We start from the raw sequence: 72,089 nt of genomic DNA, 5'->3' as shown, positions 1-72,089 counted from the left end.
TATTTATTATCTTTGAGGCGTTTATATACCTTTCCTACAATATTGAATCTCAATATTGATACGTGAGCACTCAAAACTTGACTTTTATTTACTTTTAGTGTGTTCCTGACTAGTGCTCGAGAAATTAGGATCGTACATGTTATTATATTTATTTTTGTCAAAATATAATTTAGGATAGAATCTGAAATAGTTACTCCTGCGGCTAAGTAAAGGTATATGATATATATGTTTTTGGAAAGGTGGCGAAAAACTATAAACTTTTCATTTAGATGTCGAATGGATTCGACGGACGGATTTAAAGTTATAGTCAATTGAACTTTTGTACAAATTATTAAAAATGATTATTTTTATTACGTCGTCATTGAAATCAACGTTATTATTATTTGAATAGTATTATTATTATTATTATTATTGTTAAGATTTCATTATTAAAAAAAAAATTAATTAATATTTTTATAAAAACTATTAAATTATTATTTTGATCATTATAATTGCTAAAACTATCAATTTATTATTTTTATTATCATTAACATTAAAATTATCATTTTACTAAAAGTATTAATTTTAATGAAAATATTATTATTATTATTATTATTATTATTATTATTATTATTATTATGATTAATATGAGTATTATTATTATTATTAATAAAAAAAAAATATTTTTGTCAAAAACTATCAGATTATTATTTTGATAGTTATAATTAATAAAATTATGAATTTATTATTTTGTCATCATTAAAATTATTATCTTAAATAAAAGAATTTCTTTTAAAAGGAAATATTATTATAAAATATCGTTTTATCATTTTAATGTATAAAGTTTTATTTGAAAGAATTAAATTATTTGCTTTAGTAAATTTTGTAAAAATATTTATAAGAATAAAATGACGATATCCAACTATATTTAGTTATGTATAAATTTTTGGAAATCATTTTGAGACAAATAAATTTCTGTTAACTTTTACATATTAGTCTCGAGCATTAGGATTGTGGCACACTATAAATTAGCTTTAATTGTTAGGCAGATATTAATCGAAATATATAAATATATATAATTATTTAGGTTCGTGAATCGAAGGCCAACCTTATAAATTACCAATGGTGTTATATGTATTTTTACTACAAAATACATTAGGTGAGTATATAGTCCCTTTTAAACTCTAAATATTTTTGGGCTGAGAATACATGCGCTGTTTTTATGAATGATTTACGTTATGGACACAAGTGGTCAAAAATAAATTCTACGTAGAGTTGTACCATGGCATATCTCTTTATACTTGGTAACTGCTAATTACGTGAGGAGCGTAAACGCGAATCCTGTTGATAGATCTATCGGGCTGACATCCCCAACCGGGCTGGACGACCAGCATTTAACGGTTGCACAGTACTTCGTTCTCGTTACTACACTTGGTACGGTGTAGAGTTTATTTAAGAGTATGCTGCTGTGACTTTTAGTTAAGTATGGTTACCAAGTGCTCAACGTCTTTTCTATACACGAGGAGTGTATTATGTATAAATATGAAATCTTGTGGTCCATTGTTATAACGCTGCTAGCATCAAACCTATATATCTCACCAACTTTATGTTGACATTTTAAAGCATGTTATTCTCAGGTACGAATTAAGTCTTCCGATGTGCATTAGCTCGTATTAAGGACATTATTTGGGACCATTTAAGCCATGATTCAAGAACGTTGCATTCGAGTCATTGAAGTTTGTAGAGACTATTATTAAGTAAATGGCAAATTAGGTCATTTGGATGTTATGAGATGTTAGGCGAATATGAAAATTCTTAATGTAATGATAGATTGCCTTTTAAGTATAAATGCAACGTTTGTAAAATGTATCATATAGAGGTCAAGTACCTCGCGATGTTATCAACCGTTGTAATTCGTTTGTAATCGATATGGACTTCGTCCGGATGGATTAGTTCGGGTTTTCACAGTTGGTATCAGAGCGTTGGTCTTAGCGAACCAGGTCTGCATTAGTGTGTCTAACTAGTAAGTTGTTAGGATACATTAGTGAGTCTGGACTTTGACCGTGTCTGCATGTCAAAAGTTTGCTTATCATTTCTAGTCGGAAATCATCTACTTATCATCCTTAGGGAATTACCTGCTTATCATTCTTAAGTCTAGACACGTCTTACTGCATTTAGTGCATCGATAGTGTATAGACAAAATTCGTATCCTAGCGTATCTGTTACTATAGACATTGCCTGACGAATTTCAAAGATTCTCCGCAATTCACGGGATTTTGAGTATTATAAATACATATGTAAATTATGTATTGAAGAATACCAAACCCAACTTCTATAATCTATTCCAAACCAAAAATTCATTTCCCCAACTATATAAGATGGATTCTTCATCCAGTTCGAATTCCTCCGACTTCGATAGCTACGCCGATATGGATTTCCATTCGAGCTCCGAGAACAGCATCACCGGAATGGATCAACCAATTTCCCATCATCTATTCTGGATGAATTGGGGATGGGTTCGTAATATACTAAATTTCTGGAGGCAAGAAGAAGGTGATCCATTCCATCCACCAAATTGTCCTCTTAACGATGAACCTGAAGCACTTACCGGCGAACCTATACGAAACACTATTTTCTCGCTCATTTCTAGAGTATCTCGTCATGATTACATACTATCCTATATTTCAAACCTTGTTCATTCGCTCGTTCCAACCGTCAATCATCCCGGTATAATATAAGAAGTCAACGAGCTTCGCGCTCGGGTAGTGGCTTTAGAAAATACGGTGCGAAGGTTACAAACACCAGCAGCACCAGCAACAGCATAATCTGTATCACCATCATCAACGTCGACAGTAGTCTTATCACCCCCAAACCACAACCACACCGTAAATCTTAACATCACAAACTGTATCTCGGATATCAACATCACATACCTCAAAAACCTCATCGGAACTTCTAGTATGATCTTCGTTCTATATATCGTTCTACATCGATTATCTTCGCTTTACGTATCGTTTTACCTCATTTATCTTCGTTCGACCTGGCAATTATGTAATCTCTAATGCTTTAGAAATTATGTAATCTAGTATTAACGATAAATCAAATGAGTTTAATATCTTATTGACTCATTAAATCTATGATTACATCTGAAGAAAATATATATGCAAGTATATTTTCATAAAGATTGTAATTAAAAATTCCTTCGTACAAACTATTAATGATGAAAATATTTTAACGGGTGGGTAGTACCCAATGAATATTTAGAATTCACATTAATAAGTTACACTGTACATTCTTCGAATCTGATTCAACGATCATTCACTATCCGATATACGTATCCGTTCACCACAGAATAACCATTTCTATTCAAATTTCATATTTGGATTTTGACCTATCAGAATCCAACAAGTGGCATAACGAAGAAAACATTGGACAAAAATAAAAAGTGTTAGGAACAAATGAATTAATTAATTGAAATTGTGATAGGATTACACGCTAACTGTTCCGGCTAACTGTTCCTAGCTAACTGATTAACATTTAATTTATCGCAATTTACATTCTCGCAATTTTAATTTCTGCACTGTACATACTGTCGGGACACATGTACAACAATACATCGGATTAATTCTGAGACAACACGTTGTATAATGGGTCATGATATATATTTATTTATTTTACGCATTTTAAATAACGGGACACGTATACAAGGTTTCGACTTATCATATTGACCCATCTATATATATATTTCGGAACAACCATGGACACTCTATATGCGAAGGTGGGAGTTGGCTATACAGGGTTGGAGTTGATTCCAAAATATATATATGGTTTGAGTTGTGATCGACACTGAGACCAGTACACGGGTCACGATACGTATTAATTAATATTATATATTAATATATATATGAATATATTGGACGATTGAACAATTGGGCTATTGGACTGCTAACGTTGGACAATTAAAATGAATTAAAATATTGATTATAACATATGGAACTAAACAATTCTTCAAGTTTGCCACTTGAATTCATCTTAAACCTCATTTGTACCTCGACAATTATAATCCTCGTTCAAATCTTTTCATGATTCTTGAAAACACCTCGATCGAGAAGTGGAACCAGCCGCACCTCGTCTACGGAAGAAAGATTTATGCATACAATTATGCACCTGAAAAACTTTCTAAACCAAAGTTATAGTCTAACACGTATTTGTGTCAGATCTTTTGGAATTTATTAGCAAAAAACAACCTCATGACTCCTTTTCAAAGTAGCCAATTTTGTCACAGCTCCACTTCGACTTCTCAGTAAGATTACTCTTAGTATAACCTCGATATATATATGTTGTTCTTTCGCTATCGTTACCGGAGATTCTTTTATATCCCATCTTATTACCATCAGCGCTTAATCATCTAAAAATACAATCCTCCTGAAATCATCTTGGTTTGATAACCGATGACCCAGATCCGATAACTTTGAAAATGCTGACGAAGCAGCATGTTGTAGACGGTCTTAATGACCAAAAGTTGATGATAAAAGAAGGAAGTATTAGGAATGCTCGATGGAAAATTTGGTACTGAAAATCGGATTGAGCAAACCGTGAAGGAGACTCTGAATAAATTACAAGGACTAAACTTGTACATAAAGAATCATGATGATTCTGCAGCAAATACCTTGCCTCTGAATCTAAACCCTTACGGGTCAATCTTCATCATCGTCCCTCGACATTAGAAATTCCAAGATATTATCATATCTTTCATTATAAATATCCTCAATATTTCTGAAGATATTTTCACAACTACCCTTATCTAAAATCATTTATTCCTCCGTAATATCTGCGTTGCAATATAAAAGAAACTGTGTTAGTTTCTAAGTTCTAAAACCTTCAAGTTTAAAATAGGAATGTTCTGAAGCAGTGTTGGGAACTGATGCATGAATTAGTATAATATAATGAAACTTGATCAACTTCATTATATTACAGTAAGTCATGTTAAGTTTCTAATGAAATGTGATGATTCACAGTACCATCATCATGTGCCATGTTACACGGCTCTTACATTCTATCCAATCTCCAAATATATTAAGAACATATCGTCTTGATAGTTCCATCTTTCCAGGATATTCTGGTAATTTGACAAATCAAAATCGTGTCATTATCATTTCTTTCTAATAGCATTAGCTATATTCATTTAAAATCTCATATCTACGAATTCCGGATCATTACAAAAGATGCTTAGTTGAAGAGGAGGAAAAGAAAAAGAATGAAGCTCCGAAATAAAAAATTTGTAGTGAAAATCGCAGCAATTAGGAGAGAACATTAACTGTGGATGACAATGATTATAGAAGACAGAAGCAGGGACATCGAAATATAAGGGAAGATATAAAACCCAACAACCATCCAGAAATTACAAACCGTATACATCAATGCAGATAGCAATATAGAGACACGGGAGGACTAGAAATACTATAAACACAAGAGTATAGTAGAAGTAAATAGACTCTTCTGGTGGTAAATGAAAAAGAAGGATGACAGACGTAAAAATTTAGAGTATATCAAGTATTAGAATGGGATGAAGCATATTAGCAAATGTCTTAAAGTGGGAATTTAGGAGAAAGAGTAGAAGATATGGATATGGAAATAAGAAAACGAAGGGAGTAGTTTTATAGTGAAATATCCGACAAAGAAATCGAAACAGATTTGCCACATTAATCAAAGAAGATTCTGATTTTCTAAATCGCCGAAGAACCAAATCTTATTATGTAAGATTTTCTTTAAATCCCTTAAATCCCGGAAGTCAATAATAACCACGTCATCGGTTAAAACGAATATATTTATTTATTCATTTCACTCTTTTGTGATAGCTTCACTCGTGCGCTTCACATAATCGAATCGTCTTATCCATATCTTCCAATAATGATAAAACTCTATTATTACCTCATATTCATCATGAAAACATTCCTATTGTTATTTATGACAACCTCTACCAAATTTCGGGGACGAAATTTCTTTAACGGGTGGGTACTGTAACGACCCGGAAATTTTCGACCAAATTTAAACCCTAATCTCTATATGTTTCCGACACGATAAGCAAAAACCCTAATGTTGAGTCTAGAAAGTCTAAAATCTATATTTGGATAATTAGTTACCCTCTTGACCAAGCCTGACGATTCACGAACATTATGTGTATATACTATATATATATATATATATATGTATTTTATATTTGATAATATAAATAAGGTATTAGATATGTAATAGTAGGCTTCGATATAAGATTGCTATATTTAACAGCGAGAGTAAAAGATAATATGATTTTATAAATATCTGAACTGTCTTTGTCAAAATATTAACGAGTCATTTTAATAAAATAAAGGTTTTAAACATTTTCTTAAAAGTCGGAATATTTCTAGAAACCTTTTGACAAAACGGTCAGTGTTTTTAATAAAAATAAATATTTAAATAAAACGTATTCATTAAATATATATGTTTATGTATATTACAAAACGATTAGATATAATACAAAACGTTTACGATTTAAAAATATACTTTGAAAAATGACTAGACTTTGATTTATACAAGTAAATGACCACAATGCTTAAAAGGTTAACTTACATTTTAAAGGGATTGTTTTTATAATTTAAAACCCATTATTTTGGCAAAGGTACGAGTCACTAAACTTAAAAGGCTAGTTTTTCTTCGCGTATGAAACTTTATTTGAAAAACCGAAACCGGGACCTTTGTCAAGTGATTAGGTAAAAGTAATTTTTGTAAAAATTATATTTTTACCATTAATGTAAATATAATATAATATTTAATTAATTATAAAAATTAATTATATTAAAATATAAATATAAATAAAAACCCTCGGATATTTGTGGAGTAATGGGAAACAGCTGTCACACTTACTCCGCAAGTCGCGGTAAATTGTACACCATGAGGCCGCGAGTCGCGGGCCACAGATTTCAAGATCTGTCTTTAAAAACCCGAAGCATTCTGACACTGATTCATTATTATAACACAACACGCACACACTTATAAACATACACTCTCAAAGATATTACTCCGTAACATTTAATAATTATTATTATTATAATTATTAAAATTATTATTATTATTATTATTAATATCCATATTAAGATTAATATTATTATTAATCTCGAGATCAGAGGTGTCATTGGTATTAAAAATACACAAAATTTGTATGATGGGGCTCTGCCCAAGTGTTCCAAAATTGGCTTGATGAATGGGATAGAATTAAGAAGTATATGAGTTAGTGCTATGGAGGTTATGGATAATATTCGGAGGTTTTGCTCGTGAAACAAACTAGTATTTATTATCTTTGAGGCGTTTATATACCTTTCCTACTATATTGAATCTCAATATTGATACGTGAGCACTCAAAACTTGACTTTTATTTACTTTTAGTGTGTTCCTGACTAGTGCTCGAGAAATTAGGATCGTACATGTTATTATATTTATTTTTGTCAAAATATAATTTAGGATAGAATCTGAAATAGTTACTCCTGCGGCTAAGTAAAGGTATATGATATATATGTTTTTGGAAAGGTGGCGAAAAACTATAAACTTTTCATTTAGATGTCGAATGGATTCGACGGACGGATTTAAAGTTATAGTCAATTGAACTTTTGTACAAATTATTAAAAATGATTATTTTTATTACGTCGTCATTGAAATCAACGTTATTATTATTTGAATAGTATTATTATTATTATTATTATTGTTAAGATTTCATTATTAAAAAAAAATTAATTAATATTTTTATAAAAACTATTAAATTATTATTTTGATCATTATAATTGCTAAAACTATCAATTTATTATTTTTATTATCATTAACATTAAAATTATCATTTTACTAAAAGTATTAATTTTAATGAAAATATTATTATTATTATTATTATTATTATTATTATTATGATTAATATGAGTATTATTATTATTATTAATAAAAAAAAAATATTTTTGTCAAAAACTATCAGATTATTATTTTGATAGTTATAATTAATAAAATTATGAATTTATTATTTTGTCATCATTAAAATTATTATCTTAAATAAAAGAATTTCTTTTAAAAGGAAATATTATTATAAAATATCGTTTTATCATTTTAATGTATAAAGTTTTATTTGAAAGAATTAAATTATTTGCTTTAGTAAATTTTGTAAAAATATTTAAAAGAATAAAATGACGATATCCAACTATATTTAGTTATGTATAAATTTTTGGAAATCATTTTGAGACAAATAAATTTCTGTTAACTTTTACATATTAGTCTCGAGCATTAGGATTGTGGCACACTATAAATTAGCTTTAATTGTTAGGCAGATATTAATCGAAATATATAAATATATATAATTATTTAGGTTCGTGAATCGAAGGCCAACCTTATAAATTACCAATGGTGTTATATGTATTTTTACTACAAAATACATTAGGTGAGTATATAGTCCCTTTTAAACTCTAAATATTTTTGGGCTGAGAATACATGCGCTGTTTTTATGAATGATTTACGTTATGGACACAAGTGGTCAAAAATAAATTCTACGTAGAGTTGTACCATGGCATATCTCTTTATACTTGGTAACTGCTAATTACGTGAGGAGCATAAACGCGAATCCTGTTGATAGATCTATCGGGCTGACATCCCCAACCGGGCTGGACGACCAGCATTTAACGGTTGCACAGTACTTCGTTCTCGTTACTACACTTGGTACGGTGTAGAGTTTATTTAAGAGTATGCTGCTGTGACTTTTAGTTAAGTATGGTTACCAAGTGCTCAACGTCTTTTCTATACACGAGGAGTGTATTATGTATAAATATGAAATCTTGTGGTCCATTGTTATAACGCTGCTAGCATCAAACCTATATATCTCACCAACTTTATGTTGACATTTTAAAGCATGTTATTCTCAGGTACGAATTAAGTCTTCCGATGTGCATTAGCTCGTATTAAGGACATTATTTGGGACCATTTAATCCATGATTCAAGAACGTTGCATTCGAGTCATTGAAGTTTGTAGAGACTATTATTAAGTAAATGGCAAATTAGGTCATTTGGATGTTATGAGATGTTAGGCGAATATGAAAATTCTTAATGTAATGATAGATTGCCTTTTAAGTATAAATGCAACGTTTGTAAAATGTATCATATAGAGGTCAAGTACCTCGCGATGTTATCAACCGTTGTAATTCGTTTGTAATCGATATGGACTTCGTCCGGATGGATTAGTTCGGGTTTTCACATAACCGCACCCCGAGCTCACCCTAATTAGCTACATACAACGTATGGACATTAAAAGGTTGTTCACTTCCCGCAAGGTGACCGTATCCCGTACGCTTTCATGACCGTCACTTATCTCTTTCATTCTTCACCACTACTCGACGATCTAACGACACTTCTGGACTTAGGTCCCTAACACTCTTAGGAATTGGAGAAGTCGAGAGGACATCTCCTTCCACAAGGTCAGAGTTTCTTCTACTGAGGGTCAGCCATACCCAAAGACTTGGGAGTCGACTCAAGACATATCGTATTACTACTTGCTAAACGTACAACTCGACATGAGACCCAGATTGAATTTCTAGAAAGAAACCTAATGACGTTACCTGAACCCGAACATTTTGAAGAAAACTTCGGGACATTTAGGCATTGATGCATGACCTACGGAACCTACGCACCCACTCCGAGAAACCGTGAGATTAATTATGTAGATTTTGTTTTGAGATAGCATAGATAAAGCACCGTTAGATAGAATTGAGTAGAACCTGAAGTGATCACGTTACATTGACCATATGGAGTGATATTGGAATGAATGTACGATTTAGTACAATATAATGACGCCAGGCCAGCGTGATTATACTGAAGTAAATCATGCAGAAGTTCCAATGTTACAATATAAGGAATATGAAGTGATTCAAAGAGAATTTTGGTAGGAACCACTTGAGTATACGCATTATAGTCTGTTAGAGGTAGGGAAAGAATAACCACGTAGCCAGATACTGAACAAGAAGGGCCTTGATTGCAGAATTGATAACCCAAAAATTTGTTATAGATATAGACACCCTGGACACTTAAGGCAAAAGTTCTCAAATAGGAACAACTTTGGACTTACTTGCGGTAGAGCAATCATTATCTCAGCTATGGAGACTCGCATGGATCCTGATTTTAGTTAGGGTACGTTTCGTCATAGCGTTGTATTGTCTCGAAGTTGTTTAATACTAGAACGATACAAACCTTATATCTAAGAACCTTAGTGTTATGACTAATAAGCAATTAACAACCATGAGAGATAAGTATTCTATAGGACAAGCTAATGGTAAGATAGCAGAGATAGAGAAATAATTTAAAGTAGTACCTTAAAATTAACAGGTGGGTCATTTGGAGATGACCTCATGTCAACTAAACTTGGAAGTTTTAAAGTAGTAGTTAGAAAGGATTAGGTACCTATGCACAAACAAATGTTATTTGAGAAAGTTGACAGAATTTTTCGCGATAGTATAATAAGATTTGGTTGGAATGAACCTTAAGATTAACCTAATACTCATCAAGTTAGGAAGCTTTGATGGAATAGTTGGAACGGACTGACTTTCAAGGATGAAAGCGGAAGTTATTTATAGTGATAAGATTATTCGTATACCTCGCGAGAATGGTAAGCTATTACGGGAAGAGAAGTAGCCCGAGGCTGAACCTTATTAGTTGCATGACAACAACCCAAAATCCCACAATGGAAATGGGAAGGAATAACAATGGGTTTCCTCACGAAGTTACCGAAAACGATAGGCGGTATGACACTATCTGGGTTATTGCCGACTGCCTCACCAAGTCTGCTTACTTTCTAGCCATGAAAGAAACTGATACAATGGAAAAACTTGCACAACGATACATAAAGGAAATTGTATCCCGTCACTTCAGCGATTCAAATTCTATATTAAGGACTACCCAAGAATCTTATTTGATACTCATTCTTACGCGACTCTGAATCCTAACTTATCCCGAGAGATTTCTTATTCGATGATAATCATACCATCATCCTTCTTACTTCGATATTAGTCATACCACTTCGAAATTTTTCAAAATCAATGGGTGGTTAATTCTCATACTCATACTCTCCCATTTGTATCTCACTTATAAGCAACAACTCCACACTTAAGCATTTTTGGTCAAAGGACTTATGCCCTACTAATAGTCATCAACCACATTTAAATTCAATAGTTTTTATTACCTCAAATATCACCCGAAATTTTCAAAATCTTTTACTCAATCCTCATCAATCCTTTTCCAACTTGTAACCTCCGAAATATGAAAATTTTGTTTGGCAAAAATTTTTCACACACTATTTTACTGCGTGATCCTCTCAAAGTTTTATAAAAGTAAATTTATTTTATTTGCCGTTCGTGCAAATTTTTTTTTAAAAAAAATCATATATGTTATATAAAATAAAGTAAATGATTACTTATTTTTGACAAATACATATGAAATTTTACTTTCACTTTTACAAATCAAATCTTTTATTCAAAAGATATTTTACTTTGAATGGTACGTGCTGTGCATAACCCTAGTTTACTAAGAACTCCGTTTCTTTTCTTACATTGTCACCTTAAACAATTTCTATAAAAAATTTATTGCTTACTATATAAAATTTTTCGTTGCTTATTCGTATCCAAATCTTCATGTAGACTTTACAACTGTCGAAACCGAGAGATTCATGTGTGTGTGTATGTGATGAGGGCACTTACTACCTTGTCATGCAGAACCTTCGGGCATCCACTAACACTTAAATCATTCAAAATTACTGCGTTACCCCAGGGATCTTATTCGTCACACCTGTCAGAGCGATGCTCTTTCTTACATAACTCTAAGTCTTGACCTATCCCAAGGGATTCTCATCTAGCGATATTAACACCATCAGTATTTCGAATTTAATATTAGTCATAACCTTTTTGGCATTTTGCAAAGTCAAGAAGCGATTAACTTCTCGTCCTCATGCTCTATCCGTCATACCTCACTTTTTAACAACGGCTTCGCACGTGAACATTTTTGAGCCAAAGACTTAAGTCCAGATAATTGTCAAAACTACATTTAATTCATTAGTTTTTATTACCCGGTGACATGTCACCCGATGATTCAAGGATTTTCCACTCAATCTTTTTCAACTTGTAACCTCTGAAATGCGAAAAACTATGTTTATCAAAATTTTTACACGTTGATTTTTACACGTTGTTTATTTGTGCGGTCCTCACGAGATTTATGGACAAATGAAAGTAATAAAATTTTTTCTGTCCCTTATGCGAATTATAAAATCATATATGTATGTATATAATTTACCCTTACTTATTTTAGTTAGAATATACTAAGTTATGCCTGCAAATTATATAAAAAAATCGATCCTTTATCGAGTTATTTAACTTAAGTCAAATAGTTTTGTACAAAATGGTACACGTTGTACATACTTCTAAATTTACTAGGAACTTCGTTCCGTTTATGTTGTTACATCAAATGTTTAAAGGTTTTTCAAAACTTCCTTGGTTGATTCTATTAAAGGTTTTCGTATTAGACTACACCATGTATGGATCACACTTCTTCTCGCCCTCCGTTAGGGATGAAGCTTGCTATTAAGATCTTTGTTAAAAACTCTTGAGCCAATTTGGATGGCAGATTTATAAAATTTCTTAAGAAGTCTTTGCGCTCATGAAATGTTCCTTTAAAGGTTAGATATGGTAAAAACACGGGCTGATGAATTAGTTCTCCGAGAAACACTCAGTGATCACCCTATCGTAGGAAAGGCACTAGGCGGGTTTCTACTCTCAATGTTTTACGACTAATCACAACACCCTCGTAAACATCATCTCTATCAAACAGTATGTTGAGGTACAAGAATCATTTTTGAGATTCTTTTCACTCGGAGAAAACCGTTCTTTATGACCAAGGGTTCACATATCTTCTCATCCGCGCATCCCCATAAGTATAAGGATAAATTCGGATCAATCCGCTCGAAGAGTTCACTCTCGTTCCAAGATTACACCTTTCGTGCGATTTTTGTTCGGGAATGTAGTATAAAATACTTTAAGAATCTACGAACCATGTTATCCTCTTGGAAGGGACTGCTTAAAATGTATGTAACCCTGATATGGTTACTCTACACATTCCTTCCTTCATTGGTTACAACTATATATTGTTCTAGATTAATGTTAACCCTAACTTCAACATGTAACTGAAATGATAAAGTTACATTATGGAACTGTGCTTTCATTCCATCTAAGGATAAGTTCACCTGCAGTATGGTAAACTGGGTGATATCCTTCATTGTTCATTCAGACCTTCTTGAAGACACTATAAATAATTATGGCCTGCGTTGCATATAAGTTCGATTAGTCACTTTTAGCAAAAATTTCAATTCATTGAGTCAAATGAAACGTTCTTAAATATCAGGTTCTTTATGCCTATGGTCTCCTTCCGAAATCTAGGGGTTAGTAAAATCCGTGGCTAATACTATCCAGACATCAAATCGCATGGTTGTGATCACCATGCTCACCATTCTATCTGTCATCTTTATATTGGGACATAAGCGCCCAATTGTTTTAGATGAGTTTGGTAACATTCATGATGCATTTCATGCACCCAGCTTACTGAAGATGCATGTAAGGCTAAAAACATCATCTTTCCTTTTAGGTATATATTCAGATGACATATTCATATTAACAAGAAACGAAATCAATTTGTTGATCTCTTAGGACAAGAGACTTAATTAATGGCATATACCTATTCTTACTTTTATACGCCCAAGTAACTTTCAAGGTAAATAACTCACTTCTGAGCCCACGAGTCTCACGGAACTTTGATATGCTCCTTCTCATTGAAATACGGTACCATTGTTGGTCACTCCTCAAAATTTCGGGACGAAATTCCATTAACAGGGGGGTAATGTAACGACCCGACTTTTTCGACTTGCTTTTGTGCTTTGTGCTTTCACAAAACTGCATATATGTGCGTACTAAGCTAGCTTATGCTCTGGGATCTTATTTAATGATTAATTACTTTCATTAATATCTTACAACGTGCTATTAAGTGTATAATCACTTAACTTGATCCTCGAAAGCTTTTACGACCGTTAGTGTCACTTAACGTTTGAAACGATCTATGTACTTGGTACACGTTTAACTTTGGTCATAATTGGAATATTATGACAACGTAATACTAATTGTTATTTTATAATAACAATTACTTGAGTTTTTGGATGCTTAATTACGCTTAATAATTTACTTATGCTTACTAGTTAATCTTGTTGGACTTTCTACCTTGTTGGACTTTAGCCCACCCTACACTAGTTAGTGGACCATTTAATTAGCCCAATTATAAATAACTAGTGACCCATTAATATGTAAGACAAATGCCCATTTATTAGAGGGAACAAGCTAGCATTTTTGTCAAGTATTATCCTTAATGTTGCATGGGATCCTAACATAAGCACCAACTTTAGACAACCATTAACCATAAAGCAAAAAGGTGTTCCCTTGTCCCCCTCCCCATGCCAAAGGTTTTGAGAGCCTCTCCACACCCCATTCTCCTATAAATACAAGCCTTATTCCATCCATTTTACACTTGCTCTCATTTGCATTTTATACACACTTACTCTCAAATTCTTTCTCTAGTCTTTCTTTCTCTAAAAAGTGTAAGTATTTGATTTCTTCTTCTTCTTCTTTCCTTCCCCATTCACGTGATCATCATCATCATCTAAGGATCTAGCTTTTTAGCTTTGATCTTAATTACATCTTGTAGATTCAAACATGGATTTGAATCCTTCGAGAACATGGAAGATTCAAGCTTTCTAGCTTTGAATCTTCACCTACTTTGTAGATCTAAATCTTTTAACTTTAATCTTGTTATTTTGTTATAAAGATTCAAACTTGTGTTTGTAATCTTCATGTAACTTAAATATCCAAGCTTTATGCTTCAAGATCTTCAAGAACAACCAAGATGCAAGCTTTCTAGCTTGAATCTTCATATCTTTTGATGGATCTAAGTTTTCTAACTTATTATCTCATTACTTTGTTATAAAGATCAAAACTTGTGTTTATCTCTTAAATGAGTTGTGTTCTTACTTGGTCTTAACATATTGTGTGTTGATGGTAGAATCTTGGTTAAGGTGATGCTAACCTATCAACGAGTTGTACACTTGAAGCTACAAGCACCAAGGATGAGAACCGTGATGAGCATCAAGCACCAAGAACCCCACTGGAACACTTGCTTACTGTTTTTCAGGATCTGATCAGATTCCTAGACTTCTATAAAATTGATTTTCAGTTAGTTCGTTTCGAGTAGATGACTTTTCGTTTAGGCCTCGACTTAATCCGACATACGGTTTAGGATTTATGGCCCTCCGAAAGTCACTACGCCGTTGTAACGTTGTGCTGAAATTTCTGACCTACTCGCAGTTAAACTGTCTCCACGGTCAAACGAAGACGAGTTCGGTTCTAGAAATTGGTCAGCAACAAGAGGACTCCCATACGGAGCCATAGCCACTGATTTTGTGTCTTTTCTATTTACATAGAGGCCGTAGCAGCTGATCAAAGTCAGCCTATCGTTCCGATCTCTATAGTTGTTAAACTTACTTTGCTTTTACGATGATGAATGATGATGATGATGATGACACTTAAACTTATTTTATGCACTATTAGAACTTATGAAGACAACCTACTGACCTAGTAACCTTTGACTTAGGTTGACAACATTTCAGACCGACTTACTACTTGCACACTTTCGTGACGAGTTTTACTGCTTATTCACTGTGAGTTATAGCATCCCTTTTTTACTTTAACTATTTTGGGACTGAGAATACATGCGTTTTTTAAATTTCACATACTAGGCACGAGTACCTAAACTTTATATATGTGTGGGTTATACAACGGCATAAACTTTCCCCTTAGCTCGGTAACGTTTAGTCATTGGTTTTTGAACCGGTGAACGCGAATCTTAGATATGGATCCATAAGGTTTGACATCCCCACTCGGGATAGTCGCGCTAGCATTTAACGGGTGTTTAATACTTCATAAACTTACGCACTCGCCAAGTGTACTTTTAGGGGGTAATATTACGTTAAGTTAGTTACCGGGTGCCCACGGATAAGCATATACTTTATCATACTGATTTGAAATATAGATTTGAAACGCTGGTTTGAAGCACTGAAATCTCGTGACCTACATTACATTACTGATTACAAACAAACTATAGCTCACCAACATTCGTGTTGACTTTTTAAGCATGTATTTCTCAGGTGCTTAGACGTTGTTGCTTCTGCTATTAGACTTGCTGCCTTGGTGTTATAGACTTGTTGTTACGGACCTGCTGTGTTAGATTTCCGCTGCATTACTTAGAGATGTCTCAATCATTATTTTGCATTCGTAACTTACGTTATTTTCAAACAATGGCTTGTAATGACCTTTGGGTCACGTACTTATGTATATGCTTCTATTCATAGGAAGCACGTTATCTTTTGTAAAACGCTATCTTTTCATGAATGCAAAACTAGTTTTCAAACAGCATATAGTGTTTGACCTTGTAATGATCCTGTTGTTGATGAACCGTACATGATGATTTTGTACGGGGCGTCACATTTGGTATCAGAGCATTGGTTGTAGCGAATTAGGTTGCATTAGTGAGTCTAGACTAGGCCGAGTAGGATTCACTAATAGGACTAATTTACAACTTGCTTGTTTACCTGTTTCTGCGAAACTGCTGCATGCTACTGTATTATATTACTGCATGTTGCTGCTTACTACTATGGAATGCTACTGTTTACTTTTACTGCTATATGAACTTGTTGCATGCTACTGCCTACTTTCACTGCTATGTGAACTCGCTGTATGCTTTTGCTTATTCTTGCTACTGCATGCTACTATCTGCTTTTTGCATGATACTTCTGTCGGTACTGCTATTACTGCCATGCTATGTACTGCTGTAAACGATCTAGGCTGCTGTAGTTATTATGCCTGATTACGCTCTCGCTACCCGTCTGCTATCCACTGTACCGACTTGAAAAATTTATCTTTCCTAGTTCAGATGTTTTTCTCAACCCTTTTCCCACTCGTCTAACCCTAAGGACTAGTAATGTAAACCACCTGTGACTACTGTTCCACCGTTCCAGAGATCGAAACATTACTTCGCACAATCTAGAAGGAGTACCCCTCTGATCCTCGGAGGAGGAGGTATGTGATGACTTGTCAGAGTAACCGCACCCCGAGCTCACCCTAATTAGCTACATACAATGTATGAATATTAGAAGGTTGTTCACTTCCCACAAGGTGACCCGTATCCCGTATGCTTTCAAGACCGTCACTTATCTCTTTCATTCTTCACCAATACACGACGATCTAACGACACTTCTAGACTTAGGTCCCTAACACTCTTAGGAATTGGAGAAGTCGAGAGGACATCTCCTTCCACAAGGTCAGAGTTTCTTCTACTGAGGCTCAGCCATACCCAAAGACTTGGGAGTAGCCTCAAGACATATCGTATTACTACTTGCTACACGTACAACTCGACACGAGACCCAGATTGAATTTCTAGAAAGAAACCTAACGACGTTACCTGAACCCGAACATTTTGAAGAAAACTTTGGGACATTTAGGCATTGACGCATGACCTACGGAACCCACGCACCCACACCGAGAAACCGTGAGATTAATTATGTAGATTTTGTTTTGAGATAGCATAGATAAAGCACCGTTAGATAGAATTGAGTAGAACCTGAAGTGATCACGTTACATTGACCATATGGAGTGATATTGGAATGAATGTACGATTTAGTACAATATAATGACTCCAGGCCAGCGTGATTATATTGAAGTAAATCATGCAGAAGTTCCAATGTTACAATATAAGGAATATGAAGTGATTCAAAGAGAATTTTGGTAGGAACCACTTGAGTATACGCATTATAGTCTGTTAGAGGTAGGGAAAGAATAACCATGTTGCCAGATACTGAACAAGAAGGGCCTTGATTGCAGAATTGATAACCCAAAAATTTGTTATAGATATAGACACCCTGGACACTTAAGGAAAAAGTTCTCAAATAGGAAAAACTTTGGACTTACTTGCGGTAGAGCAATCATTATCTCAGCTATGGAGACTCGCATGGATCCTGATTTTAGTTAGGGTACGTTTCGTCATAGTGTTGTATTGTCTCGAAGTTGTTTAATACTAGAACGATACAAACCTTATATCTAAGAACCTTAGTGTTATGACTAATAAACCATTAACAACCATGAGAGATAAGTATTCTATAGGACAAGCTAATGGTAAGATAGCAGAGATAGAGAAATAATTTAAGGTAGTACCTCAAAATTAACAGGTGGGTCATTTGGAGATGACCTCATGTCAACTAAAATTGGAAGTTTTAAAGTAGTAGTTAGAAAGGATTAGTTACCTATGCACAAACAAATGTTATTTGAGAAAGTTGACAGAATTTTTTGCGATAGTATAATAAGATTTGGTTGGAATGAACCTTAAGATTAACCTAATACTCATCAAGTTAGGAAGCTTTGATGGAATAGTTGGAACGGACTAACTTTCAAGGATGAAAGTGAAAGTTATTTATAGTGATAAGATTATTCGTATAACTCGCGAGAATGGTGAGCTATTACGGGAAGAGAAGTAGCTCGAGGCTGAACCTTATTAGTTGCATGACAACAACCCAAAATCCCACAATGGAAATGGGAAGGAATAACAATGGGTTTCCTCACGAAGTTACCAAAAACGGTAGGCGGTATGACACTATATGGGTTATTGCCGACCGCCTCACCAAGTCTGCTTACTTTCTAGCCATGAAAGAAACTGATACAATGGATAAATTTGCACAACGATACATAAAGGAAATTGTATCCCGTCACTTCAGCGATTCAAATTCTATATTAAGGACTACCCAAGAATCTTATTTGATACTCATTCTTACGCGACTCTAAATCCTAACTTATCCCGAGAGATTTCTTATTCGATGATAATCATACCATCATCCTTCTTACTTCGATATTAGTCATACCAGTTCGAAATTTTCCAAAATCAATGGGTGGTTAATTCTCATCCTCATACTCTCCCATTCGTATCTCACTTATAAGCAACAACTCCACACTTAAGCATTTTTGGTCAAAGGACTTATGCCCTACTAATAGTCATCAACCATATTTAAATTCAATAGTTTTTATTACCTCAAATATCACCCGAAATTTTCAAAATCTTTTACTCAATCCTTATCAATCCTTTTCCAACTTGTAACCTCCAAAATATGAAAATTTTGTTTGCCAAAAATTTTTCACACACTATTTTACTGCGCGATCCTCTCAAAGTTTTATAAAAGTAAATTTATTTTATTTGCCGTTCGTGCAAATTTTTTTTTAAAAAAAATCATATATGTTATATAAAATAAAGTAAATGATTACTTATTTTTGACAAATACATATGAAATTTTACATTCACTTTTACAAATCAAATCTTTTATTCAAAAGATATTTTACTTTGAATGGTACGTGCTGTGCATAACCCTAGTTTACTAAGAACTCCGTTTCTTTTCTTACATTGTCACCTTAAACAATTTCTATAAAATTTTTGTTGCTTACTATATAAAATTTTTTGTTGCTTATTTGCATCCAAGTCTTCATGTAGACTTTACAACTGTCGAAACCGAGAGATTCATGTGTGTGTGTATGAGATGAAGGCACTTACTACCATGTCATACAGAACCTTCGGGCATCCACTAACACTTAAATCATTCAAAATTACTGCGTTACCCCAGGGATCTTATTCGTCACACCTATCGGAGCGATGCTCTTTCTTACATAACTCTAAGTCCTGACCTATCCCAAGGGATTCTCATCTAGCGATATTAACACCATCAGTATTCCGACTTTAATATTAGTCATAACCTTTTTGGAATTTTGCAAAGTCAAGAAGCAATTAACTTCTCGTCCTCATGCTCTATCCTTCATACCTCACTTTTTAACAACGGCTTCGCACGTGAACATTTTTGGGCCAAAGACTTAAGTCCTGATAATTGTCAAAACTACATTTAATTCATTAGTTTTTATTACCCGGTGACATGTCACCCGATGATTCAAGGATTTTCCACTCAATCTTTTTCAACTCGTAACCTCTGAAATGCGAAAAACTATGTTTATCAAAAAGTTTACACGTTGATTTTTACACGTTGTTTATTTGTGCTGTCCTCACGAGATTTATGGACAAATGAAAGTAATAAAAATTTTTCTGTCACTTATGCGAATTATAAAATCATATATGTATGTATATAATTTACCCTTACTTATTTTGGTTAGAACATACTAAGTTATGCCTGCAAATTATATAAAAAAAATCGCTCCTTTATCGAGTTATTTAACTTAAGTCAAATAGTTTTGTGCAAAATGGTACACGTTGTACATACTTCTAAATTTACTAGGAACTTCGTTCCGTTTATATTGTCACATCAAACATTTAAAGGTTTTCAAAACTTCCATGGTTGATTTTATTAAAGGTTTTCGTATTATACTACACCATGTATGGATCACACTTCTTCTCGCCCTCCGTTAGGGATGAAGCTTAATATTATGATCTTTGTTAAAAACACTTGAGCCACTTTGGATGGCAGATTTATAAAATTTGTTAAGAAGTCTTTGCGCTCATGAAATGTTCCTTTTAAGGATAGATAAGGCAAAAACGCGGGCCGATGAATCAGTTCTCCGAGAAACACTCAGTGATCACCCTATCGTAGGAAAGGCACTAGGTGGGTTTCTACTCTCAATGTTTTACGACTAATCACAACACCCTCGTAAACATCATCTCTATCAATCAGTATGTTGAGGTACAAGAATCATTTTTGAGATTCTTTTCACTCAGAGAAAACCGTTCTTTATGACCAAGGGTTCACATATCTTCTCATCCGCGCATCCCATAAGTATAAGGATAAATTCGGATCAATCTGCTCGAAGAGTTCACTCTCATTCTAAGATTACACCTTTCGTGCGATTTTCGTTTGGGAATGTAGTATAAAATACTTTAAGAATCTACGAACCATGTGATCCTCTTGGAAGGGACTGCTTAAAACGTCTGTAACCCGGATATGGTTACTCTACACATTCCTTCCTTCATTGGTTACAACTATATGTTGTTCTAGATTAATGTTAACCCTAACTTCAACATGTAACTGAAATGATAAAGTTACATTATGGAACTGTGCTTTCATTCTATCTAAGGATAAGTTCACCTGCAGTATGGTAAACTGGGTGATATCCTTCATTGTTCGTTCAGACCGTCTTGAAGACACTATAAATAATTATGGCTTGCGTTGCATAAAAGTCTGATTAGTCACTTTTAGCAAAAATTTCAATTCATTGAGTCAAATGAAACGTTCTTAAATATCAGGTTCTTTATGCCTATGGTCTCCTTTCAAAATCTAGGGGTTAGTAAAATCCGTGGCTAACACTATCCAGACATCAAATCGCATGGTTGTGATCACCATGCTCTCCATTCTATCTGTCAGCTTTATATTGCGACATAAGCACCCAATTGTTTTAGATGAGTTTGGTAACATTCATGATGCATTTCATGCACCCAGCTTAGTGAAGATGCCTGTAAGGCTAAAAACATCATCTTTCCTTTTGGGTATATATTCAGATGACATATTCATGTTAACAAGAAATGAAATCAATTTGTTAATCTCTTAGGGCAATAGACTTAATTAATGGCATATACCTATTCTTAGTTTTATACGCCCAAGTAACTTTCAAGGTAAATAACTCACTTCTGAGCCCACGAGTCTCACGGAACTTTGATATGCTCCTTCTCATTCAAATACGGAACCATTGTTGGTCACTCCTCAAAATTTCGGGACAAAATTTCCATTAACAGATGGGTAATGTAACAACCCGGCTTTTTCGACTTGCTTTTGTGCTTTGTGCTTTCACGAAACTGCATATATGTGCGTACTAAGCTAGCTTATGCTCTAGGATCTTATTTAATGATTAATTACTTTCATTAATATCTTACAACGTGCTATTAAGTGTGTAATCACTTAACTTGATCCTCGAAAGCTTTTACGACCGTTAGTGTCACTTAACATTTGAAACGATCTATGTACTTGGTACACGTTTAACTTTGGTCATAATCGGAATATTATGACTACGTAATACTAATTGTTATTTTATAATAACAATTACTTGGGTTTTTGGATGCTTAATTACGCTTAGTAATTTACTTATGCTTACTAGTTAGTCTTGTTGGACTTTCTACCGTGTTAAACTTTAGCGCACCCTACACTAGTTAGTGGACCATTTAATTAGCCCAATTATAAGTAACTTGTGACCCATTATTATGTAAGACAAATGTCCATTTATTAGAGGGAACATGCTAGCATTTTTGTCAAGTATTATCCTTAATGTTGCATGGGATCCTAACATAAGCACCAACTTTAGACAACCATTAACCATAAATCAAAAAGGTGTTCGCTTGTCCCCTCCCTATGCCAATGATTTTGAGAGCCTCCCTACACCCCATTCTCCTATAAATACAAGTCATATTTCATCCATTTTACACTTGCTCTCATTTGCATTTTACACACACTTACTCTTAAATTCTTTCTCTAGTCTTTCTTTCTCTAAAAAGTGTAAGTAATTGATTTTTTCTTCTTCTTCTTTCCTTCCCCATTCACGTGATCATCATCATCATATAAGGATCTAGCTTTTTAGCTTTGATCTTAATTACATCTTGTAGATTCATACATGGATTTGAATCCTTCAAGAACATGAAAGATTCAAACTTTCTAGCTTTGAATCTTCACCTACTTTGTAGATCTAAATCTTTTAACTTTAATCTTGTTATTTTGTTGTAAAGATTCAAACTTGTGTTTGTAATCTTCATGTAACTTAAAGATCCAAGCTTTATGCTTCAAGATCTTCAAGAACAACCAAGATGCAAGCTTTCTAGCTTGAATCTTCATATCTTTTGATGGATCTAAGTTTTCTAACTTATGATCTCATTACTTTGTTATAAAGATCAAAACTTGTATTTATGATCTTCATGTAACTTAAAGATCTAAGCTTTATGCTTCAAGATCTTCAAAAACACCATAGGTTCAAGCTTTCTAGCTTTGTAATCTTATAACTTGTGTGAAAAGGATCCAAGCTCTCTAGCTTAGGGTTCCATCACTTTATTAGATTTAGATTGTGTTCATACTTGTTTGATTGAAGTAAAGTTTGTAGCTTTAGTTGTAAATAGAACTTGTAATTGTGTTAAGACTAAGGATATGATGTAACCTTGGTTCATCATCCATCTAAGACTCTTAAATGATTTGTGTTCTTACTTGGTCTTAACATATTGTGTGTTGATGGTAGAATCTTGGTCAAGGTGATTCTAACCCATCAACGAGCTGTACACTTGAAGCTACAAGCATCAAGGATGAGAACCGTGATGAGCATCAAGCAACAAGAACCCCACCGGAACACTTGCTTACTGTTTTTCGGGATCTTATCTGATTCCTGGACCTCTGGAAAATTAATTTTCAGTTAGTTCGTTTCTAGTAGATGACTTTTCATTTAGGCCTCAATTTAATCCGACATACGGTTTAGGATTTATGGCCCTCCGAAAGTCACTACGCCGTTGTAACGTTGTGCTGAAATTTCTGACCTAATCGCACTTAAACTGTCGCCACGGTCAAATGAAGATGAGTTCGGTTCTGGAAATTGGTCAGAAACTAGAGGACTCCCATACGGAGCCATAGCCACTGATTTCGCGTCTTATCGTTTTACATAGAGGCCGTAGCAGCTGATTAAAATCAGCCTATCGTTCCGATCTCTATACTTGTTAAACTTACTTAGCTTTTACGATGATGAATGATGATGATGATGATGATGACACTTAAACTTATTTTACTCACTATTAGAACTTATGAGGACAACCTACTGACCTAGTAACCTTTGACTTAGGTTGATGACCTTTCGGATCGACTTACTACTTGCACACTTTCGTGATGACTTTTACTGCTTATTCACTGTGAGTTATAGCATCCCTTTTTTACTTTAACTATTTTTGGACTGAGAATACATGCGCTTTTTACATTTTACATACTAGGCACGAGTACCTAAACTTTATATATGTGTGGTTTATACAACGGCATAAACTTTCCCCTTAGCCCGGTAACGTTTAGTCATTGGTTTTTGAACCAGTGAACGGGAATCTAAGATATGGATCCATAGGGTTTGACATCCCCACTCGGGCTAGTCGCTCTAGCAATTAACGGGTGTTTAATACTTCGTAAACTTACGCACTCTCCAAGTGTACTTTTAGGGGGTAATATTACGTTAAGTTAGTTACCGGGTGCCCACGGATAAGCATATACTTTATCATACTGATTTGAAATACAGATTTGAAACACTGGTTTGAAGCACTGAAATCTCGTGGCCTACATTACATTACTGATTACAAACAAACTATAGCTCACCAACATTCGTGTTGACTTTTTAAGCATGTATTTCTCAGGTGCTTAGACGTTGTTGCTTCTGCTATTAGACTTGCTGCCTTGGTGTTATAGACTTGCTGTTACGAACCTGCTGTGTTAGATTTCCGCTGCATTACTTAGAGATATCTCAATCATTATTTTACATTCGTAACTTATGTTATTTTCAAACATTGGCTTGTAACGACCTTTGGGTCACGTACTTATGTATATGCTTCTATTTATAGGAAGCACGTTATCTTTTGTAAAACGCTATCTTTTCATGAATGCAAAACTAGTTTTCAAATAGCATATAGTGTTTGACCTTGTAATGATCCTGTTGTTGATGAACCGTACATGATGATTTTGTAAGGGGCGTCACATCTTCTTTCTCATGGTTCAATGTATCCCATTCTTTCAACAATTTGCTCAAGCATAAACGTCTTCATCATGAGTTGCCTACTGTAATAGGAAAAATATTTAGAGATATCCGATCAACAGTTTATACCTCTTAAGCAAGTCTTCTACATTATCTTATTCATCATATCGTCAATCTGGTATCTCATGATTGAGTAACATCTTCATCAATTCCCTCCTCAGAGCAGAATCTTCTCAAATAAATGCTCTATATCTAGCGAAATTTGCACAACCAGGTTCCTTCACACAGTGGAACTCTCAAAATTGGGAATTTAAAATGTTATCGGCCCATAAATAATCAGATGGTTCTGATTATCCCACATAAACTCTTCATAACAGTCGTGTCTCATGTACTCATCTTACACAGACGTTGCTGGCCCATACACAGTCAGATGCTCATGGATGCCCCACTAATCTTCGCATAACACAAGTGCTTTACATAAACACTTACTAGATAAGTTCAACAGACTAAGGAGGTTGTCCACTAAACTTTATGCATCGATACTTCAGTGAATAGTAATCATTCTCTCACTATCAATAACGCTTGAGTAGGTCGATTGTCGATTGTGCTTCTTATAAATACTTCTACGAATAAAAATCCAAAGTATCTTCGCACGAGTCGAAGCTTCATTCGTACAGACCAATCAAACCTATGCGACTGAATTTAAGATGCGTGTGACACCCATAACGCATAACATCAAAGGTTTACTGGCACATGATGTCTCGTTGGTACTTCTGGCGTGCAAACCAAGCTCAGGTCAGAATAATCATGATGCAAGAACCCAGTGAGTCACTAAATTCTTAAACGTGTAAGCTTAATTCGTATTTCCGGCACAAATTGAAACAACACGAAATAACTCTTTTCGAGAACCCGGTGATATCCAATTATGATCCATAGCAACAGATAGGTAAGTCGAAAACATTACCCACTCAACTTAAATTTATCATATCCTGATTTTATTCGCTAACCCTCAATTTTGATTTTATTGCAGGTGAATCAACCGAAGACCTATGCTTTCCGAGTCCTAACACCATGGAGAAGATCATCGAACTATTCCGCACTCCGCCTAAATCCTATGGGGTAAGAGTCGACGGATTGTCAGGGTACGCATGTACCTACTCTTCTGCGGTGTTAGATCAACGCCAACCAATGAAATTGGCGATACCGGGTGAGCTTCGCCATGAGTTTGCAAAGCTTCCTGCTGCAGAAGCACACAACTGCTTTGTGCAGAACTTCTACATGGATTTCAACTCAGCCTACGACATGATGGGGCATCAAGAACAATTTTTCAACGTTCTTGAAGTTGATAAGGCTAAATTTTGTGCCGAAAAGGCCAAACTCGCGCAGAGCTAAAAGCGCTATTCTGACCTAACTACGGAAGTCACCGCAGCAAAAACTGCTATTGAAGATTTCAAGAAACAACTTTCCACAGCAGCAGATATAGAAAACAACTTACAGACAACAACAAAGCTTTAGCGGAGGAGGTTGCAAAGCTAACATTAGAACGAGACAACGCTCTAGCCGCTAAATCCTCCGTGGAGCTAGAATTTACAAAAATCCATCAACATTTGCCTGAGTTTTCAAGGAAAGTGCTTAACTCCCCTCATGTTTCCAAGAAATTTTCAACATACGATGCCGCAATGCAACAGCGCGAGAGGGTGGAGTTTATGGATCAGGTTGCCACCAGCTGTCACTTGCTAGAGCCATTACCAACTGATATAACGGACCGCTTATGCTCTGTGGCAGATGCTCAATCAGCGTTTGTTGTTGCCAAAGAAAATATAGTCGAAATTCCTATACCCAAAATTATCGCGATAAGCGAGCAAGATGATGCCACTACAGATGACATCATCAAACTTGACTTATCAAAAGAATGAGAATGTGATTTGATGTATGTAATATTAGCGCACAACTACCTCTGCATTTTAATAATAAAGTTTCATTGTTTTTCTAAGTATTTTTATTAATATAGCGCGTTATCATCAGTATTCATAACATAGACTTGCCCTTTGCAATTTCCAACTTTTATTATCGTGCACATAATAAGTATGTACTTTTGCGAAACAATCTGCACTTGTATAAATTTATACATTATGAATCTTCCAAGTTCACCGAAATGATCCTTAGGTAAGTACTAGCATTGCGAAGCATCTAAGTATGGCAAAATCAAATACTTAGGAAATTAACACCCTTTCGCAATATTTAACTCCTGCGTGAGCGGGCAATGTCATCACTACGTGACTTAGCCTTCGCGAAACATACCAGTATGGTGAAATGAATTGTTTAGAGAAAATTTCATGAACTTTAAGTATGCCTCAAAGTCGTATTAAGTTTAACAATATAAGTGGACTTTTCCAACACTTATGCAATTCGTGTATTTATTCAGTATATTTTCACAAGTGTGATCAAGATTTGCAAAAATAAAAAACACATAGAAAAATAGCAACCACATTCTTTTAATTCATTTAACCTTGCGAATACATAGATACTTTGTTTAATACATTTCAAAATTTTACACGTAATATCGCTTCAACAAAGCAGCATGGCACGCATTGGGAAGATTTCGCCCTTCTATGTATGCGAGTCTATATGAACTTGCCACATTTATAGCAACAACTTAATAAGGACCCTCCCAATTGGGCCCTAGCTTACCAAGTTTTTCTGCCCGACTTGCAACATTACTCCGCAGTACCCATTCGCCTACATCAAAGGAAAATGCGCGCACTCTTTTGTTGTAAGACTTAGCGATTTTCTATTTGTTATTTGCTTCTCTGATAGCAGCCATTAACCTGCGCTCTTCTTTTAAATTCAAGTTTTCACATAAAGCCTCATTATTTGCTTCTTCATCAAAGTTAGCAACTCGATGTGTTGGCACGAGAATTTCAGCGGGTATTACTGCCTCAGAGCCATATACCAAACTAAAAGGCGTTTCACCCGTACTCTTCTTGAAAGTAGTACGATGCGCCCATAAAACATTGGATAACTCATCTACCCAACCAGTGCATTTTTCATATAAGCGTTTTTTTGATTCCGCTTACAATGTCACGATTAGTTACCTCACACAGTCCATTAGCTTGCGGATGCGCAACCGATGTAAATTTCTGTATTATATTCAAATCAGTGCACCATGTTTTGAACGGGTCTTTCGCTATTTGGGCCCCATTATCGCTAACCAACTCTCGCAGAATGCCAAATCTGCTCACAATGTATTCCCAAACAAAAGTACGCATTTGCACTCCAGTGATAGTGCGAACTGCCTTCGTCTCAACCCATTTTGTAAAATAGTCGATTGCTACAATTAAAAATTTGACATTGCCAGGACCTGTGGGAAATGGTCCCACAATGTCAATAGCCCATTTGTAAAATGGCCATGGCAAATTAACAGGGGTCATATCGTGTCTTGGTATCCTGTTTTGCGGCGCATGCCTTTGGCAAATTTTGCAACGTTTAACAATTTTTGCAACATCATGGTACAAGGATGGCCAAAATTAACTCATCCGCATAATCTTAGCCGCAATGGTTTTATATCTGAATGCAATGCTTAAGAACCATTGTGTACTTCATCCACTATCATATCAGCTTCAATTGGGCCAACACACCGCATCATTGGGCTGCAATATGACTTACGATATAAAATATCATTTTGGATGATGTACATTGGTGCTCGCTCACGAACTAAATGAGCTTCGCATTTGTCATTCAGCAAAACATTATTGCGGATGTACTGTGTGATTGGTCCCATCCAATTTGGTTGTTCTTCTTCAACAGACGCAACCATTAGATCGTTATCAATTGACTTGCTTGGTAACTCCTCAACCCAAACTTGCTTTTGAAAATGTGAGAATGTTAACGCAGCCAACTTACTTAAAGAATCCACTTTCTTATTTTGATTTCTCGGTACCTGTGCCAGTTTAAAATGCTCAAACCGCTTAGCCAATTCCTGCAATAACCTCAAATATTTTTGCATTGAGAGTTCATGCACTTCGAAAGAGCCATCAAACTGATTTGCCACAAGTTGCTAATCTCTGAAAGCACGCAATTTTGTGATATGCATTTTATGCACGATATTCAAACCAGCAAGTAGTGCTTCATATTCAGCTTCATTATTTATTACATCAAAATTGAAACGTAGCGCGTATGAATGCTCCTCACCGCCTGGGGCTGTTAACACTAGACCCGCACCAGCACCCTCTGCGCATGAGGCTCCATCAGTAAATAAATCCCATATCTCGCCTTGCACTGGCTTTAACTCTATTCGTTCATTAATTACTTCCATCTCACCAGACATTTCCGCGAGATAATCAGCTAAAACTTCCCCTTTACAGCATTAAGTAGAAGATATGAGATTTCATAAGCACCTAATTCCACTGCCCACATCGCGAGTCTACCAGATATTTCTGGTTTTGTTAAAACTTGCTTTATTGGCATGCTAGTTAGCACATGAATTGGATGCCCTTGAAAATATCGCCGCAATCTTTGTGATGTTAATATAAGCGCGTACACGAACTTTTCAATGGGAGCATAGTTTATTTCACTACCCGTAAGAGCTTTACTAACAAAATATATGGGCTTTTGTATTTTGTCACTTTCCGCAACTAAGACTGAGCCAAAAGCTTCATTTGCCACTGATATGTTGAGGTAAAGGATTTAGCCTTCTATTGGTGCCATTACTGTAGGCAAAGTTTTTAACAATTTCTTCATTTCCTGAAACACGGTTTCAGCCTCGCTCGTCCATACAAAACTTTTTTGCTTTAGACAACCTTTCAAAGTTTTGAAAAAAGGCAATTGTCTTTCAGCGGCCTTGGAAAAAAATGTGTTAATGCAGCCAACTTGCCCGTCAAACTTTGTACCTCTTTAACTGTCTTAGGCGCAGTCATATTCACAATAGCTACTATCTTCTTTGGCTTAGCTTGAATACCCTGTTTAGTAACGAGATAGCCCAAAAATTTTCCTTCTTTCTTGCCAAAACTACATTTTGATAGATTAAGCTTCATATTTATCCTACGCAATGTATCAAATGTTTCCCTCATATCGATCATAATACGCGCATGCGTTCTACTTTTGATTACTAAATCATCCACATAAGCCTCAAGGTTGCGCCCAATTTGGGTTTTAAACGCAGTGTCAATTAACTGATGATATGTTGCACCCGCATTGATTAAACTAAAGGGGATCATTATATAAGAAAATATACCTTTGTCTATGTGGAAAGCGGTTATATCCCCTTGCTGCATCTAAAAAACATTTGAACGGAAAGGCATGTAATGACTCCACTTTCAAATCAATTTCAGGAAGTGGGTAATTATCTTTAGGACATGCTTTATTGAGATCCTTGAAATCAATACACATCCTCCATAACCCATCAGGCTTCTTCACTAAAACCGAGTTGGCGACCCATGATTGGTATTTAACTTCGCGCAAAATTCCTGTTGCTACCAGCTTTGTTACCTCTTTGCATAACCATTTAATGCGATCTGGGGCCATACCCCTGCGTTTCTGGACTACAGGTTTTAAAGCAGGATTTTCATTAAGCTTATGTTCTGCTATATGACGCGGAACACCAGTCATATCCCTCTGACACCAAGCAAAAACATCCATATATTCCATGAGTAATTGCATAATCTGCACTTTTGTTTCCGCACTAATATTGAGGCCAATTTTAATTTTTTGATCGGGATACCCAAGATTAACCACTACCATGTTATCCGCAGCGTCATCGCATTCTTTAACTGCGCCTTTCATGTTAACAACTGCACAAATAGGGATGGCACTCGTCGAGTTTACCATCGCCACACCTTTATGCGATGTAAATTTAATCATGCCATGAATGGTTGATGGAACAATTTTGAATTTGCCCAACGCAGATCTGCCTAATAACATATTGTAGCGGGAAGAAGTCCGCATAACATAGAAATCTAATTGTGCTTGGCGCACCAAATTAGCATTATTTTCATCAACAAGCTCAATATTTAAAGACAACTGCCCTATAGGCAATGAAGAATCTCCCGCAAAGCCAGTTAGCGAGGCTGCGGTGGGTTTTAAATTTTCCTTAATACTCTCCTGCAATCGAATAAAACATTGCTCATAAACAATATCGACACTACTGTCATTATCAACATGAACCTTCATAATTGTGATTCTAGTCTGCGCAATTTTGCACGATATTACTATTGGCATTTCAGAGAAATCTTCGCTTTGCATTTCGGGGAAATTTATTGGCGCGAGCTGCCATTTCTGAAGCATTTTTATAGATTTTCGCTCTCTTCCCCTTTTTTGAGCATTTGCTTACATAGTAACAGCAGTATCACGAACGTTCCCAGTATTGCTCCTCATTTCAACGAATAATCACAATATCGCAAATTTCAAACGTGTTTACCTATGAATTACCAAAACAATACACGATTAAAATTAAACAGCCAATTTTATTGTTATATAGCACGAATCAAAAAATTTCAAATTTAATTTTGAACGTGTCCCACGGATGGCGCCCAATGATCAATCCTATATTAAAGTTACTTAATTAAGGATTGAGTGCAATGAGATTACAAGGGTGGAATGAGGTGATGATGATTGTTTTGGGCCCTGATGATCGTCTTTCACTTTAATAATCAAGTGATTAACCACCCCGACCCGGACTTGATTAATGATTAGCATAATTCACCTTAACACAATGTAAAAATTCCTTGGGCAAAGTCACAAGTGAAAATTACAACGGCTAGAGCAAATGGTGGAGAATCAACAACCTATAAATGAGAGGCCAAGCTCCCTATTTATAGTTTTTAGAATATTCGCGGTGTGCGGATTGACTATTACCCGCATTGACTTGGCGAAAGGAATCCGCTATCTTTATTAGTGCGCAATCTGATCCACGAACTCAACTTTCAGCGGATCTCCTAAATCCTTTAAGCATACTTCGCGTAATTTCTATTTTCAGCCTTTACCACTTAAAATATACATATACAATGCTATGTATATGATCACAAATCACATCTCTTACGCTTCTCAACACAATCATAACTCAAATACATCTCAATCACATCTTGATAACGTCTCAAACATATATCAATCGGTATAAAATGACTTTGTTGGTTGACAAACTCATAAGCACATGGGTTACTCGAGTTGCAAAATCAAATACGGAAAAGTCAAACATGAACTTCCTAGTATTTCATGGCTATTTTGTTGAATCTTTAAGCATAACGGACCATGGTTGAAAAATATAATCATTCACAAGCTTCAAGGACCATGGTTGAAAAATTCACAAAACTTGAGGGACCCAAAGTGATAAGTTTAAAACTTCAAGGACCAAAAGTGTAAATATTCCAAAGTTCGGGAGTTGAAAAAAAAACTTTAGAAATTTGATGGACCAAAAGTGAAAAAGCTAAAAAAGTTTTCAAAATTTTGCACTGGAAGTCCCTAGGATTTAACAGTCGTTAAAAAAATATTAACTGGAGGACTAACAACGTTAAATACTAATTGGATATAAATCTGGGTCGGATCCGGGTCGATTTTGATCCTGGGTCAGATTTGTGATGGATCTGGGCCACATTTTTAAGGGGTGATGATTCGTACTCCACTAATTTTTAGCCTCACACCATTAAACATGCTTTAAAATATTGTACAGTACAACATCACAATGCATGTTTAGTGGTGTACGTCTAAAAATTGATGGTGTACCAATCACTTCCCATGTTTAAATGCTGGTAACAAATTGTATGAAAGAAAAGAAACAAAAATGTTTCTAGAATGTTTGACCATAGAGACCAAGTGGACAAGGTAAAGGACACGTAGGTCCCACGGCTATTTCCCCATTTCTAATATCAGCCTACAAATAATGTAGAGGCAGGTAGATCCTATAGAAAAAGTTTGATTTAATTACATAACATGCCATCGTCTTTTTCATGGTATATGTTTCCTTTTCTTCAATTTTCTAAAACACCAACACGTACGAGCCATGAAATCACCAACCAAATTCAGAAATTTTCAAGCATTAACCATACGATTTATAATGTCTCACTCATATAAACCATCTTCAATCATACATTTGAGCAGAATTTAGCTACCTTCTTTCTTTTCAAGACCAATCGCACGGATCAAAAAACTAAACATCAAATTTGAAACTTTGAAGCTTAATCGTACGATTCAGCTTGTTCACTCATGTATACACATGAAGAATCGAGTATTTCACAGATTCAGCCATGCGTGTGACTGATTCATAGTGTTATTCGTGTTCTTCAAATTTTCCGGCAGTCATCGAGGTTTCACGGTGGTCAGAGGCGGCTGTAATGGCAAAATGCTCAAATCAACACCAAAGCTCATGAAATTTAGCAGATAGCAGCCCTAGGACCTGCTAAACACTTCTCCATTCACATATTTTGCAAACAAACTCTTAAAATCTCAGAATCAATCAATTTCAGTCTCAAGAACACAAAATCAAAAAAAAATCATAACTCAAAAAATACTTGGAGTTAGGAGCAGATATTTTGAGGAATCAATCACTAGATGATTTCCAATCTTTCCCCAATTTTAGTTCTCTTTAATTCATCCTAAATCTCCAAAATCCATAAATAGTGAACAAAAGTCAAAACAAGATCCAAAACTCAGTTTCATCAAATTGCTTCAATCCAATCGATTCTTGTTTGATCTTAGGCTCTAATACCAATGATAACACATAATTTGAATCTTCAAATTCAACAGATTTAACATACAAAATGGCGGAATAAGTCTATTAAACCCCCTAGTGAATATGATATGCTTTTTGGGATTGATTTAGTCAAACCACAACAAGATTTTAGTGATTAGATCAACACCTATAGCTACTATTCACTTTAAGCAAGGTTTTGGACTTGAAGCACAGAGAGAATTGGCTAGGGTTACCAGATCTGAGTGAAACAAATGAGAGGTTTAACCTAAACTGAAGAACATAACACTATATATACCTCAACTGATCTGTCAACAGTACGGGTCACCTTCTCACTCGAACGAGTGAGCAGACTCGATCGTATGGTTAGTCACTCATTTGTGTGGATTCCAACCAATTAGGTTTAGGACTCAGCTCAGCATAACTGAAATGTCCCGTTTATATGGATTATAAACGTTTCATATTAATTGGTTTCGTTGAGAGGTTTTGACCTCTATATGAGACGTTTTTCAAAGACTGCATTCGATTTTTAAAACAAACCATAACCTTTACTTTATCGATAAAGGTTTAAAAGACATAGCATAGATTACCAAATAATAGTAATCTAAAGTACAACGTTTACACACGACCATTACATAATGGGTTACAATAATATATTACAACAATTTATTTTTCGAATGCAGTTTTTCTGTAAACATTAACATACAAGCATGCTGACTCCAAATCTTGTCCTTAATTTAGCATGCAATAGCGGAAGCTCTTAATAATCACCTGAGAATAAACATGCTTTAAACGTCAACAAAAATGTTGGTCAGTTATAGGTTTAACCTATATATTTATCAAATCGTAATAATACACCACAAGATTTCATATTTCCATTTCTCATAAACATCATGCATTCATATAGCAATCTGCATAAAAATCATTCATATGTTGAACACCTAGTAACCGACCTTAACAGGATGCATATAGAATATCCCCATCATTCTGGGACTCTCATCGGATATGATAAATTAAAGTACTAAAGCATCCGTAACAAGGATGAGGCTTGTTGAGCCAAATAGATCTATCTTTAGGATTCACGTCAATTAGGGACCACTTCCCTAATTCTTAGGCTACCAAGCTAAAAATGGGCATATTCAGTTCGATAATCCAACATAGAATGAAGTTTTGATTACTTGTGTCTATTTTGTAAAATATTTATAAAACTGCATGTATTCTCATCTCAAAAATATTAGATATTAAAAGTGGGACTATAACTCACTTTCAAGTATTTTCACTTCGTCGAAAAATAAGACTTGGCCGCGGGTCGATTCACGAACCTATAACAGATATATACATATATATCAAAGTATGATTGAAATATATTCACAACATTTTTATTACGTGTTGACATTTTAAGTTGTTAAGTTAGCAGTCCATCATTAGTAGTCCACAATTAGTAGTCCATAGTTAGTAGTACATAAATAAATATATTTTCTCGAATCAATCCACGACCCAGTGTATACAAGTCTCAGACTTGATCACAACTCAAAGTATATATATTATTTTGGAATCAACCTCAACCCTGTATAGCTAACTCGGGCATTGCCGCATCTAGAGTGTTTATGGTTATTCCAAATAATATATATAGATAAACGTCGATATGATATGTCAAAATATTGTATACGTGTCTATGGTCTATCAAGATTACATAATATATATATTAGACTACATGTATAATAAAATATAAGTTAGTTAAGTTATGGTTGGTATAGATTTGTTATAAATTTTCGTAGCTAAACTAGTAAATCTAACCAATTTTGTTTTACCCATAATTTCTTCGTTATAAATCCGTTTTCAGTGAATCAAGTTGCTATGGTTTCATAATGAACTAAAATTTATGAAACTAAACAGAAAAAGTATAAGTTTATAGTCAGAAATACAAGTTACAAGTCGTTTTTGAAAGAGGTAGTCATTTCCGTCGAAAGAACGACATCTTGATGACCATTTTGAAAAACATACTTCCACTTTAAGTTTAACCATGATTTTTGGATATAGTTTCATGATCATAAGAAATATCATTTTCCCATAAGAATAACTTTGAAATCAAAGTTTATCATAGTCTTTAATTATCCAAACCAAAACAGCCCCCGATTTTACTACAACGGCGTATGTCCGGTTTTACGGTGTTCTTCGTGTTTCCAGGTTTTAAATCATTAAGTTAGCATATCATATAGATATAGAACATGTGTTTAGTTGATTTTAACAGTTAAGTTAGAAGGATTAACTTTTTTGCGAACAAGTTTAGAATTAACTAAACTATATTCTAGTGATTACAAGTTATAATCTTCGAATAAGATAGTTTTATATATATGAATCAATTGATGTTATGAACACCATTACTACCTCAAGTATAGTAGGTAAACCTACTGGAAGTGACAAGAAATGATCCAGCTTCAAAGGATCTTGGATGGCTTGAAAGTTTTTGAAACAGAATCATGACACGAAAACAAGTTCAAGTAAGATTACTACTTGAATTAAGATAGTTATAGTTATAGAAATTGAATCAAAGTTTGAGTATGTGTATTACCATGAATTAGGATTATAACCTACTATAAATAACAAAGATTTAGTGAGGTTGGATGATCACTTGAAATGGATTTGCAAGATTGGAAGTAAGTTAACAAACTTGGAAGTGTTCTTGAAAGATTGTGTTGTATGTTGATTTATGTTTGGATTTTTGAACTAGATTGAGCTAGATTTTGATGAATATGATGAAGAACACTTAGAACACCAAGAGAGAACTTTGAGAGAGATGAGTTTGATGCATAAAAGTTGGAATTGAAATGTGTTTATGGTTGGTGAACATTCACGTGAATGGAGGCTTGTCATATAGCCTCCATTAGTTTGTAATTTTGTGAGATATTTCATACTAGATGTTAAATGATGGTTCCTACATATTTAGGTGACTCATTAAGGCTGATAAAAGCTGATTATTGAAGTGTATATACTAATAATATGTACATCTAGGAGCTGGGTATTGTAAGAGTACAAATACGGCTGCATACGAGTAGAATTGTTGATGAAAATGAATGAGAATGTAATTGTAAGCATTTTTGTTAAGTAGAAGTACTTTGATATGTGTCAAGAAGTCTTTCAAAAGTGTATTAACACATCTTAATACACTACATGTATATGCATTTTAACTGAGTCATTAAGTCATCGTTAGTCGTTACATGTACATGTTGTTTCGGAACCTTTAAGTTAACGATTTAGTTAAATGTAATTAATCCCATTGTTATTATATCTAATGAGATGTTAAATTGTTACATTATCATGATAACATGATGTACTAATATATCTTAATATGATATATAAATATTAAGACGTTATTACAACGATAATCGTTACGTATAAATATCGTTTTGAATTTCTTAAGTTAGTAGTCTTGTTTTATGTATAAAGTTCATTGTTAATATACATAATGAGATACTTAATTATCACTTCATCATGTTAAACATATATATATATATATATATATATATATATATATATATATATATATATATATATATATATATATATATATATATATATATATATATATATATATATATATATATATATATATATATAAATATGTTCGTATATAATATCATGTCATATACAAGTTATAACGTTCGTGAATCATCGGACAAACTGGGTGGTCATACGTTAACACAAAATCCGTTTCAATTAATCAAGTCTTAACAAGTTTGATTGCTTAACATGTTGGAAACATTTATTCATGTAAATATTAATCTCGTATAATATATAATCATGGAAAATTTCAAGTCACTACAGTACCTACCCGTTAAATAAATTTCGTCTCGAAATTTTAAGCAGTTGAAGGTGTTGTCGCATCTTCTGGAAATAAGTGCGGGTATTTCTTCTTCATCTGATCTTCACGCTCCCAGGTGAACTTGGGTCCTCTACGAGCATTCCATCGAACCTTAACGATTGGTATTTTATTTTACTTAAGTCGTTTAACCTCACGATCCATTATTTCGACGGGTTCTTCAATGAATTGAAGTTTTTCATTGATTTGGATTTCGTCTAAAGGAATAGTGAGATCTTCTTTGGCTAAGAATTTCTTCAGATTCAAGACGTTAAAAGTATTATGTACACCAGCTGATTGTTGAGGTAATTCAAGTTGATAAGCTACCGGTCCGACACGATCAATAATCTTGAATGGCCCAATGTATCTCGGGTTTAATTTTCCTCGTTTTCCAAAATGAACAACGCCTTTCCAAGTTGAAACCTTAAGCATGACCATCTCTCCAATTTCAAATTCTATATCTTTTCTTTTATGTCTGCGTAGCTCTTTTGTCGACTTTGGGCGGTTTTCAACCGTTGTTAAATTTGAATAATTTTCTCGATCGTTTCTTGAATTATCTCTGGACCCGTAATTTGTCTGTCCCCCACCTCATTCCAACAAATCAGAGACCTGCACTTTCTGCCATAAAGTGCCTCAAACGGTGCCATCTCAATACTCGAATGGTAACTGTTGTTGTAGAAAAATTCTTCTAACGGTAGATGTCGATCCCAACTGTTTCCAAAATCAATAACACATGCTCGTAGCATGTCTTCAAGTGTCTGTATCGTCCTTTCACTCTGCCCATCAGTTTATGAATGATAGGCAGTACTCATGTCTAGACGAGTTCCCAATGCTTGTTGTAATGTCTACCAAAATCTTGAAACAAATCTACCATCCCTATCAGAGATAATAGAGATTGGTATTCCGTGTCTGGAGACGACTTCCTTCAAATATAGTCGTCCTAAATTTTCCATTTTATCTTCTTCTCGCATTGGTAGAAAGTGTGCTGATTTGGTGAGATGATCGACTATTACCCAAATAGTATAATAACCACTTGCAGTCCTTGGCAATTTAGTAATAAAATCCATGGTAATGTTTTCCCATTTTCATTCTGGGATTTCAGGTTGTTGAAGTAGACCTGATGGTTTCTGATGTTCAGCTTTTACCTTAGAACACGTCAAACATTCTCCTACGTATTTAGCGATATCGGTTTTCATACCCGGCTACCAAAAATGTTTCTTGAGTTCTTTGTACATCTTTTCCGCTCCGGGATGTATTGAGTATCTGGTTTTATGTGCTTCCCTAAGTACCATTTCTCTTACATCTCTAAACTTTGGTACCCAAATTCTTTCAGCCTTATATCGGGTTCCGTCTTCCCGAACATTAAGATGTTTCTCCGATCCTTTGGGTATTTCATTCTTCAAATTTTCCTTTTTTAAAACTCCCTGGTGCGCCTCCTTTATTTGAGTAGTAAGGTTAGTACGAATAATTATATTCATAGCTTTTACCCGCATAGGTTCTCTGTCCTTTCTACTCAAAGCGTCGGCTACCACATTCGCCTTCCCCGGGTGGTAACGAATCTCAAAATCGTAATCATTTAACAACTCAATCCACCTACGCTGCCTCATGTTCAGTTGTTTTTGGTCAAATATATGTTGGAGACTTTTGTGGTCGGTATGTATAATACTTTTGACCCCATATAAATAGTGCCTCCATGTCTTTAATGCAAAAACAACAGCGCCTAATTCTAAATCATGAGTCGTATAATTCTGCTCATGAATCTTCAATTGTGTAGACGCATAAGCAATTACCTTCTTTCGTTGCATTAATACATAACAGAGGCCTTTCTTTGAAGCATCACAATAAATCACAAAATCATCATTCCCTTCAAGTAATGACAATATAGGTGTCGTAGTTAACTTTTTCTTCAACAATTGAAATGCTCTTTCTTGCTCATCCTTCCATTCAAATTTTTACCCTTTATGCGTTAATGCAGCCAAGGGTTTTGCTATTTTGGAAAAATCTTGGAGGAATCTTCTGTAGTAACCAGCCAATCCCAAAAATTGGCGTATCTGCATCGGAGTTTTCGGGGTTTCCCAGTTTTCAACGATTTCAATCTTTGACGGATCAATCTGAATACCTTCTATATTTACTACGTGAACGAGGAATTGAACTTCTTTCAACTAAAATGCACACTTTGAAAATTTAGTGTACAATTTTTCCTTCTTTAATAATTCTACCACTTTTCTCAAATTTTCACCGTGCTCTAGATCATTCTTTGAGTAAATAAGTATTTCATCGATGAAAACAATGACAAACTTGTCAAGGTATGGTCCACACACTTGGTTCATGAGGTCCATGAACACAGCTGGTGCATTAGTCAAACCAAACGGCATAACCATAAACTCGTAATGACCCTAACGCGTCCTAAAAGCAGTCTTTGGAATATCATCCTCCTTCACCCGCATTTGATGATAACCCGAACGTAAATCAATCTTCGAATAAACAGACGAACCTTGCAGTTGATCAAATAAGTCATCGATTCTCGGTAGTGGATAACGGTTCTTGATGGTAAGCTTGTTCAACTCTCGATAATCGATACACAATCTGAATGTACCATCTTTCTTTTTAACAAACAAAACAGGAGCTCCCCACGGTGATGTGCTTGGTCGAATAAAACCATGCTCTAAAATTCTTGTAATTGGCTTTGGAGTTCCTTTATTTCACTGGGTGCGAGTTTGTATGGAGCAAGAGCTATTGGTGCAGCTCCTGGTACAAGATCTATTTGAAATTCAACCAATCGGTGTGGAGGTAGTCCCGATAATTCTTTCGGAAATACATCGGGAAATTCTTTTGCGACGGGAACATCATTGATGTTCCTTTCTTTGGGTTTGAATTCTTCGATGTGTGCTAGAACGGCATAGCAACCTTTTCTTATTAGCTTTTGCGTCTTCAAATTACTAATAAGATTTAACTTCGCGTTGCTCTTCTCTTCGTACACCATTAAGGGTTTTCTCTTTTCGCGCATAATGCGAATCGCATTTTTGTAACAAACGATCTCTGCTTTCACCTCTTTCAACCAGTCCATACCAATTATCACATCAAAACTCCCTAACTCTACTGGTATCAAATCAATCTTAAACGTTTCGCTAACCAGTTTAATTTCTCGATTCCGACATATTTTATCGGCTGTAATTAATTTACCGTTTGCTAATTCGAGTAAAAATTTATTATCCAAAGGCGTTAATGGACAACTTAATTTGGCACAAAAATCTCTACTCATATAGCTTCTATCCGCACCCGAATCAAATAAATCATAAGCAAGTTTATCGTCAATAAGCTCCGGGTCTTCCTGCGCTTCCACCGTATTAATGTTGAAGACTCTTCCACGATTTTGCCCATTATTATTTTCCTGATTTGGGCACACAGTTTTGTAGTGGCCCTTCTTTTCGCATCCGAAATAAGTAATGTGGGCATTATTTGTTCCTTTAACCACTGGTCTGTAAGCTTCACACTTCGTCGCACCATGACCCTTTCTATTACATTTGGTACATGATGCCGAACAGTAAGTAGTCGGATGATACCCTTCACACCTTTGACACGGAATTTTCTGATTTTTGTTGCCATTGGTGTTATTGAAATGGTTGTTGTTGGAATTGTTTTGGTTGTTATTATTGTTGGGACGGTTGTTGTAGTTATTGTTGTTGGGACGTTTGTTGTAATTATTGTTGGTATTGCATTTGTTGTTGTTGTGATTGATGTTGCGGTTGTTGTGATAGTTATTGCGATTGTGATTGTGATTGTTATTGTTGTATTGGTGACTCTTGTCACTGTTTTCTTCTCACTTTCTCTTGACTTGTTTCATGTTGGCATCTTCGGCCGCCTGCTCTTAAATTCTTCCCTCAATCTGATTTATGAGTTTCTGGGCCATTCGACTTGCCTTTTGCATTGAGGTGGGCGAGATTGAACTCACAACCTCCTGAATCCTCTCTGGTAAAACTTTTACAAACGCATCTATCTGCTCTTCTTCATCTTCGAATACTCTTGGACACAGTAAACACAACTCTGTGAATCGTCATTCGTATATGGTAATATCGAATCCTTGCACTCGTAACTCTCTAAGCTCTATTTTGAGCTTATTGACTTCATTTCTGGGACGGTACTGCTCATTCATCAAGTGTTTAAATGCTGACCACGGTAGTGCGTAAGCAGCATCTTGTCCCACCTGTTCGAGATAGGTATTTCACCAGGTTAACGCAGTACCTGTGAAGGTATGCGGGGCGTACTTTACCTTGTATTCTTCAGCACATTTGCTTATAGCAAACACAGATTCGACCTTCTCGGTCCATCGTTTCAGTCCGACTGTTCCTTCAATTCCATCAAATTCCAGAGGTTTACAGGCAGTAAAAGCCTTTTAGGAGCATCCTACACGGTTTCCTGTGGAGTTAACTCCACTGCTAGACCCTGAGTTATTGTTGTTGTTTTGCATTACAGCCTGTACTGCGGCCATGTTTGTAGTAAGGAATGCACGGAAATCTTCTTCGCTCATATTCAAGTTCTGTCGAGTAGTCGATGCCATTTCCTTCAAAAATAGCCAAAAGAGTTAAGTTAATCATATAGAATATTAGGAGTAGTCAATAGTATTTCGTAGCATAATATGAACTTATTTATAAAATCCTTTTCTTCATATTAGCGTTTTATAATTTTAGTTCGAGTAGTACCTACCCGTTAAAGTTCATACTTAATAGCTAGCGCAAAAATTAACTACTACTATCGAAATAATATTCTATCATGAAAAACTTAATTCATTAACACTTCACGCTTAAACTTTTGATACAATGTTTTACAATTGTGCCATACCGCTATTTTACATGTAGCATAAAAGTACAAGTAGGTTATCATACATATATTACACAGTATGATTACAACTCTTTATTCTGAATCACTTGTTTCTTCTTCCTCGAACTCGGTTCGTTTTGCTAATTTTCTAGGGATACATGGTGCTCCTCTAATACGAGCCGTCCTTTTCAAAAATGATCTGGAAAAACCTGTGGCTTAGATGTTCCCGGGTTATAGTTAAAATTTAAGAAATACGGGTGTTTACGGTACACCCCATCAGGGTATTTCATGTTAACATAGAGTTCATCGGGGTTAGGATTAGGTTTCTCTATTTTGATGGCTTTTCCCTTATTGTTTTCTTTTGCTTTATTAAATTGAGCCTGGGTAATTTCTATAACATCATCAGAATCCAGATCGGGATCCGATTCATCAAAAAATTGGTAATCTTCCCAATATTTTTCCTCCTCAGCTGAAACACCACAAACCATTTTTAGTTTTGGTCCATTGGTTGAAGATTTTCTTTTATTTAATGGTTTTTCTGTAATTTTTATCATTTCCTCCTCCGGAACTTCTTCTTCTTCCGGTTCCTCTTCTTCCGGTTCCTCTTTTTTCGATTCCTCTTCTTCTGGTTCCTCTTCTTCCGATTCCTCTTCTTCTTCCGGAATTTGTGAATCTTCCCAATATACATTTGACTCTTCATTATTATTAGGTGAGTCTATGGGATTTGTACTAGAGGTTGACATTTATCACACAATATCAAACACGTTAAGAGATTAATATAGCACATAATATTTACATGTAAAATATATAGTTTCCAACAAAAGTGTTAAGCAATCGTTTTTAAAGTAAACACGGTTGAAGTCCAGACTCACTAATGCATCCTAACAAACTCAGTTAGACACACTAATGCAAACTTCTGGTTCTCTAAGACCAACGCTTGGATACCAACTGAAATATCCCGTTCATATGGATTATAAATGTTTCATATTAATTGGTTTCGTTGCGAGGTTTTGACCTCTATATGAGATGTTTTTCAAAGACTGCATTCGATTTTTAAAACAAACCATAACCTTTACTTTATCGATAAAGGTTTAAAAGACATAGCGTAGATTACCAAATAATAGTAATCTAAAGTACAACGTTTACACACGACCATTACATAATGGATTACAATAATATATTACAACAATTTATTTTTCGAATGCAGTTTTTCTTTAAACATTAACATACAAGCATGCTGACTCCAAATCTTGTCCTTAATTTAGCATGCAACAGCGGAAGATCTTAATAATCACCTGAGAATAAACATTCTTCAAACGTCAACAAAAATGTTGGTGAGTTATAGGTTTAACATATATATTTATCAAATCATAATAATAGACCACAAGATTTCATATTTCCATTTCTCATAAACATCATGCATGCATATAGCAATCTGCATAAAAATCATTCATATGTTGAACACTTGGTAACCGACCTTAACAGGATGCATATAGAATATCCCCATAATTCCGGGACTCTCATCGGATATGATAAATCGAAGTACTAAAGCATCCGTAACTCGGATGAGGCTTGTTGGGCCAAATAGATCTATCTTTAGGATTCGCGTCAATTAGGGACCATTTCCCTAATTCTTAGACTACCAAGCTAAAAATAGGCATATCCAGTTCGATAATCCAACATAGAATGTAGTTTCGATTACTTGTGTCTATTTTGTAAAACATTTATAAAACTGCATGTATTCTCATTCCAAAAATATTAGATATTAAAAGTGGGACTATAACTCACTTTCACGTATTTTCACTTCATCGGAAAATAAGACTTGGCTACGGGTCGATTCACGACCTGTAACAGATATATACATATATATCAAATTATGATCGAAATATATTCATAACATTTTTATTACGTGTTGACATTTTAAGTTGTTAAGTTAGCAGTCCATCGTTAGTAGTCCACAATTAGTAGTCCACAGTTAGTAGTACATAAAAAAATATATTTTCTCGAATCAATCCACGACCCAGTGTATACAAGTCTCAGAATCGATCACAACTCAAAGTATATATATTATTTTAGAATCAACCTCAACCCTGTATAGCTAACTCGAGCATTACTGCATTTAGAGTGTCTATGGTTATTTAAAATAATATATATAGATGACGTCGATATGATATGTCAAAACATTGTATACGTGTCTATGGTCTATCAAGATTACATAATATATATTAGACTACATGTATAATACAATATAAGTTAGTTAAGTTATGGTTAGTATAGATTTATTATAAAATTTTCATAACTAAACTAGTAAATCTAACCAATTTTGTTTTACCCATAATTTCTTCGTTATAAATCCGTTTTGAGTGAATCAAGTTGCTCTGGTTTCATAATGAACTGAAATTTATGAAATTAAACTATAGTCGGAAATACAAGTTACAATTCGTTTTTGAAAGAGGTAGTCATTTCTGTCGAAAGAACGACATCTTGATGACCATTTTGAAAAACATACTTCCACTTTAAGTTTAACCATGATTTTTGGATATAGTTTATGTTCATAAGAAATATCATTTTCACAGAAGAACAACTTTTAAATCAAAGTTTATCATAATTTTTAATTATCCAAACCAAAACAGCCCCCGGTTTTACTACAACGGCGTATGTCCGGTTTTACGGTGTTCTTTGTGTTTCCAGGTTTTAAATCATTAAGTTAGCATATCATATAGATATAGAACATGTGTTTAGTTAATTTTAAAAGTTAAGTTAGAAGGATTAACTTTGTTTGCAAAAAAGTTTAGAATTAACTAAACTATATTCTAGTGATTACAAGTTATAATCTTCGAATAAGATAGTTTTATATATATGAATCGAATGATGTTATGAATACCATTACTACCTCAAGTATAGTAGGTAAACCTAATGGAAGTGACAAGAAATGATCTAGCTTTAAAGGATCTTGGATGGCTTGAAAGTTCTTGAAACAGTGACACGAAAACAAGTTCAAGTAAGATTACTACTTGAATTAAGATAGTTATAGTTGTAGAAATTGAATCAAAGTTTAAGTATGAGTATTACCTTGAATTAAAATGCTAACCTACTATAAATAACAAAGATTTAGTGAGGTTAGATGATCACTTGAAATGTATTTGCAAGATTGGAAGTAAGTTAACAAACTTGGAAGTGTTCTTGAAAGATTGTGTTGTATGTTGATTTATGTTTGGATTTTTGAACTAGATTGAGCTAGATTTTGATGAAGATGTTGAAGAACACTTAGAACACCAAGAGAGAAATTTTAGAGAGATGAGTTTGATGCATAAAAGTTGGTATTGAAATGTGTTTATGGTTGGTGAACATTCACGTGAATTGAGGCTTGTCATATAGCCTCCATTAGTTTGTAATTTGGTGAGATATTTCATACTAGATGTTAAATTATGGTTCCCACATGTTTAGGTGACTCATTAAGGCTGCTAAAAGCTAATCATTGAAGTGTATATACCAATAGTATGTACATCTAGGAGCTGGGTATTGTACGAGTACGAATACGGTTGCATACGAGTAGAATTGTTGATGAAAATGAATGAGAATGTAATTGTAAGGATTTTTGTTAAGTAGAAGTACTTTGATATGTGTCATGAATTCTTTCAAAAGTGTATTAACACATCTTAATACACTACATGTATATGCATTTTAATTGAGTCGTTAAGTCATCGTTAGTCCTTACATGTACATGTTGTTTCGGAACCTTTAAGTTAACGATTACGTTAAATGTAATTAATCCCATTGTCATTATATCTAATGAGATGTTAAATTGTTACATTATCATGATAACATGATGTACTAATATATCTTAATATGATATATAAATATTAAGACATTATTACAATGATAATCGTTACATATAAATATCGTTTTGAATTTCTTAAGTTAGTAGTCTTGTTTTATGTATAAAGCTCATTGTTAATATACATAATGATATACTTAATTATCATTTCATCATGTTAAACATATATATATGTTCATATATATAATATCATGTCATATACAAGTTATAACGTTCGTGAATCATCGGACAAACTGGGTGGTCAAACGTTAACACAAAATCTATTTCAATTAATCAAGTCTTAACAAGTTTGATTGCTTAAAATGTTGGAAACATTTATTCATGTAAATATTAATCTCACATAATATATAATCATGGAAAAGTTCGGGTCACTACAATAACCGTTCGTATGAGCTTGTCATCCATATGAGTGAGACTTCACTCGTATGTGTGACTGAGTCTAGTAAGGTCAAACTTCCATACCATGTACCTGCAATACCTGTATACACAAGTAAACATAGATAGGATTATAACAAGCGATCATGGTAACCCAATAACTGAAGTACTATTCATAAATGTCCGATAGATGTCTAGGGACTTAATCAAATGCACTAACAACTCCTCCTAGGACCTAGAACATCTATTACAAAAGTAAACATTCATTAAACAAAACATTCCAAAGTAACAACATTTAATCATAGCCACAAGCACGAATTCTCTCTTACATAAAAAAAATACACACATACACAGCAACACAGTAATAGACACATGTTTCAGTTGGATTGAACTTGATTTGAACTTTGAGCATCACATTCTTTGGTAAGGTAGGCATGGTACACATCAATCACCCGTTGATATCTCATTGCCTCTTCCCTTTTATCTACCATGTAAGTAATGTGATTTCTGTGAAGAACACCCACATCAAACCTTGATAAGTTCCTCACCCACATAACATCTAAAATCATAACAGTGTCAAACTGTATGCTTCTATCTTCCTTCTCAATAGCAGTAAGGATAAGTGCTTCCTCTGACAACTCATCATAAAACCACCACCTGAAGTTTTTTGCAAATATCCTGGGGCATTGACATCAAGGGAGATCTTTTCATATACTTAGTTGGGCTGAACTTAACAACACGCAATGGTCCACCTTTTGAATTAACCTTTGTCGGGTGCATTGAGAACCCGACTACTGTAGACTTGAAGAAATCCCATTTTCCTGTCTTATACTCAATCCTGAGCTTCATCTGAAACCATCATGACAGATCGTTCTCTTCATCATTCAGCATCTTTAGCTTAGCAAGTTACATAATCTCAAAGTAAGGTAGAGTTTTGAAGTGACTTAGACGTGCCATATAATCAACTCCTCCGTCGCTCTTGATAGTAAAGCAGTTTATCTCCTTGAAATAACCCCAACTCAAGATTTTCCCCTTTGCATACTTCTTGGTGTGTTTTCCTTTCTCATACACACTAACAAATTTATGCTTGACTTCTGGCTTATTGACCTGATTCAATTTCTCAACCTTCTTTCTCCACCAACTCTGTTGAATCTCATCCTCTTCCACATTTAGACATGCTCTAACCCTTTCATCACGGTTAAACCACTGATTTATCTCTTTCCATCCCTCGGCTAAAACTTGTTCTTCTCGAATTTTCTTCTCCTTCTTTTTATTTTCTTTTCTTTTCTTCTCAGTGAGCAGTTCTTTATGACAAATACTTCTATTCTTCTCACACTTTTCATCAGCTTCCTTCACTTCTTTGTTGTACACCTTCTTGCTTTCTCAAGTTCATTCAGATTCTTCTCCATCTCTTCTTTACTCAACTGAAAGAAGTCACTAAGTGTATTGAGTGACTTATTCATTCATGGTCTAAGCGAAGGTATCACAACATCAACTTCTTCTTCTTCTTCTTTTTCTATGTCTGCAATAACTTGGAAGTGTCCATCACTATTGATGCCATCCGTGCCACTCATCATCTTCCAAATAATCGACCATTTATCAACACCACTGGTTATTAGGTAATTCGTCAATAGATTATGGACTACATTTGTTATGATGGTAATCACACTGGCAACAATCCTCTCAGGAAGAACATGCCTAGGTTTTGTGCATGATCTCTAAATGTGGGAGCTTTGATCAGTCTAGTGACTTTGAACTTCAGTTGGGTCTTTGCCCTATCCTTGCTGTTTTTGAGAATATAGAACAATCCTTACAAAGAAAGAGGGATAGGCACCAGCAAAAGCAACTACAAATCAGTGTTGAGTTCGATGTTCTCTTTCACCAGTATGCTTTGAAAAAGAATGAATGAATAATGAAGAGAGTAAACATGACTGAGGCATGAAAATAAACTAGAGATAAACTTGATCGACTGTAGAAATAGATAAAAGATCAAAAGAAAAGATATAATTCCTTTGAGATCATAATGGAGAAGAAAAAAGCCAAGCTATATGCTAAAAGGGAGCAAAGAATAAAAAACATGAGCTAGTGGGAAGTACCAAATTATCTTAACTCATGAAGAGCAAATGGATGTTTTCAAAGAATTCTTATTCTCCAGGTGATGTGTTGTGGCCTCTAAGTCAGCAAATGAACCAGGAATAACAACAACACAACAGCAACAACAATAACAACCAGTAGAGGCTAATCAGTCCTCTATTAGTCAAGACACTCTAGTAGAAGCTAATCAGTCTTCTCCTGAGGGGGAGCATCAAATGTTAACTCCCCTCTTGGCAACACAAGAACCAACGCCAACACAAGAACCGTCACCTGAACCCAAACCAATTGATAAACAAAGGGTTAAATCTACATCTAGAGATCACTAACCTCTAAGATTTGAGCCCTCATTCGAGGCGGGTGATGACGGTGTTCAGCAAACAGTTCATCTGATTCTGTAGATGACTCTCATCCTAGTAATATTCACCAAGCTTTTATTTCTCCATCTAACTAGGAGGAGAAATTTGAGGATTCAACTAGTGATGTTAAGAAAGAAGACCCAGCAAGTAGTGTGTTGCTGGGTGACGAAAGTGTTGAAGACCCAGCACAGTCGGTTGAGCTGGGTACTCAATAAGAGAGTGCTAGTGAAGAAAAAGCTAGTGTCTCTGGAGAACAACCAACATGATCTTCAGTATCCTTAGATCCAGAGGCATTGGCCGTACTTGAAATAATGATGGAAAGTCTTAAACAAGAAGAACCAACATGTCCTTCTGGCACATCAAAGCTAATTTTTGTACCCTCTCCATGACCGTCTTCCCGAAATGCTCATGATAAACATGTTACATGGGAAGATAATGATGAACCTAATAAACGATCTTTTTCTCCACCTCCAACACAAGAAAAATCGGAAGCTGTAAGATTAAAGATTGATAAGATCCTAGATTTATGAATACGATGAATGTTAACGTTAAACACATGAATGTAGAAAGAAATAATCATATATTCAATATTTGCATTCCAAAACTCTCTTAAACTCATTATATAGGTGGCTATCATTACTAACTAAGGAGACCCTAGGTCCTATATATAGCCCTCATCTATAAGATCTCTTAGGAAAACAATTAGATTATTCTTAGGGTTTTAAAAATCTCCCCTCAGGAGATGATCGTGTTTCCAAACATAAGTCCGTAGAATATACATACAAAATTACATGAAATGAAATTTGTTATCACTAACTAACTCCCTTCACGAATCATGTATGTGCCATTGATGTAGATCTCTAATCTTGAACTCTATGATCTTCAAAGGTCTTTGTGTATCACATCACTAACTTCGTCACCGTCGATTGCTAGATAACAACCTCCTCCCTTAACATAGTTGTGATATGTCATGAGCTTTCACCAACGTTTATCTCTGTGGATTGCTAGAGAACAATATCCACCCTAGATATCCACTGTGAAGACTTGTGGAATTTGCTTGTATTTGAGATGTCGTGTCGATACTTGCAAAGCTCCCCTCACAAAGTACATTGTCTCACATGAAAGGCTCGATCAGTGGATATTGGTTTTATAGCATGACCCGAATCAGTGGCTATTGGTTTTGGTAGCATGATTTGAATAAAGCCCATATAATATTTTTGTCTCCCTCAGGTTGTCACAATAATCTTTTAAGGAAATCCTTTGACTCTCTAGCCCTCCACCCCAAATAAGCAATTCTTTCTTTAAAGTGTGAGTCCTATACCTTACATGTATAGAAGTCGTCGTCGAATCATCATTTGACTTGATTACGAAGCTCCGTTGAATTCTAGAAACTCCCCGCTCAAAGTGTATGTGCACAAGTTTCAAAGCTTAGAGATTGTAGGGGGAGAATAAACCAATCTACTTTTAAGTCCCAAAAAAATGTAGGCTTTTCTTTGAATTCTCCGATGCTTCTCCTTGAAACAAATAATAAATCGTCTCGAACATAAACCATATCCATATCTGCCTCATAATGATGCTTGTATGCAAAAAAAAAAAAGATTCATTGTAATTGTGTTTGTTGTAGTCAAAAATCCCCAAAAGTGAGTAACATAACATATGTGAGAAAGCCGTGAGGATATTCGGATAAAGAAATTCGAACGCAAAAATTCGAATGCCAAATTTGGTTACGAAATCCGGTCCTCAGAAATCTTATAAAGCTGAAAAGGTATCAACTCTTGTTATTTGCTGAAACTTTACACTGTTAGTCGTATGAAAACTTTTTTCATTCTAGGTCCCTGACAGATATTTCTGCAACAACAGTCCTTTGCCAAACACTATTTGCATCGGAAGTTATTTTGTCAGAAAACGTTTGCAACAGAGGTCCTTGTCCGTTTCCAAGTAATGAGTTGGGCAAAAATCGGACAGCCCACTAATAAACCAAAATCGGACGGGCTCATTGGCCCAATTCAGACATGTATTACATGACAAAAATGGGTAGGTCGTGTTAAAGGTCCAAAATCGGACACACATTGGGCTTGTAAAATCGGACAACAAATGGATCCAAATATGAACTTAAATCTGCTCAAAACATGGACTAGGAAACTGGATCCTCGAATTCGGGTAAAGAACCATGGGTCAAAATCTCAAATCTGGATCCAGATTAGCAAACCCTGACAACATCTGCTTCATTTGCATCATCTGGTTTTGTTCATCACGAATAAGAACAGCTCAATAGTTTATCAGATACCACAAATTCAATCAAAAGGATAATGCCCCTTCGTGCAATCGGGGTGTTATCTTGGACAACAAATATCTGTATGAAAATATTGATTAGTTGATCAAGGACCACGTCGTTTTTAACTCGTTTTCTGAAAGCCGATTCCTGCAAATAACTCTTATTTCTTTTCTTCTCAGTTTATGATCTGCTCATCCAAGAGTGGACCACTTACACCACTATATGGAGTCGGTGTTTCTACTTTATAGCTAGATGATTTTGTTTCTTTTACCGGGTGTTCTAAAGGAACTTTTCATTTTTCATATCTTGGACTTCCTATGAAGGTATCGATTAATCATTTATCTCATTGGAAGTCATTAGGGGCTCAATTTATCAAGAGGTTATCTAGGTAGAAATCTACCAGGTTGTCGATTGGTGGTCGGTTAAGTTTAATTCAAGCAATGTTGGTATCATTAGGCATTTATTTGAAAGGACCCGTTCATATACATTATAAATGATTCACAATAGTTGATTACATTGCGAGGTATTTGACCTCTATATGATACATTTTATAAACATTACATTCGTTTTTAAAAGACAAACTTTCTTTTCATCTAAAGTTGACGGCATGCATACCATTTCATAATACATCCAACTATAATTGACTTAAAAATAATCTTGATGAACTCAATGACTCGAATGCAACGTCTTTCGAAATATGCCATGAATGACTCCAAGTAATATCCTTAAAGTGAGCTAATGCACATCGGAAGATTTCTTTAATACCTGAGAATAAACATGCTTTAAAGTGTCAACCAAAAGGTTGGTGAGTTCATTAGTTTATCATAATCAATCATTTCCCATTTATATAATAGACCACAAGATTCTCATTTTTCCATAAATCTCATTACACTCGCAAGTGCATAAAAATCATTCATATGATGGACACCTGATAACCGACATTAACATAATGCATATAGAATATCCCTCGCATACTCGCAAGTATGCCATAAATATTGGCAATCTCAATCACCATTTAAATCAAAGTACTAAAGCATTCCAAATTCCAGAATGGGGTTTGTTAGGCCCATAGATCTATCTTTAGGATTCACGTCAATTAAGGGTCATTTCCCTAATTCTTAGGTTACCAGACTTGAAGGGGCGATATTCAATTTCGATAATCCAACCATATAATGTAGTTTCGATTACTTGTGTCTATTTCGTAAAATATTTATAAAAGCAGCGCATGTATTCTCAGTCCCAAAAATATATATTGCAAAAGAATTTAAAAAGAGAGCAAATGAAACTCACGCATATAAATATTGTAAAACAGTAATTAAAACATTGCATGTATTCTCAGTCCAAAAATGTAATGAGTAAAAGGGAGCAAATGAAAACTCACAATACTGTATTTTGTAGTAAAAATACATATGACGTCATTGAACAAGTGCAAGGTTGGCATTGGATTCACGAACCTATATTAATTATATATATATTTATATGTTTGATCAATATTTGTCTAACAATTTAGGTCAAGTCGTAGTGTATCACAATCCTAATGCTCGAGACTAAATATGCAAAAGTCAACAAAAGTCATATTGACCAAAATGTATTCCAAAATTTATACATGATTATTATATAGTTTAAATATAGTCGTTTTATATATTTAAATATTTTTAACAAATTTTATTAAAGTAAATAATATAGTTCTTTTATTAATAAATAAAATTTTATATTAAAATTTATATAATAAAAATATACTTTTATATATCTTAATTAATAAAATTTATAAAGTTCATTTAATATCATAAAAATAATATGATATGTATTATTAATGTAATTATATTATACATAGTAAAATATCTTTGTATCACATATTTATTTGATAAAATAATATTGATAATAATAATAATAATAATAATAATAATAATAATAATAATAATAATAATAATAATAATAATAATAATAATAATAATAATAATAATAATAATAATAATAATAATAATAATAATAATAATAATAAGTAAAAGTTGTATTATTTTGTAATAATTATTATTATTCTACTAATAAAAATAACAATAATTATATTTTCTAAAAATGATAAAATGATAATTTTTATTAATAATAGTACTAAAATGATAATAATAATAATAATAATAATAATAATAATAATAATAATAATAATAATAATAATAATAATAATAATAATAATAATAATAATGATGTTTCATATGAACAATGATATTTTTATTAAAAATAATAATTTTAGTAAAAATGATAGTTTTAATATTAATAATACTTTTAATAACAATAATAGTAAAATAATGAAAACGATATTTTTCCTTTAAATCAATAACTTACAATATCTTAATTTCATCATGATACTCATACTCATTATTTCCTAATCATTTCGTTTAATAGCTTTTAGTCATCTTTTATATCGCGTTCATATTAATAATAATAATAATAATAATAATAGTAATCATAATAATTAGATGTTACTAATATTAGTTTTAATTATAATAATACTAATAATAATATTAATGATAATACTAATAACTATTTAAATGAGAATAATAATAATAATAATAGTAATAATAATAATAATAATAATAATAATAATAATAATAATAATAATAATAATAATAATAATAATAATAATAATAATAATAATAATAATAATACTAATTATAACCTTAACGATAATAACGATAATAATAATAATAAAAATAACAATAATATCTTTTATTAATAACGACAATGATAATAATAATAATAACAATAATAATAATAATAATAATAATAATAATAATAATAATAATAATAATAATAATAATAATAATAATAATAAAAATAATAATAATAATAATAATAATAATAATAATAATAATAATAATAATAATTAGTTAACGACGATAATAACGACGATAATAATAATCATTTTTACAAAAATTTAATTGACTATAACTTCTAAACCGTTCATCGAAACCGTTCTATATCTAAATGAAAATTTCTCAATTTTTCGCTAGCTTTCCAAACTGATTATTTGAATCAGAATTTGAAGAATGTACAATGTAACATATTACTGTGAGATATAAATATGTCTCAGGTATTACCTACCCGTTAAAATATTTTCATAATTAACAGTTTGTACAAAAGAATGTTACAATCTTTATGAAGATATACGTTCATATATGTATTCTTCAGATATAATATAGATTTAATGAGTTAATATAATATTAAACTCATTTGATTTGTGGTTGAAACGAGAATAAATAATCTTCAAAACTTTAGAGATTTCATAATTGTCGCGGATGACATGCATATCATAAAACTTATCTTAATAGCATATGTATTTAATTCAAGATTCGACATAACCTATCTAACGACAATAACGAACGTATAAGCATGCATAATCCTATATACTCGAGCACTAGTCAGGGATACACTAATAATATATAAAAGTTAAGTTATGAGGGCTCACGTATCAATATTGAGATTGAATATTGCAGGAAAAGTACGTAGACACAACGGGGATGATAAATACTAGTTTGACTCACGAGCAATACTCCCGAACCATTCCCATAACCTCCATAGCTATAACCCATAATTTCCTTAGCTCTATCCCGCTCGAAAAACAATTTCAAAATCACTTGGACAGCACTCTGTCGTAATATTTTATGTATACTAATAATATCTTAAAATAATACGGAGTAAATATATATATGTAAATCGATTGAGAGAGTTTAGAAAAAATATTTTCAAGTTTCTATGAAATAATAAAACCTATTGAATTCTATTTATAATAGATTTTTGAATTATTAAAGTGAATTATTAAAGTATGAATTTTTAAAATGATTTATTAAGGTATGAATTATTAAAGTGAATTATTAAAGTATGAATTATTAAAGTGAATTATTAAAGTATGAATTATTAACGTGAATTATTAAAGTTAAAGTAAAGTAAAAATAAAGTAAAGGTAAAGTTTAAGTATAGTAAAAATATAAAACTATGTACGTATAATACACGTATAAATATATATAATATTAATTTAAATCGTTATATATATTTTTTTAAAATAAAATATAAATATCGTTATCTTTATCATACTGGTTAAGTAATGAGTTGTCAAAAGTGGTTCTAGATATTTATAAAAGTTATATACATTTTAATAATAAAGTTCTTTTTAAACTGAAAACGTTTTTGTACGTTTGAAACTAAATCAAATAAATATGATAATTTTTTTTTCCAAAACTAAATATATTTAAGAATCATTTTGTTTAAAGGTTAAAATAATGGAAATCGTTATATCATAAAACGTTTTAGAAAAGTAGAATCATATATATTCATAATAGGTTTCAAGTTTTTAAATTACAGTATGTTGGTGAAGTATGGGATAAAGTCCAAAGGTTAAATAAACATATGAAATCATCTTAATGAAAAATATCGAGTTACTTAACTTGTCGATATCCAACATCTAAGTTATTTACACTCCACGTTCTTACTTATAAATCACTTTACCATTTTTCGAATGTTGTCAAAAACAATAGATTTCTTAAATCACAGTGGACTTCATAACATGGACCCGTAATCATATCACAATGTATCAAATAAATCAATCATTTGATATTATCTTCTGATTCCATCGATAAACATATTGAAACAAATACGTTCATGTAAAGTATTATACGTTTAATACTTTATTAATATTCTCAAGTTATAATATATATATATACATATATATATACATATCTATTTATATACTATTTATATATAAAGGTTCGTGAATCGTCAGAATTTGGTCGAGGTTATAATGAATGTATGAACACAGTTTAAAATTCTTGAGATTTAACTTAACAAACTTTGCTTATCGTGTCGGAATAATATAAGATAAAGTTTAAATTTGATTGGAAATTTCCGGGTTGTCACAGTACCTACCCGTTAAAGAAATTTCGTCCCGAAATTTGAATGGGATGGTCATGGCTGACAATAAGTATGTTTTCATGACGTATACGAGTTGGAAATTAGAGTTTTATTATCATCAAGTAATATAGATAAAGCAATTTGATTTTTGTGAAGAGTACGAGTGAAGTTATCACAAAAGAATGAAATGAGTAAATACACGTTCTTTTTAACCAATGATATAGTCATGGATGATTTTCGGAATTCAAGGAATTTAGAGAAAATCTTCGTAATAAGATTTAGTTCTTCGATAATTAAAGAAATTAGGATCTTCTTTGGTTAAATACGATGATTTGTTTCGATTTCTCTGTCTGCTATTTCATTATAAATCTACTCCATTCGTTTCCTTATTTCCACAACTCATACCTTCTATTCTTTCTCCCTCAACTCATATTTTAAAGTATTCGTCAATATGCTCCATCCCGTTCTAATCCTTGATATACTCCTAACTTTCATATCTGTCATTCTTCTTTTTCATCTACCACCGGAGGATTTTATTTACTTTTACTATTACCTTAGGGTTATAGTATTTTTAATTCTCCCGTGCCTTTACGTTGCAATACGTATTGATATGCACGGTTTGTAATTTACGTGTTGTTGTCGAGCTTTATATTTTCTTTTATATTCAAGGGTTCCATACTTTTGTCTCCTCTTTCCGACTTCAAGTCAACCGAATAACGGTTCAGAATTCGTAGGTATGGATTTTGAAATGAACATAGTTAATGTTCTAAGAAAGGAACGGTAATAGCACGATCTTGATTTGTCAAATTATCAGAATACCTCAGAAAAGACCGAATCACCAAGAAAAATATCTTCTTGATATGTTTAGAGGTTAAGTAGAATATAAGAGTCGTGTAATATGTCACATGATGACGTTATGATCTGTGAATCATCACGTTCCATTTAGAAACTCAGCATGACTTACCGTAATATAATCACGTTGATCAAGTGTCATTATATTATACTAACTCATGCTTCAGTTCCCAACACTACTTCAAAACATTCATACTTTATACTCGAAGGTTTCAGAATTTAGAAACTAAAACAGTTTCCTTTATGATGTGATACAGATAACGCGAGGGGATAAATGATTTCAGATAAGAATGGTTATGAAAATATCTTCAGAAATATGGAGGATATTTATAACGGAAGTGTAACAACCCAAACCAACCCGCGAACAAACCACGTGAAAATACAAAATAAAAAAAAAATTGCTGCACAGTGAACTGGCGCGGCGCGCCAGGATGGCCGCGCGGCGCGCCATTCGGGTCTGTCCGGAAAGTCTCAAAATGCGAAAAAGATTGACTAGTTCCCGACATTTTTAGACGAAACGCTTTTTACCATACATCCAAATATGTCAAAACTAACCTGTTTCAAATATAAAATCAATGTTTTACAAGTGGGGCCCACATCGGCCGTTTTACGAGTTTAATACAATTTACGAGTTTCGACCACCAAAAAGTTTAAGTTCCAAACTACACAATGAGCATGGCGTTTGGGATTAAACTACCCAACTATCGGTCAAACTCCAAGAGCTACTAAAGCCAAAAGCATCCCCTAGCATCAAGCGGGATCTCTAGTCCAAAACGATGCCCTTACCCTTGTCCAAAACCGAACCTATAAAAATAGTAAACAACGAGAGGGTAAGCAAAGCTTACTGAATGCAATAATTATACGAATACATATATAATTATACCTACTTGCATACACTTACACACCAAACCACAAACACGCTAGCATACACATTTAGCTTATCGTCACAATAACAAGCTATAAATCTCCAATACCACAAGCTAGCATAACAACCGCATATGAATATAACTCGAATAATATAATACGCTTACAACACAAATAACCATGGTTAACCAATAGTACAAGGGAACGGCGCTCGCGAAAACACCATCGGTGTTCGTAACATCCGTTAGGGCACTTAACACCTCGCAGCACTAACCCCTAGGGTGGCACCTTAACACCTCGGCACATCACCCCGAGTGGCATCTTAACACCTCGATGCATCACTCATTATTTTACGGAGTGGTGTCTTAACACCTCGACACTACACTCCTAGGTGGCGTCTTAACACCTCGATGCTACACCCGAGTGGCATCTTAACACCTCGATGCTACACTCTTCACGTGAAACATGGTGTCTTAGCACCTCGACACTACACGTTTCACGCTACAACAAATAGATACATTATATACATACGCACATAATTATTCCACTCACCTCGAATACTTGAAGAACGTATTCCGCGATCTTAACTTCCTCCTCTGACTTCACGCAAATCACCTACGCAAAGTATAAATGCAAATAAGCTACTCACTATGCTTATTCGACCTAAACAACACTTATGTTCTTCAAGAATATCCTACTTGACCAACTTTGACCAATGACCATTTTTCGCTCGAAAACCTTCATAATCACAAATGACTTGTGATTATGCCTCAACAACATCATTTAAACATGGCTTGGTCAATCGATCACTCGTTTAAACACACGACCCGCCCATTTGTTCCCTAAGTGTGTTTTACACCATTTTATGCATAAAACGATACTCGAAAATCCAAAACTAACGAGACCACTTCCCACGTTCCCGAAATACCTAAATACACCTCTTTTAGCCTTTAAACGCATTTTAGATTAACATTTACACAAAACCCATTTTCACCTAAAAACTAGTCAAAACACCAAATTTGTGAACTTACACTTCTAATCACTTATAACCTAAGTTAGCTAGTGATTTAAACACTTGAACATGCTCATGAACTAACCAATTTCATCATCCAACCCTAAACCCACCAAAATGGTCTTCCTTATCAATTACTAGTTTAAATCTTCCATTTAACAACTAGTGGGTTTTGTTCAAGAACATACAATCGAAAGCCCTAATTATGAACATAAACTTGAAAATGAATTTCGGAGTTAAGACTTACCACTACTATCTACTCGTAGCCGTGAACGAGGTGAACAACTTTGCTTCCTATGCCTTGACCCGAATTCTTCTTCTTCCTCTTCAATTGGAGCTTTATCCCACTAGAACTTTTTCTCTCTCAAGGGTTTGAAGTGTGTGGGTGAAGGAGAAATGAGTTAGGATAAGGTTTTGGATCAGTTTTGATGACCCCAAATCGACCCGAAGTGAAAAGACCAAAGTACCCCTCATTTAAGCACTTAAAAATGCTAAAAAAACGCATCAGACACTTTCGGCGCGCCGCGCCAAATGGTGGGGCGCCGCTCCAACATGCAGGTCAGATTTCAGAAACTTGTTTTGGCCATAACTTTTTGACCGTAGCTCCGTTTTCGATGAATCAAATATCGTTGGAAACGTAATAAGATATTCTATCCAATGGTAAGGCTTTGAAACATCAACTCAAACTTTATTTGGGGATGAAAAGATACGTACACACCTTGTCACTTCGGACAACGTCCAGTTTCCTTCGACGTTCGAGCAAGCAACACGTACACTTCATACACGCATCGTACACCATAAATACATTATGTACAATAAATATTTGGGTCTTACAACTCTCCCCCACTTAAACTCGATCACGTCCTCGTGATCTCCTCCACTTAACCAATCTGGAACTACTCAACGGTCCTCAATATAAGTCCCAATCCTACTTTTCTAAGCAATTCTTCCCAATGAATCGCCTTTAACAACTAAAATCGTCAGCCGCGATTTTATCGAAACTAAAATCCGAGCACTAAAACCTGCTCAATCCCCCATACATCAGGAAAAACTCAACCGATCTCGTACCGAGATATCAACCCTATAGTGTACCCTTTCCAAGTACAATGCTAAAAACAACCAAATATCGACCTAAGGTCAACAACCCAAACGATGAAGACCAAGTAAAGACGAATCCTTACGAATAACACTTACCATCTAACACCCTTAGTAGTGCGCAAACATAGCTAATACACAACTACCCGATTACGTGAGCAAAATACGGCTATTGCATCACTAATCACACAACATGGTCCTTACGACCGAACCATCAGAGCTTAAAATAACCAGTGGTTCTGAAGTCCAACAATGCGAAGGTTAGTTCACACGAAACCCAAGGTGTACAAAACCGGCTATTGTCACACCCTCAAATTCACGAAAAACGGCTATCGTGATATATCCGTAGTGTGCAAAAACGGCTATTGCAACACTACCAACCATATGTGAGCGAAACACGGCTATCGCATCACTATTTACCAACGTGTGAGTAAAAATCGGCTATCACTCACAACCATGAGCACAAAACGGCTATGTGCACAATTTATACGGGCAATTAGCATCATAACCCTACAAGTAACGGTTCCTTCCAAAAAAAACCGCTCGCCATCATTCACAACCACGAGTGGTTAACAAAGAGCTAATCCTTCCGGATATCCCTCGTCACCTATCTTAAGTCAAACGCGGTCAACATAGAGATAACCCCAAATAAACACCACATAATCACCTTGTAGTTCACAAAATGGCTATTGTGTAACTACCACCCAAAGTATACGATAATGAGGCATCGTAACCTTTCTCAAAGTCCCATTACTCTATTCCCAAAGGTAACCACACGGCTACCACAATCGAGCCAAGAACCACCCACATTACTCATAGACACAACAATAATTCCCTAGAAGAGAATCCGGCATACACATCCCTTAACCGAGGGATCTTACCTTGCTCGTCGAACACGTAAATTATCTCCCAATGAGATTTACCACCTTACCACCTCGGTGATAATTTAAATCCAAAAACCATAAGTACAATTTATTCTAAATCGTACTTTTACCACAATCGACCAATGTAGGTCTCAACACTAGCTTCGAATCCCTACGAGCATCGTCCAAATATCACTGCAATAGAATACCTTCGTGCAAGAGTACAAACTCCCCCACTTAGGACTCCGCTTCGTAACCACATCATCGAATAATAGCATCCCGTGGAATGACCACTTATCAACATACATAACCAATATCCTCATTGGTCATAGTCCTTGAATTCTCGCGAATTCGTCCTTAACAATAAATTCCGACGATAAACACATGCTCACTTTCGCAGAAAGAGTGACCACTAACCTAACAACTAATGCGCCAAATCGCATTACCGTAACTCCTATGAGAGAGACGAGGTTCACCCGTCTTGCATCTCTTAATACGCACGTTACCATAATCTTGCTCCAACCTTGAGCATACGAAGGAATTTAACCTATCCTTAAACTCTTTGAACGAAGAGTCTACCACAATTTACACAAACCTTACACTTGCAATAATCCAATTGCTATAGTTTGTCAAATTTCCACCTAGTCACTCATGTACCTAAGGGTTTCTATCCGGTACCCTAAGTACAATGTAACCGCAACACCATCGGAGTCGAATACCACGCTAGTAGGTATGAAAGAGGCACCTAACGTTGCGTCCCGTAGACTCCATTTCCAACATACATCGAGACCCAAAACACTCGATCTCAAGGGTTCTATCCACCCGTCGAACCTCAGGGTTCAACAACTTCAACACGAAAGCTAAACGCTCTAATAATCGAACACCAAAGCACATACCTATGGCTTGGTAGAAACATTTCCTAACACTAAAGAATGCTTGGTTGCACCAAGTCTTACGCCCTTCGCCCGACAACCAAACGTCACTATAGGGTACTTCCATTAGGAACGTCACCCGTGTCAATACTACGTGTTACCGCCATGCATTCGTCCCCAGGGCGCGTTCTAACGAGTCAAAGACTCAAGCGCCACCCCGGCGCACTATCATCAAAACCACCAACAAACCGAATCTTCACCGAGCTCACTAACCCCGCACCCTTATGAGTACCTTTGAAAAAAATTACGTTCACTTGAGACTAATTAGGTCTCGAAACAAAGTTTAAGTCTCTAATACATACACAAATCCATCGACACACAATAAACAATAATAAGGCATATTTGTACCAAAGACGAAAATACCTGAAACATCATCGTTGGACTTCTGTGCTTCACTATCCATCGAATACTCGCGCTCTAACCTCTTAACATGATCAGCGAACGATTCGGAACACTCCAACCTTTTGTGTCCCTCCTTCCGGCAATTAAAGCACATGATCGTACTTGAAGGCATATTTGCACAATCGCGTGTCATATAACCTCGTTGTAGATGATCATAACCCGTAGGCGCGAAATCCCCCAACTTACAATCTCTTTTAGCAATCAATTTAGGACACTTTAGCTTTTGGTGCCCTTCCTTCCAACAGTAAAAACATAACTTCTTGCCCGACGGGCACTCGCGAGCCTTATGTCCCCTTTGCCCACATTTGTAACACTTCAACCCACCGGGGCCCGACGCTCCCTTCTTCATGCTACTAGCCGCCTCAATTACACCTCTACTTTGATTATTAAAAAACTCGGGACACTCCGACCTCCGGTGTCCCTTTCTTCGACACTTGAAGCATATGTCGTCTTTAGGAGGCGCAAGAGTGCAATCACGCGACAGGTGTGTAGTGACCCGAACTTTTCCATGTTTATATATATTAATTGAGATTGATGTTTACATGATTAAATGTTTCCAACATGTTAAGCAATCAAACTTGTTAAGACTTGATTAATTGAAATAGGTTTCATATAGACAATTGACCACCCAAGTTGACCGGTGATTCACGAACGTTAAAACTTGTAAAAAACTATATGATGACATATATATGGTTATATATATAGTTAACATGATATTATGATAAGTAAACATATCATTAATTATATTAACAATGAACTACATATGTAAAAACAAGACTACTAACTTAATGATTTTGAAACGAGACATATATGTAACGTTTATCGTTGTAACGACATTTAATGTATATATATATCATATTAAGAGATATTCGTACATCATAATATCATGATAATATAATAATTTAAAATCTCTTTTGATATTATAAACATTGGGTTAACAACATTTAACAAGATCGTTAACCTAAAGGTTTCAAAACAACACTTACATGTAACGACTAACGATGACTTAACGACTCAGTTAAAATGTATATACATGTAGTGTTTTAATATGTATTTATACACTTTTGAAAGACTTCAATACACTTATCAAAATACTTCTACTTAACAAAAATGCTTACAATTACATTCTCGTTCAGTTTCATCAACAATTCTACTCGTATGCACCCGTATTCGTACTCGTACAATACACAGCTTTTAGATGTATGTACTATTGGTATATACACTCCAATGATCAGCTCTTAGCAGCCCATGTGAGTCACCTAACACATGTGGGAACCATCATTTGGCAACTAGCATGAAATATCTCATAAGATTACAAAAATATGAGTAATCATTCATGACTTATTTACATGAAAACAAAATTACATATCCTTTATATCTAATCCATACACCAACGACCAAAAACACCTACAAACACTTTCATTCTTCAATTTTATTCATCTAATTGAACTCTCTCAAGTTCTATCTTCAAGTTCTAAGTGTTCTTCATAAATTCCAAAAGTTCTAGTTTCATAAAATCAAGAATACTTTCAAGTTTGCTAGCTCACTTCCAATCTTGTAAGGTGATCATCCAACCTCAAGAAATCTTTGTTTCTTACAGTAGGTTATCATTCTAATACAAGGTAATAATCATATTCAAACTTTGGTTCAATTTCTATAACTATAACAATCTTATTTCAAGTGATGATCTTACTTGAACTTGTTTTCGTGTCATGATTTTGCTTCAAGAACTTTGAGCCATCCAAGGATCCATTGAAGCTAGATCCATTTTTCTCTTTTCCAGTAGGTTCATCCAAGGAACTTAAGGTAGTAATGATGTTCATAACATCATTCGATTCATACATATAAAGCTATCTTATTCGAAGGTTTAAACTTGTAATCACTAGAACATAGTTTAGTTAATTCTAAACTTGTTCGCAAACAAAAGTTAATCCTTCTAACTTGACTTTTAAAATCAACTAAACACATGTTCTATATCTATATGATATGCTAACTTAATGATTTAAAACCTGGAAACACGAAAAACACCGTAAAACCGGATTTACGCCGTCGTAGTAACACCGCGGGCTGTTTTGGGTTAGTTAATTAAAAACTATGATAAACTTTGATTTAAAAGTTGTTATTCTGAGAAAATGATTTTTATTATGAACATGAAACTATATCCAAAAATTATGGTTAAACTCAAAGTGGAAGTATGTTTTCTAAAATGGTCATCTAGACGTCGTTCTTTCGACTGAAATGACTACCTTTACAAAAACGACTTGTAACTTATTTTTCCGACTAGAAACCTATACTTTTTTTGTTTAGATTCATAAAATAGAGTTCAATATGAAACCATAGCAATTTGATTCACTCAAAACGGATTTAAAATGAAGAAGTTATGGGTAAAACAAGATTGGATAATTTTTCTCATTTTAGCTACGTGAAAATTGGTAACAAATCTATTCCAACCATAACTTAATCAACTTGTATTATATATTATGTAATCTTGAGATACCATAGACACGTATACAATGTTTCGACCTATCATTTCGACACATCTATATATATTTCGGAACAACCATAGACACTCTATATGTGAATGTTGGAGTTAGCTATACAGGGTTGAGGTTGATTCCAAAATATATATAGTTTGAGTTGTGATCAATACTGAGATACGTATACACTGGGTCGTGGATTGATTCAAGATAATATTTATCGATTTATTTCTGTACATCTAACTGTGGACAACTAGTTGTAGGTTACTAACGAGGACAGCTGACTTAATAAACTTAAAACATCAAAATATATTAAAAGTGTTGTAAATATATTTTGAACATACTTTGATATATATGTATATATTGTTATAGGTTCGTGAATCAACCAGTGGCCAAGTCTTACTTCCCGACGAAGTAAAAATCTGTGAAAGTGAGTTATAGTCCCACTTTTAAAATTCTAATATTTTTGGGATGAGAATACATGCAGGTTTTATAAATGATTTACAAAATAGACACAAGTACGTGAAACTACATTCTATGGTTGAATTATCGAAATCGAATATGCCCCTTTTTATTAAGTCTGGTAATCTAAGAATTAGGGAACAGACACCCTAATTGACGCGAATCCTAAAGATAGATCTATTGGGCTTAACAAACCCCATCCAAAGTACCGGATGCTTTAGTACTTCGAAATTTATATCATATCCGAAGGGTGTCCCGGAATGATGGGGATATTCTTATATATGCATCTTGTTAATGTCGGTTACCAGGTGTTCACCATATGAATGATTTTTATCTCTATGTATGGGATGTGTATTGAAATATGAAATCTTGTGGTCTATTATTATGATTTGATATATATAGGTTAAACCTATAACTCACCAACATTTTTGTTGACGTTTTAAGCATGTTTATTCTCAGGTGATTATTAAGAGCTTCCGCTGTCGCATACTTAAATAAGGACGAGATTTGGAGTCCATGTTTGTATGATATTGTGTAAAAACTGCATTCAAGAAACTGATTTTGTTGTAACATATTTGTATTGTAAACCATTATGTAATGGTTGTGTGTAAACAGGATATTTTAGATTATCATTATTTGATAATCTACGTAAAGCTTTTTAAACCTTTATTGATGAAATAAAGGTTATGGTTTGTTTTAAAATGAATGCAGTCTTTGAAAAACGTCTCATATAGAGGTCAAAACCTCGCAACGAAATCAATTAATATGGAACGTTTTTAATCAATAAGAACGGGACATTTCAGTTGGTATCCGAGCGTTGGTCTTAGAGAACCAGAAAATTTGCATTAGTGTGTCTTATCGAGTTTGTTAGGATGCATTAGTGATTCTGGACTTCGACCGTGTTTTCTTTAAAAATGATTGCTTAACATTTTTGTTGGAAACTATATATTTTTAACATATGAATATTATGTGATATATTAATCTCTTAACGTGTTTGATATTATGTGATAGATGTCTACCTCTAGAACAAGTCCCATTGACTCACCTAATAATAATGAAGAGTCAAATATAAATTGGAATGATTCGTGGACTGATTCACAAGTTCCCGAAGAGGAACCGGAAGAAGAGTCGGAATCGGAAGAAGAATCGGAACCGGAAGAAGAATCGGAACCGGAAGAAGAATCGGAACCGGTGGGGGAAATAATAAAACGGTTAAGTAAAAGAGAATCCTCAACCAACCGACCAAGGTTAATTATGGTCAATGGTGTTTCCGCCAAGGAAGCAAAATATTGGGAGGATTACCAATTCTCCGATGAATCGGATTCCGACGAGAATTCCGATGATGTTATAGAAATTACCCCAACTGAATTTAAAAAAGCAAAAGAAAATAATAAGGGAAAGGGCATAAAAATAGAGAAATATAATTCCAACCCTGATGAACTTTATATGTATCGTCAACCCCCGAAGTCCTTAAGTTGTAACAATGACCCGGGAACCTCTAAACCACCAGGTTTTTCTAAACCAATGTGGACAACGACGGCTCGTATTAGGGGAACATCATATATCCCTAGAAACTTGGCAAAACGAACCAAAACCGAAGAAGAAGAAACGAGCGAGTCGGAATAAGATAGTTGTATTCGTGTGGTGTAATATATGTAATATAGTGTTCTTATGCTTTATGATATATGTAAAAATTGCTTGTATTAATAAGTATATTTTTATGAAACTAACTCTTGTCTATTTTACAGTTTAAAAACACAAAATGGATAGACAACCCAATATTTTAAGAGACCTACCCGGAGACATGATTGATGAAATCTTGTCTAGAGTCGGCCAGAATTCTTCGGCACAACTATTTAAGGCGAGATCAGTTTGTAAGACATTCGAAGAACGTTCCAAGAATGTCTTGGTTTATAAGAGACTTTCGTTTGAAAGATGGGGGATATCACATTGGGAAACCCATAAGTTACGATGTGTTTACTTTGACGCATATATTGCGGGGAACCCAAATGCTATTTTACGCAACGGGTTAAGAAATTATTTTGACTCAATATATCCGAATATTGGACTTCGTGATTTAGAAAAAGCGGCTAACATGCAACATAAAGAAGCATGTTATGCTTACGGATTAGTAATGTTCGCTTCTCACCAAAGTGAGAACAAGAACATCGGGCTACAACTATTAAACAAAACGTTTCCACAAGTGACGGAGTCGGTAATTGGGGTAAGAAATGAGGTTTTTAGATTATTACGGGACTGTTGGACATTACGTAACCCTCGTCCCTTTGATGACGTTACAACACGCTGTCTTATCAACGGCCATAATGGTTATGTTGCACAAGACTAAGGATGGGAAGTAGTCCTAGTAAAACCAGAATGCATGACTTGTTTCTGGACGTATGAATTACGTGTCTTTATTGCCTTTGCCGAACGACTTGTGTACTAGCTAGAATTGTCTTCACAACTATCTTGTATCAAAGTTATTGTGTGCTATATTTCATGCTTTATGTAAAATAAGCGGTATTGTAAGTTTGTAAAATATTGTATAAAAGTTTGAACGCGAAATATTATTACAATCAGTTTTTCATATAGAATTGTAGTAGTTGAATTGTATATTAGCTACTAAGTATGAACTTAACGGGTAGGTACTACCCGAATTTAAACTTATAAAACGCTAATATGAAGAAAAAGCTTTTATAAATGAGTTCATATTATGCTACGAAATACTATTAACTACTCTTAATATTCTGTATGATTAACTTGTTCCATTTAACTATTTTGAAGGAAATGGCACCGACTACTCGACACACCGTGAATATGAATGAAGAGGAATTCCGTACTTTTCTAGCTTCAAACATAGCCGCAGTACAGGCTGCGTTACATACCAACAATAACCTTGGATCTAGCAGTACAGGAAATCGTGTAGGATGCACCTACAAAGAATTCACTGCCTGCAAACCTTTGGAATTTGATGGAACCGAAGGACCGATCGGATTGAAACGGTGGACCGAGAAGGTTGAATCGGTGTTTGCCATAAGTAAGTGTACTGAAGAGGACAAAGTGAAGTACGCTACGCATACCTTCACAGGTTCTGCGTTAACATGGTGGAATACCTATCTAGAGCAAGTGGGACAAAATGATGCGTACGCACTACCGTGGTCAGCATTCAAGCACTTGATGAACGAGAAGTACCGTCCCAGAACCGAGGTCAATAAGCTCAAGACAGAACTTAGAGGGTTACGAACCCAAGGATTTGATATTACCACGTACGAAAGACGATTCACAGAATTGTGCCTATTGTGTCCGGGAGCATTCGAAGATGAGGAAGAGAAGATCGACGCGTTTGTGAAAGGATTACCGGAAAGAATCCAAGAAGATATAAGTTCACACGAGCCCGCCTCCATACAACAGGCATGTAGAATGGCTCACAAACTAGTGAACCAGATTGAAGAAAGAATTAAAGAACAGACTGCTGAAGAGGCCAATGTGAAGCAAGTAAAAAGAAAGTGGGAGGAAAACGGTGATAAGAATCACCAATACAACAACAACAGCAATTACAACAATAATCGCAACAATTATCCCAACAATCGCAACATCAATCGCAACTACAACAAACGGCCCAACAACAACAACAACAACAACAACAACTACAACAATCATCCCAACAACAATAATAACCGCAACAACAACAACAATCAGAAGCAGCTATGCCAAAGGTGTGAAAAGAATCACTCGGGGTTCTGCACCAAATTTTGCAACAAGTGTAAAAGAAATGGTCATAGCGCGGCGAAGTGTGAGGTCTACGGACCAGGGGTTAATAGAACGAAAGGAACAAATGGTGTCGGAACGAGTAATGGCGGAGCAAGTAGTGTCGGAGCAAGTTATGCCAATGTAGTTTGTTATAAATGTGGAAAACCGGGCCACATTATTAGAAATTGCCCGAACCAGGAGAACACGAATGGACAAGGCCGTGGAAGAGTTTTCAATATTAATGCGGCAGAGGCACAGGAAGACCCGGAGCTTGTTACGGGTACGTTTCTTATTGACAATAAATCTGCTTACGTTTTATTTGATTCGGGTGCGGATAGAAGCTATATGAGTAGAGATTTTTGTGCTAAATTAAGTTGTCCATTGATGCCTTTGGATAGTAAATTTTTACTCGAATTAGCAAATGGTAAATTAATTTCAGCAGATAATATATGTCGGAATCGAGAAATTAAACTGGTTAGCGAAACATTTAAGATTGATTTGATACCAGTAGAGTTAGGGAGTTTTGATGTGATAATCGGTATGGACTGGTTGAAAGAAGTGAAAGCGGAAATCGTTTGTTACAAAAATGCAATTCGCATTATACGAGAAAAAGGAAAACCCTTAATGGTGTACGGAGAAAAGGGCAACACGAAGCTACATCTTATTAGTAATTTGAAGGCACAAAAACTAATAAGAAAAGGTTGCTATGCTGTTCTAGCACACGTCGAGAAAGTACAAACTGAAGAAAAGAGCATCAATGATGTTCCCATTGCAAAAGAATTTCCCGATGTATTTCCGAAAGAATTACCGGGATTACCCCCACATCGATCCGTTGAATTTCAAATAGATCTTGTACCAGGAGCTGCACCAATAGCTCGTGCTCCTTACAGACTCGCACCCAGCGAGATGAAAGAACTGCAAAGCCAATTACAAGAACTTTTAGAGCGTGGTTTCATTCGACCAAGCACATCACCGTGGGGAGCTCCTGTTTTGTTTGTCAAGAAGAAAGATGGTACATTCAGGTTGTGTATCGACTACCGAGAGTTGAACAAACTTACCATCAAGAACCGCTACCCACTACCGAGAATCGACGACTTATTTGATCAACTACAAGGCTCGTCTGTTTATTCAAAGATTGACTTACGTTCCGGGTATCATCAAATGCGGGTGAAAGAAGATGATATTCCAAAGACTGCTTTCAGAACACGTTACGGTCATTACGAGTTTATGGTCATGCCGTTTGGTTTAACTAATGCACCAGCTGTGTTCATGGACCTTATGAACCGAGTGTGTGGACCATACCTTGACAAGTTTGTCATTGTTTTCATTGATGACATACTTATTTACTCAAAGAATGACCAAGAACACGGTGAACATTTGAGAAAGGTGTTAGAAGTATTGAGGAAGGAAGAATTGTACGCTAAGTTTTCAAAGTGTGCATTTTGGTTGGAAGAAGTTCAATTCCTCGGTCACATAGTGAACAAAGAAGGTATTAAGGTGGATCCGGCAAAGATAGAAACTGTTGAAAAGTGGGAAACCACGAAAACTCCGAAACACATACGCCAGTTTTTAGGACTAGCTGGTTACTACAGAAGGTTCATCCAAGACTTTTCCAGAATAGCAAAACCCTTGACTGCATTAACGCATAAAGGGAAGAAATTTGAATGGAATGATGAACAAGAGAAAGCGTTTCAATTATTGAAGAAAAAGCTAACTACGGCACCTATATTGTCATTGCCTGAAGGGAATGATGATTTTGTGATTTATTGTGATGCATCAAAGCAAGGTCTCGGTTGTGTATTAATGCAACGAACGAAGGTGATTGCTTATGCGTCTAGACAATTGAAGATTCACGAACAAAATTATACGACGCATGATTTGGAATTAGGCGCGGTTGTTTTTGCATTAAAGACTTGGAGGCACTACTTATATGGGGTCAAAAGTATTATATATACCGACCACAAAAGTCTTCAACACATATTTAATCAGAAACAACTGAATATGAGGCAGCGTAGGTGGATTGAATTATTGAATGATTACGATTTTGAGATTCGTTACCACCCGGGGAAGGCAAATGTGGTAGCCGATGCCTTGAGCAGGAAGGATAGAGAACCCATTCGAGTAAAATCTATGAATATAATGATTCATAATAACATTACTACTCAAATAAAGGAGGCGCAACAAGGAGTTTTAAAAGAGGGAAATTTAAAGGATGAAATACCCAAAGGATCGGAGAAGCATCTTAATATTCGGGAAGACGGAACCCGGTATAGGGCTGAAAGGATTTGGGTACCAAAATTTGGAGATATGAGAGAAATGGTACTTAGAGAAGCTCATAAAACCAGATACTCAATACATCCTGGAACGGGGAAGATGTACAAGGATCTCAAGAAACATTTTTGGTGGCCGGGTATGAAAGCCGATGTTGCTAAATACGTAGGAGAATGTTTGACGTGTTCTAAGGTCAAAGCTGAGCATCAGAAACCATCAGGTCTACTTCAACAACCCGAAATCCCGGAATGGAAATGGGAAAACATTACCATGGATTTCATCACTAAATTGCCAAGGACTGCAAGTGGTTTTGATACTATTTGGGTAATAGTTGATCGTCTCACCAAATCAGCACACTTCCTACCAATAAGAGAAGATGACAAGATGGAGAAGTTAGCACGACTGTATTTGAAGGAAGTCGTCTCCAGACATGGAATACCAATCTCTATTATCTCTGATAGGGATGGCAGATTTATTTCAAGATTCTGGCAGACATTACAGCAAGCATTAGGAACTCGTCTAGACATGAGTACTGCCTATCATCCACAAACTGATGGGCAGAGCGAAAGGACGATACAAACGCTTGAAGACATGCTACGAGCATGTGTTATTGATTTCGAAAACAGTTGGGATCGACATCTACCGTTAGCAGAATTTTCCTACAACAACAGCTACCATTCAAGCATTGAGATGGCGCCGTTTGAAGCACTTTATGGTAGAAAGTGCAGGTCTCCGATTTGTTGGAGTGAGGTGGGGGATAGACAGATTACGGGTCCGGAGATTATACAAGAAACTACCGAGAAGATCATCCAAATTCAACAACGGTTGAAAACCGCCCAAAGTCGACAAAAGAGCTACGCTGACATTAAAAGAAAAGATATAGAATTTGAAATTGGAGAGATGGTCATGCTTAAAGTTTCACCTTGGAAAGGCGTTGTTCGATTTGGTAAACGAGAGAAATTAAATCCAAGGTATATTGGACCATTCAAGATTATTGATCGTGTCGGACCAGTAGCTTACCGACTTGAGTTACCTCAACAACTCGCGGCTGTACATAACACTTTCCA

The sequence above is a fragment of the Rutidosis leptorrhynchoides genome, chromosome 3, assembly GCF_046630445.1.
Source record: "Rutidosis leptorrhynchoides isolate AG116_Rl617_1_P2 chromosome 3, CSIRO_AGI_Rlap_v1, whole genome shotgun sequence".
Classification (NCBI taxonomy): domain Eukaryota; kingdom Viridiplantae; phylum Streptophyta; class Magnoliopsida; order Asterales; family Asteraceae; genus Rutidosis; species Rutidosis leptorrhynchoides.
Note: the sequence above shows the minus strand (reverse complement) of the source record.